The sequence below is a fragment of the Microtus oregoni genome, unplaced genomic scaffold, assembly GCF_018167655.1.
Source record: "Microtus oregoni isolate MIOR12 unplaced genomic scaffold, Mior012 000054F_ref0000373, whole genome shotgun sequence".
Lineage (NCBI taxonomy): Eukaryota > Metazoa > Chordata > Mammalia > Rodentia > Cricetidae > Microtus > Microtus oregoni.
The window spans coordinates 8,681,073-8,753,161 of NW_024543830.1; the positions used below are offsets into that span (position 1 = coordinate 8,681,073).

The 72,089-nt window shown below is 45.6% G+C and overlaps 1 protein-coding gene across 1 annotated transcript; it reads right to left on the minus strand.

Annotated features, from left to right (window-relative positions):
* Positions 1-35,708: 35,708 nt before the first annotated feature.
* Positions 35,709-49,053, minus strand: Cd2 (CD2 molecule). The gene is made up of 5 exons (XM_041638240.1): positions 48,958-49,053; positions 48,529-48,834; positions 43,157-43,387; positions 39,791-39,913; positions 35,709-36,162 (listed from the first exon to the last, which is right to left on the minus strand). The coding sequence occupies exons 1-5, from the start codon at positions 49,010-49,012 to the stop codon at positions 35,846-35,848; spliced, it is 1,032 nt and encodes a 343-aa protein (XP_041494174.1). The 5' UTR covers positions 49,013-49,053; the 3' UTR covers positions 35,709-35,845.
* Positions 49,054-72,089: the final 23,036 nt, after the last annotated feature.

Here is a 72,089-nt window from a genome sequence, read left to right on the forward strand (position 1 = left end):
AGTGTTATCTTTGGTCCTTATGTCATCGTCGAACCCCAGAGTCTGGGTTATAGATAACAACAGATCTCTAAGGATCAGTGGGAGCCCCAGAGACACCTTGCCACTGGTTACCTGGCTTCAGTTTCATTGTGGGAGTCTTCACGCCTGTTTCTGTGGAGATGAGTTACACCTTTCAGAGGAGCTTTGGTATGCGCCCAGCATTTTAAGGTGTCTTACAGTGGGATGAATCTACTTTGTTCATAATAGTGCCAAATCCAGAACTCTCCTGTGTGCTCAACAACTGAACCCAGAGGGTCAAATGGGTTATCGTGTAACTAGGGCTCCTGGTGACACACACGGCCTGTATGGTGCTGCCAGGCTGGTGGCCACCCACATCATTTGAATAGCTTCCTGTGTCTGGGGAACATTGCACGTTGTGGACTTGTACTTTCCAAGAAGGAAACAAGAAGTTATTTCTCCTGGAAGTGAAGAGGTAGCTTTGTGACTAAGAGCACTTGCTGCTCTTAGGGAGGACTAGAGTGTGGCTCCCGGCACCCACATGGAGCAACTCAAAATGAACGGCCTGAAACTCCAGCTTCGGAAGGTTTGAGGTCCTCTATTGACTTCTGTAGGCACCTGCAGACACATGATACACACACACACACACATGCCCACACACATACACAGCCACATACACATCCTGCAGACACAAATAAAAATAAAAAGTAAATCTTTTATTAAAAGAACCTATTTCTCTTGATTATAAGGCAGGTCGCAGGGCCAAGTCTGCCACTCAGGCCCTGCCCGTCAGTGCCCATTGTAAGGCTCAGATTTAGAAAGGAGCAGTGTATAAGACAGGAACACCCAACAGAGGTTCCTAAGCAGAGCGCCTGGCATCTCTAGTGCACACTGCTGTGCTCCCCTGTGTGGTCTTGCAGATGTTGATGTGAGTGGTACACGTGACTGTAGAGCTTCCAGTCCTGACCTTCTGACCTTTCCAGAGAGTCTGTGATACCTGACATCCTATAACAAATTTTCTTTCTGATTAAACTACCTAAGCAGGTGATTGTGTTTTCAATTAGAGACCCTGACTGATACCCTGTGGATACAGCAATGTGCAGAGGTTTAATTATGAAGACAAAGTCTGCAAGCTACACGCAGAAATCAATATCATTATGTCTAGTCCTGCCTCATTGAATTCTGTGAGCTAATGAAGAGGTTGGCAAACTCAGATTACCAAATAAAGTTGATATTATATTTAGAAGGAGAAAATGATTGAGGAAATTAAAATATACCTTGCTTGTCGGCAGTTGGGCTTCATTTGTGCTTGTTAATGCACGCAGGATGCTATTGTCTGTTGCAAAATTTGAGAAGTATAGGGTTTGTGTGTGTGTGTGTGTGTGTTTCAAGTTGCAGCTGATCTGTAGCTTAGTTAAAAATAAGAAATGAATATTTGGTTCCACTTAGAATTGTATGTAAGCTCCTGCCAAGGCTATTATTACAGATACAAAGAGGTCAGCATCATGGAGATAAATAATCGCGCTGATTTTCCACATGATATCCCACGACACCATGGATAAAGAAAGACTGACTACACAGCTCATTTCCATTCCATTTCACCTCTGCTCCCTCCGCTGCAAGTCTCCTCCCCATGTCTCCACGGACCTCGATTGTCACTGTCCTGAAAGCTCCTCGTGAACAGCATTTCCTCTGTTGAAGCTTCATCCATCAAAGCAGGAGTTAGTCTTATCCTCAGGTCTCCTAAGCATGCTGTAGGTTCTTCTTCTGATCCGTCATGGCATGACAGAGCCCTCAGTGCTCATCACAGTAGACCAGGAACAGAGAAGCAGGCGTGCTCATTCATAATCAGAGGGCTTCCTTCTTTTCCCTTGCTATTCCTTGCAGGCCCCAACCCAAGGGTATATGTCCATCTACATTCAGGAAGGGTTTCCCTCCTCAGCCAAGCTCTGGAAATGCCCTCACAGATACTCCTAGAGGCGTGCCCCAACTTCCTAGGCCATACTAAATCCCGCCTAGTTGACGGTGAAGATTAACCGTTGCATTTCCGCAGTGGTCTGGCCATTTCCCCAGCTTTCTGAGCACTCTACATGATGTTACATGCTTGTTAATGCCAACACAAATTCAGACCTTTCTCCCCCACCTTTCAAGGTCTGGTCTGGTAAACAATTGCACAGGCATAGGTCTGCCTTTCCGTGTGCTGCTTGTTCCACAGAGAGCTCTTGCCAATAGAAGGGTTAGGCCGGGCGATGGTGGCGCACGCCTTTAATCCCAGCACTCGGGAGGCAGAGGAAGGCGGATCTCTGTGAGTTCGAGACCAGCCTGGTCTACAGAGCTAGTTCCAGGACAGGCTCCAAAGCCACAGAGAAACCCTGTCTCGAAAAGCCAAAAAAAAAAAAAAAAAAAAAAAAAAAAAAAAAGAAGGGTTGGGAAGCTGGTTTAGGGAGAGATGGAAGCAGCTTCTCCAGTTCCCTCTGTTGTTATATATTTAGTGACTCACTTCTATGAGATTGAGGGGGAGGTGGAGGGAGTAAGTAAAAAGTCAAGGACTCTCCCTTAGGTTATAGTTTTGTTTTGTTTTTTAAGATTTATTTATTGATTATGTATACAGTGTCTTGGCATGTATTCCTGCATGCCAGAAGAGGGCACCAAATCTCATTCTAGATGGTTGTGATCCACCATGTGGTTGCCGGGAATTGAACTCCTGGCTTATTGAAGAGCAGCCAGGGCTCTTCTCTCCAGTCCTGGATCATAGTTTTATAATAGCACTATATCTAGCAACATCATACCTGTCGTAGCAATGGGGGTGCTAATTGCTGCACATCTGTCTTGGAATTGGTTTTTCACCTTCTACGCCTTTTTGGGTATCAGGAGGTTAACTATGGAGCTGAATCACTTGAGTTCTCTTACTGCCTGGCTTCTGCTGAGGTTGGCAAATAGACAACAACCACAAAGAAGAAAAAGATTTCTAGAAGAGTCTACAAATTATGTGCAGCACAGGGAGGGGACGTACTGGAGTGAGTGGAGTCAGATCTAAATGTAATTTAAGTTGGAGGAAACCTTGACCTTGCCCAGTCTTCTCCAGGGAAGTCGGTCACATGACTTCTCTGACTTCAAGTGAGCGGTGCCTTTCATGTATCAGGAAGAAAGAAACATCCTTACCTGCGAAGGTGAAGGAGACAGAAAGCAATATGAAGAGCCCTTGGGAACTTTCCCCTGGTCTATTATTAGACTACACCATTGTCCTTCTGCCCTGTCCTTCTGACTACCCACTTTTCATCAAACCTATGTTCAGGTTTATCTATTTCTCCAAGCCTTCATTTCCTGATGAACTCTCCCAGGTTACTTAAAACTTAACCTTAAATACATTTGCATGCTAGTCTCTTACTAGCTGGCTTTTGCTACAGAGGTCTTGACCCCAAACCTAGGAGGAGCTGAGAAGATGTTTTCCCACCCCTGCCGTGTTAACGCCCAGTGGGAATGCTTCCTACATTTTCCTGTTAAAGAGAAGGAAGGTGCCCACTGTAGGAACCTCTCAGAAGCTACAATGGGTACAGAAAGGGCTAGAGTTGCATGGAGGGGTTGCTTGTTTTTCCGGGCTGCCCAGCTAGCTCAGATCCAAAATAATCACACAGAAACTGTATTAACTGCTTGGCCCATTCATGTTAATTTCTTATTGGCTAACTCTTACATCTTATTTTAACCCATCAACATTAATCTGTGCATCGCCATGAGGCCATGGCCTACCAGCAAAGTTTCAGCACATCTATCTCCGGCGGCTGCGGCTACATGACGGCTCCCTGACTCCGCCCTTCTTTCTCCCAGCATTTTGTTTAGTTTTCCCTGCCTACCTAAGTTTTGCCTTGCTATAGATCCAAAGCAGTTTCTTTATTCATTAATGGTAATCACAGCACACGGAGGGGACTCCCATGTCCGCATAAGAGAAAGCTCCCCATTATACATGTTTTCCATAAAAATGTGTTTGCTAAGTCACACAACCCTGAAAGAGTTCCACATGAAAATTTTGCTCTGAAGAGGGCTCAACCAGAAAAGAACTTCCCCAAGAATAGTTCCCCCTAAGGGAAAGAGCCTTGGAAGAATTGTGCCCCACCTCAGAAACCCATCTCCATGGACAGCTCTCTTTAGCTTGTGTTCTAGAAGACAGATCTACCAGAGAGAGCTTCCCAAGAAGAGCATCATCTGAGCAGGGCTTCCCTGAGGAGAATTCTCCCTGATGTAAATTCCCCCTGAGGAGATCCTACCATGAGATGAACTCCCTTTGAGAATTGCTCTCTCTGGGCAAGCCTCTTTTAGCCTTTCCCTCACAGGTTCTCCCTGGAATTCTGAGTTGAGACTCTTTGCCCTGGAAGAGAAAACTTCAAAGGGAACATCTTTCTCCTCTACCTACCAGATGCCTGTTGAAGTATGTCAGTGGAGTGTTTCAGGGGCCTAATAACTACTCAGGAGAGCACCAGGCCACTGTCCTACTAGCCCCCGGCCTTCCTTAATCCTTTATTAGTCCCCTGCTGCACACCACCGTCCATCCCCCTCCATCCCTTATTGCTGTTTTCACACTTTGGCACAACTGTAGAAGCAAGCTCCTTCACAAACACACAACGGCAGAACTCAGCCTGGCTCCTGACTGGCAAAGCCTGAAAGACTGTGACATGCTCAGACAACAAAGCATCACTCTTCTGAAAAGAAGGAACTCTCATTTATCCTGAAAATTGCCCCCTGGCAGTTCTTACATGTGACACTCTATCCTCAGGTCGCGTATTGGTGCTCCATGCAGAAAAACATGAAGTTATTAATAGTGGAATTCCAGTTATCTGCCAGTGGTGTGCCATCCATTTGGAAGGCAGGAGGCTTCCTAGTCTCTCCACGGTCCTGATCCAGAGACACTGATTTCCATGAGGTCTAGGAGATCTTCACCAGCCTTCCTAGCAAAAGCTGCACACTCACCAGAGAATGAGAGGACACGCTGACGGTAGACTCTTGCCAAAATAACAGCTATCTCGAATCCATTGCTTTCCATTGCTCTCTTAGGAAGTCCTGTGTTTAGGGTATAACATGCCACACTTGGATCCCTTTGTCAGCTCTGCAAGCACAGATGTTGACGGAGTGACCAAGTGAGATTGCAACCACCCGTCTTCCTGCCGGAGATAGCTTCACCCAATGGACATGCTGGCATGGGGCCCATTAATCCACCAGGACACTAGTTACTTTTCAGGCCTGCTTCGAGTAACTCTGTTGTCATGACCCTGGTGCTCACAGTTTTAAGGAACAGGTTACCACTTCACCCCCAAACCATCTTATGATAGCCTTAGTGTACCTCAATAGCCTCGAAGCAGAAGCCAGTTAAAGCAGTGAGTCTCTCTGTGTTGTCCTCCGCCAGCAGGCTACTCCCTGCAACCACCCTCAGCACTGAGGCTCTCCCATGCCATAAGTAAGTGGTTTCTTTCTTTGCCCCTTGAACTTTCTCTTACAAGATGTTAAGATTCCTGCCCCAGCTTTCTTTTGGAACATATTTGCTTGATGCTCATCCTTTCTTATTTATTTAAATATTAGTACACTTACCACCTGAGTGTAGAATCTTGTATCCATATTAGATTTCATGGTCTGAGCTGCTGAGGATGACTGACCAGGTCTCTTCCTTGTCATGTGGTAGCCTGGAGGTGACCAACTGGACCTCTTTCCACCCCCTACTGAATTTCCCAGGATTCCAGAGGACCTAGCTGGTGATTTCCAGTCTCATCATCGAGAAGGCAGCTACTGGAAGACCAAATATCTGGAACACTACACGAATTTGCATGTTATCCTTGTGCAGCAGGTGTGGCTTTAGTGTTACCCAGTTAAGTCTAAAAATGCATGCTCAGGTACAGACCTGAAAATGACCCAATTATATCAGTCAGATTGCAGACAATGACACATCTAGGAACTGTCATACAGGCAGAGGCAGAAGAGGATGTCATCAACAGTTTCGACACAGATCTACAGAATGAGGTCAGCAGGGCGCGTAAGAATGACATCATTATGGGTGACTTCAATGCGAGAGAGGGCGATCGGGAGAAAGAATGGACTATAGAGTCCTGGGGACATAGGGATTCAGACAAAGAAACAGTAGAGGGGAACGACTGCTTGATCTCTGATTTGTATAGATCCAACACAAAATTCAAGCAGGCTAAACCATCAAGATGCTGGACGTGGGAATCCCCTGACAAACACACATACAGCCAAATTGAGCGCATTCTGGTCAGCAGGAAACTCTTATCTAGCATCCAAAACAGCCGATCATTTCCTAGTGCTGAGTTAGGGTCAGATCACCAACTCGTTATGGCCAACATTCAACTGAAACTTAGGAGAAGGCACGCCAGGCAAGACAAACCGGAAGATCGATTGTGAACAACTGATGAACCCAGCTGTACAGAGAGAGCTGAAGAGAACCGCTGAAAAAAAGATGAGGGAAATCATGAAACAAACCTTTACAAATATAGAAAGCGAGTGGGAGAAAATCAAAAGAGCTACACAGGAGGCTTCCAAGGAGACGCCTGGTTATGCAAAAAGGTCAACGCCAGTAGAATGGCTTACTGCAGAGACAATCAACCTGGCGGAAGAAAGAAGGAGCAAATGAAGAGGCAATCTGCAGGCAGCAAAACACCACGGCTATCTGTGCAAGGAAGTCAAAAGAAAAGTGAAGGACAGAGAGCTGTACATACAAGGTATATGTAAAGAGGTCGAAGAGGCTAGACTCCATAATAAAACACATCTCGTCTACGAAGCTATCAGATGGAAAACTGCCAGATGTGCTCCTCAGATTCGGATGATTAAAGATGAGCAAGGTCATTTATTAACAGAACCAGGGGGAGTAAAGCAAAGACAGACAATACTCTGATGCCCTATACAATGACCCTAATGCTGTCAACGTAGACTACAATGAGAAACACTTCGGCAGCCACTCGAACACCAGAGACAATGTGGAAATATTAAATTATGACAGGAGCAAGATAGTGAAAGGCAGGAAGGCCCCAGGTGTGGATGACATCCCGGTGGAGGAGCTGAAGGCAGCTATAATAATCACAGGGGCTGGGGTGATTCTCAGATTCTTCAGAGAGTTATGGGAACACAGAGTGATTCCCACGGAATGGAAGCACTCAGTCATACTTCCCATACATAAGAAGGACAAGCCGGACTGTTCAGATTACAGGGGCATTAGTGTTTTGTGCCATAGCAGCAAGGTCTCCTCCATTATCCTGCAAAGGATCATGGGCAGAACAGAGGAAGTCCTAGCAGAGACCCAATGGGGATTCAGAGCTAACAGGAGCACAGCTGATCAGTTCTTCACTTTGAGGCAATTGGCAGAAAAATACGAAGAATTTGGAAAAGACTTACATGTCTGTTACATCAACTTCAGGAAGGCATTCGATAGCATTTTGAGGAAAGGACTTTGGGAAACAATGAGGTTCTACAGGTACTCAGAGAAAATCATAAAAATTCTAGAAAATGCCTAAAAAGATACCATTGCATCAGTTAAAGCCTGTGGAGAACTAAGTGATGAGTTTAAGACAGTCGTAGGAGTGTTGCAGGGATGCGTCCTCTCACCACTGCTCTGTAATATATTCCTGGAATTAATACTAGCAACAGCCCTGGAGGATGAGGAGATAGGCGTGCAGATGGGTGGGGTGCGAATCAATAACTTGTGTTTCGCCAACAATACAATACTACTTGCTGGAAGTCCAAACGAGCTGCAGGCCATGGTAAACAGAGTGGTGGAAGTCAGTGAAAATTGGTATGAAAGTAAACATTGAGAAGACTCAGGTACAACACATGGGAAGGGCACACAAGGATTTTAACATTGTAATAAATAATCAGAACCTCAAGCAAACAGGCAGCTTTGTCTATATGGGAGGAAACCTCAGTTCAAAGAGGAGAACTATTTCAGACACCAAGAAGCAGATAGGGATAGAGAAGGCTGCATTCCAGGTACTAGGAAAGGTCTGATCAGTAAGAGACAACAAAATTACAAGTATGTGAGACACTTGTCTTGAGCTGCCTTCTTTACAATTCCGAGACCTGGACAATGAAACACTCCTCAGAAGAGCAGCTGAATGTGTTTGAAATGGCATGTCTCAGGAGGATTCTAGGTGTCATATGAAGATATAGGCTGCATTACAATGACATTAAGAAGCATCTCTACCTACAGATGGTAGTAAAATATAGGATACAGCAATGGCGCTTGAGATACTTTGGCCATGTTACGAGAATGAATGATAGCAGATGCCCGAAGACAGCACTGCTTGGAGGAGTACATGGAAAAAGGCGAAGAGGAAGGACCAATAAATGCTGGCTAGACAGCATAAAGGAAGACTGTGGAACCTTGGGTGTGACAATAACACAAGCATCTAAGACTGCCCAGGACAGGAACAACTGGAGACCCGCCATAACCGGGCTGCCCATGCATGCTTGAGCATTGCTGGGGCATAAATAAATGAATAATGAATGACTAATGACATTTATTTATGTATTTGCACATATGCATATGTACACCTGTGTCATGGAGCATTTGGCAGAGGTCAGGGGTCAACTCGCAGGAGTTAATTCTCCCTGTCCACCATGTGGGTTCTGGGGTCAAGCTCAGGTTGCCAGGCCTGGCAGCAAGTGTCTTTACCAACTGGGCTATCTCTTTGATGCCATTCTTTTATTTTTTTTAATCTTCCTGTATTCTTTGGTGGCAGAGGTCTTCTATAAACAACATATTGGTGGATCTTTAGATCACCCATTTGGAGATGTTCTGTTTTGCGATGGTCAAATCCACTTACATTTATTGTAATCATTTTACATTAAGGCTTATTTCTACAGTCTTACTGCATCTTTCTCACTCCTGGTAACTTTTAAAACTTTTTGCTGCAGGCTGGAGAGAGGAGTCAGTAGTCGAGAGCACTGGCTGCTCTTCTAGAGGACCAGGATTCAGTCTCCAGCTCCCACAACACTGTAGTTCAGGACCATCTCTATATAACTCCAGTTCCAAGAGAACCAACAGCCTCTTTTGGACTGTAGAGACTCAAGGCACACATGCAATGCACAGCCGTAAGGGCAGACAAAACACCCATACACAGAAAATAAAAATAAATTAAGTCTTAAAAATAAAAAATCTCTTTCCCTTAAACTGAACTGATTTGATTTTCTTTTGCTGGTATAAAAATAACATTTTATTTTTGTTCTTTCAGTGACTGCTCTTGAAACACGTTTACTTATTTATCCTGACTTATTAAATTTATGACTATCTGCTTCTTCACCTGCAAAGTACAAGGGGTTCAGCATGTTCTCTTTCCTTCCACCCTGAGTACACATAAAAGTAACACCTACACACACACACACACACACACACACACACACACACACCCCTCATGTAGTCTGGATAGAGTTTTAATTTGGGTTTCTTATGCATATAATTTTTTCTTCATTTTCCCACCCCAATCTTGGTTGTTTTTCTAGAGAATAACTTACCATTTTATTTTTCCCAGATGTTTTATTCCTCTGTCCTTAGGAAGCCACCTCTTTCCATGGGCTTTGGTGGGGGTCCCAGTATAGCATCCACAGGTTAAATCATGGTGGAAGTGTTTAGTCCTTCGGAGCTTCACAAAGCAGCAACAATGAAGCTCGACACAGTGAGAGCACAGAAGTATCAGGCACTTGCTTTGGTTAAGTCTTTGAGAGCAGTGGACTTTGCAGTATTCTGAATGATGAAGTTCTTGTCCCTGGGCAAGCTCTGGGCACAGCTTCCACAGTGAATTGGCTGCACATGGCCCAAGCCCCACCACCTCCCTTTAGGTTTGAGCCAAGACCTGAAACAGCTTTGCTGGGTTTTTTGGTTTTGTTTTGTTTTGTTTTTTAGACCAAACTAAGTCTAAGTTTATTTGACGGTATTAGCTTCACATTTCTCTATAACAGTGATTCTCAACCTTCCTAATTCTGTAACTATCTAATACAGTCCTTCATGTTATGGTGACCTGCTGCCCCCAACCATAGAATTATTCCAATGCTACCTCATAACTGTAATTTTTCTACTGTTAGTAATCACGATATAAATATCTGTGTTTTCTGATGGTCTTACGTGACCCCTATGAAAGGGACGTTCGACCCCCAGAGCAGTCATGACCCACAGGATGAGAACTGCTGTTCTATAGCATTGTTGGATTATTTTCCACTACCTTGAATATTTTCCAAAGGTTTTTAAAAGCACAGGTTCTAAATTTTCATGGGCCATAAGATATTACTACATTCAGAATATGTCTTTCATTGCATCTTCCTATTCAGGCATTAGTTTTGCTGGGTATAAAAACTAACATCCATCACTCTCCCCTTGCCACTTCCTCATGTTGCACCCAGTGTTACCACCAAGAACTCCGAGTTTCATCTGATGCTTGCCGTTTTGTGTAAGAGCTCCTATTTTTCTCTAAAATATTTTGGGCTTTTTCTTAGTTGTTAATGAATCCACACAGCACAGAAACTGCCTAGCCTCAGAGTTTTATGACTCAGGACCATAGACTCTGTTCTTTCCTCTGTCTGACATTCCCTCTCATTGAATCACTATTATCTGGATACTAGAATTTTCACTCTTTTTAACCTTATTGTTTATCCCTTTTAATCTCTCCTGTCTTATGAAACAAGTTTCATAATGACTTTGCAGTGTCCTACTGCATCTCATAGCTGTATGAATCCGGGCCCTCATGCCAGCTCTTACACCTTTTTTTTTTCACTCCTTGTATTTGACAGCCCTGATGTTGCCGGGTAGCCGTTCTCATATCCTATCACTAACAGTTTCCCTGGTTGAGTTTTTGACGGGGAATGAACCAACTTGTACTGCTGGCCTCTTCCTCCAAGATTGAATTGCTCATAATTGACAGTAGAAGCGGAGAAAGCAGGGGCATGAAATCCTACCACGCATGTGAGAGCCCTCTGCAGTGCTGGGGATGGCTGTGAGCCAGAATGTGAATGAGCGCACATGTTGTAATCACCTGAAATTGAAGGCAGAGAGAGTAGGCAACAACTTAGTTTCCTTCCTTTCTGCCCGTGGCCTACTCTCTGCCTCCTCACCAAGCCGTTGTACTGCCTGGTTTTTGTCATCTTGACATAAGCTAGAGTCGCCAGGGAAGAGGGACCTTCGGTTGAGATATTGCCTTCATCAGACTGAGTGGGACTTTTCCTTGGTTAATGATGGATGTGAAAGGATCCAGTACAGCATGGGTGGTGCCGCCGCTGGGCAGGTGTTCCTGGGTTGTGTAAAAAAGCAAGGGGACCAAATTGGTAAGCAGCATTTCTCCATGGCTCGCGCCTCTGCTCCAGCTTGAGTTCCTGCCATGACTTCCCTCAGGGATTGGCTATGATTGACATGTATAAGCCAAATAATTCTTCCTTCCCCCTACGTTGCTGTTTTTTTTTTTTTAATTTGGTTTTTGTCTGTTTTTCACAGTAGGAGAAAGCAAACTAGCACAGCCACAGAACGCAGTAGAGTGGGTAGAGAAGGCACAGGAAAGGACAAGGTGAAACAGAACAAAAGAAAGTACTGGGAAGATGGCTCAGTGGTTAAGAGCACTGTCTGCTCTTCCAGAGGACCTGGGTTCAATCCCCAGCAACTACATGGTGACTCACAACCATCTTGTAATGAGATATGGGGCCCTCTTCTGTCCAATGCCCTGCTCCATCATGCAGGTATACATGCAAATAGAGAACTCACATAAATAAATAAATAAAATAAATGAATCTGAGAGAGAGATAAAGAGAGAGAGAAGTCTATGTACTTCTTATTCACAGTAGCTGAGGCCACTGCAAACACAGAGTTAGTAAATACTGAAGCATTGCTCTCGGGGGAAATACAGGGTTAGATTCCTGTGGGCCACTGATCACACTTTATTCAGCGATCAATATGTAACTTTGTGTTCTGTGTGTTCTCTTTGAAGACATACTTAAGATCTATTACTGATGTGGTAACACTGAACTCACAGCCAACACTATAATTCTTGCTTCAATGAAGCCTGTGTAGCATGAGTTTTCTCCCCACGGCACATCGGTTTTTCACTCATAATGAGCCCCAGGCAGCACCTCGGCCTTGCTACGGACTCAACAGTGCCCCTCAAGTTCATGATGAAACTGTCATCCCAGTTAGGGCTACTGGAGGTAGACCCTTTATGTAAGGCCAAACAGAGTTCAAAGGACAGATCCCAGCACAGTGCCTCATGAGGAGAGGCCCTGCGAGTGTGGGAGCAGAGAGAGGGCCGTGTGAGGGTAAGAGGGCTGCCCTTTGACGCTGCATGTGGTGGTATCCACCTGTAAACCCAGAACTCAGGAAGTGGAGGCAGGAGATCAGGAGTTCGAGAACAGCTGGTTTTGTTGGCTTTCCACCTCTGTGATAAACACCATAATCAAAACCAACCTGGTAAGAGTAGAGTTTAAAGTCCATCCTAAAAGGCAGTCAGGGCAGGAACCAACCAGGTACTGGAGTGGAGGCTATGGAGGAACTCTGCTTACAAGCTCGCTCTTCATCCTTACTCAGCCAAGAGAACCTGCCAAGGCAGGGGCAGCACCCGTAGTGGGCTGGGTCCCCCCACACCAGTCATTAAAGAAAATGCTTCCTAGATTGCCTACAGGCCAACTTAATGGACACATTTTCTCAGTTGGGGTTCCAACTTCCCCCAGATGACTCTAGCTTGTGCCAAACTAACAAAACAAACAAACAAACAAACAAAAAACCACAACATACCCACTTTGGCTATCATGAGTTTGAGATCATATGAGATCTTGATCCACAAATTAAAGAGAAAAAAAAATTGGTCTGAAATAGAGTCAGAGAGGCCTCCTCAGAAACCACCCCCACCTGGACCTTAGCCTTGGATTTTCTGCCCCTGGAAGTAGGAAGAAGAGAACTTCTGTTGCTTAAGCCACCAGGCCCTGTGATGGAGGAAGGTCATTGGCTAATAAAGAAACTGCCTTGGCCCATTAAATAGGCCCAGCCTTTAGGTGGGTGGAGTAGACAGAACAGAATGCTAGGAGAAAGAAAGCCGAGTCAGAGAGTCGCCATGATTCTCCCACTCCAGACAGACACAGGTTAAGATCTTCCCTGGTAAGCCACCTCGTGGGCTACACAGATTATTAAAAATGGGTTAGATCAATATGTAAGAGCTAGCCAATAAGAGGCTGGAACTAATGGGCCAGGCAGTGTTTAAAAGAATACAGATTCCATGTAATTATTTAGGGTAAAGCTAGCTGTGCGGGCGGCTGGGTGGCAGGACACAGCCAGCCGCTCTTATTACAACAGCCCTGTAGAGGCAGCCTGAGCGCGTGATTGCCAGGCTTGGGAACCACTTCCAAGTTCAAAACCAGCATTTACTGCTCTCGCAATGGACCCAGGTTTGAGTCCTAACACCCATATCAGGCAGCTCACAAGAGCCTGCCACTACAGTTCCAGGGGAATCTGACACCCTTGGCCTCGTCTGGCAGCTGTTGTCACGTGTACACAACCACACAATACACATAATTAAAATAAATCTTAATTGTTTCAGAATTGTTTGAAAAATACTTTTATGATTTATTACCTAGAAAGGAAATGCTTTTTTTTCCCTCCAAAATGAAAAATCTGCCTAAATTTTTTTCATTTTTTCCTTTGGTAAGTTTAATTTTTATTTATGTTAATATTTACTTTTGTATAGTAAAGAGTAAACATGGCCCATAAGGCTTGTCTTAGCTCACTTTGCTCTGTTATAACAAAAATAAGAGACCGGACAGTTTGTGAAGAAGACAAGCATATTTCTTACAGTCCCTGGAGACTAGGAAGTACAATTTCAAGAAGCTGACTTCTGATGAGGACACTACAACTGCATCACTCCATTGCAAAGGAGAGAGAGCAAAAGAGGGAGAGAGGGAGAAAGAGAGAGAGAGAGACTTGTACCATTATCATCACTATTTAGATGAGATCTCACTGGCCCAGGCTGCCCTTGAATTCACGATTGCCCTGCCTCAGCCTCCCTAGTGCTGGGATCATAGGTATGCATTGCCACACTTCGCTCCATACTCACTGTTAGGAATATTTCCTAAGTGAGCTCTCTGACTACGCAAAAATTCCCAATCAAGTCAAATCAAAACAAGCCAAATTAAAAAATATCCAGGTTTAATGGGAGATCTGTGTTCTCGGGTGGCCCTGAGGGGGAAACTGGGAAGCTGCAGAAACGCAACCCCCAGGGAGGAAGAAAAGGAGACCACGTGTTCTTTTTTGGGGGAACCATTTAAGTACCCAGGGGAAAAAGTGGTCCTGACCCCACCCCCAGGGAGGGGTCAGGACCTGGCCTGCTGGGATTTGAAGTCCAGACCAGGCCTGGGGGCTGGGATAGATGCGAGGGACTGGGACCTATGCTCCCAACCACTCACCTTTAAAAAAAATGTGCTGTGGGTGTTTGACCTACATGTATGCCTGGTTCTCACAGAGGCCGAAAAAGAATGTCAGATCTCCTGGAACTGGAGTTACAGATGGTTGTGAGCTGCCGTGTGGATGCTGGGAACTGAACCCAGGTCCTCTGCAGCAGTAGCAAGAGCTCTAAACCATGGAGTCATCGCCCTGGCCCCTTGAAAGTCACTTTATAACTAACTACCTGTCCCTATGACAACATCGTTAACCCATCTGTGAGTGCCCCTAACCTGTTTCTTTTATAATATTTTTATATGTATTTATTTACTGGGACTGTGAAGGGTGCACATGCCACAGTGTGTGGGTGGTCAGGGTGCAGCATGTGGGTGTTCAGAGGGCAGCATGTAGGTGGTCAGAGGGCAGAGTGTGGATGATCAGAGGGCAGCGTGTGGGTGGTCAGAGGGCAGCGTATGGGTGGTCAGAGGGCAGAGTGTGAATGATCAGAGGGCAGAGTGTGGGTGGTCAGAGGGCAGAGTGTGAATGATCAGAGGGCAGAGTGTGGGTGGTCAGAGGGCAGAGTGTGAATGATCAGAGGGCAGAGTGTGAATGATCAGAGGGCAGAGTGTGGGTGGTCAGAGGGCAGAGTGTGGGTGGTCAGAGGGCAGAGTGTGGATGATCAGAGGGCAGCATGTGGGTGGTCAGAGGGCAGCATGTGGGTGGTCAGAGGGCAGCGTGTGGGTGGTCAGGACGTAGCATGTGGGAGGCACTTCCCCCTTCCACTATGTGGACCCTAAAAATGGAAGGGTGGTCTCCAGGCTTGGCAGCAAGCACCTTTACCCTCGGAACCACGTCACCCACTAGCCCACCAACTGCTCCTTACAGGTTCCATTTCTCCACTCTTTTGTCCTTAGAACCATCTGCAACATGCAAACTTTGGGGGGCACACTAATAACCCAGTGCTCTATCAGAGGCCTCCTGATGTCACTTCCCACATTCCCCACTCTCAGGAGAAGGCCGCCTTCAGTTTCTCACGGCGATTCTTTCAGCATTTTACATCGTTTCTTTATAAAGCATAATTATGTCGTTGCTTTCTGATTGCTTTTTTCTTTCATTTTAGTCATTAGAACTAGCCTTTTCATCCCCAATCCTCCCAGGAAGCAATGCTATCATTTCAAATAGATTAATATTCAGTGTTTATATTATTACCAATCATGAGAATGCCAAGCCCTGCTTAGCGATCTGATATGCAATGATTTGCTTTGTTGAGCGAGTTATTATTTTCTCTGCCATTAATTACCATCTTTGGTTTGTTGAGTCATGTCCTCTGTATTTACTACTGTTTGTTCCCCAAACTCTGTCTCAGATGTGTAAATCTTTTCCCCATTGCTTAAACATGTCAGGCTAGTTAAACCCAGGTCCCTTCTTTCTCGCTGTCCCCTGGCTGTCCGCTAAGCCTGCTGGGCGGGATCCTGTATCTTTCTTTCTTTATGATCTCGTTGACAAAGTACATTACGCTAGCAGCCGACTTGTAAAGACGGAAATTAGAGGGAGATCTTTTCAGGGCTGGCCATCTTTTCAAAGGCTGGTCGCCTTTGAAAACTGCCTTTATTCCAGTCTCCTGCCTAGTTGGGAGGTGAGAGGAGGCTGCAAATTCATCAGAACTTGAAAATGTTACTTTGTTGTCTTTTAACTTTGGTGTCGGCTGTTTAAGAAGCCCCATCTATTTCTTCAGGGTTTTTTGTTGTTTGTTTTGAGATGGGGTCCCAATGCAGTGCAAGCTGACCTCAGACTAGTTCTGCAGCTGAGGATAATCTTAAACTCCTAATCCTCCTGCCTCTACTTTTCAAGGGCTGGAACTGCATGTCTTTAACTTTTGTTTAATTAATCAATAGTGCAGGGATAGACCCTAAGGCCTAGGGCATCCACCCCAAGAACCCTAGCCCTGACCTCAGCATCAATCTTCAGCTTTTTTCATAGTGTTCTCTCTCTCTCTCTCTCTCTCTCTCTCTCTCTCTCTCTCTCTCTCTCTCTCTCTCTCTCTCTGTGTGTGTGTGTGTGTCCTTTACCCTCCCAACTTGCCATGTCCCTTCCCTGCTTGCTTTTGTCTCGGGGTTCTGAAATTTCGCAGTACATTCCATGGTCAGAATGCATTTTCTTTCACGGTATACTCTATTCTAGTAAACACTTGAAAGAAAGGGGCCTTTGAGAATCAGAATGCATTCAGATTTATAGCAAACGCCAGAGGAACTCCAGATGTCCCACACACCCCATCCCTGTTTGCCTTCTGTTGCTGGGATAAACACCAAGACCAAAAACAATTTGGGGAGGGGAGGGCTGGTTTCATCTTACTTCCCAGCCTAACATACAGAGAACTCAGAGGAGGAATGCAAGCAGAAGCAGAGGCACAAACCATGGAGGAATGCTGCTTGTTGGCTTGCTCCCCCTGGCTTGTTCACTTGTTTTCTTATACAACCCGAGACCCCCTGCCCAGGGGTGACATTGCCCACAGTGGGCTGGGCCCTCCCGCATTAATCATCAATCAAGAAAACACCTCACAGACTTGCCCACAGACCAATCTGATGGAGACAATGCCTCAAACAAGGTGCCCTCTTCCTAGATGACTCCAGCTGTGTCAAGTTGACAGAATCAGCCCTGTCCCCCATGTGTACAGCCTTCTCATTACCGACAGGCCCCACCAGAGTGGTGCATTGCAATCACCAATATGATTAAACTGCTACCGTGTCTCGCTGAGACCATGGCACGTGCCAGGGTTCACTCTCTGTGGTCCGTTCTGTGCGTAAACAAAGGTATGAGGCCATGTACCCACTGTGTGATACAGAGGGTTTTCTATGCCTTACAAAGCTTCTGTGTGCCTCCCACCACCCTTTCCACCTAAACCCTAACAACCATAGGTCTCTTTACTTTCATTCTGCCTTTTTTGAAATGTCACATAATAAATTGGCTTCGTTCACTCAGTCATATTTTTTCCTTCCACCTTGTTTCATAGTTTAATAGTGAGTTTCTTTAGCCCTCAGCCATATTCTATTGTTTGGGTTGGATGTGCAATTGGAAGGCAGAGTTAGGCAGATCCTTGAGAGTTTGGGGCCATAGACACAGCACTGAGCAAGTCAGGGCCAGACAGGCACTGGGCGACTCTGTTCCTCATGGAAGGGAGTCAATTGAACACGGGCAAAGGAGAACCTAAAAAGCTAAGAGGCAAATGTCTTCATATGTATTCTTCATGAAAACTTGCCAGGAGGAACACAGAAGAAGCCCCTGGATGCTTCTGTCAACTTCTCAGGTTCTCTCAGAAGTGCTCAGAGAGACAGGGACTGTGTGCACTGGAGAAAAGCAGAAATGAAGAAATGGCAAAGGCTGACAAGGTGTATTAGGAAGGAGAAATGAAAACCTATATTGTCCCCCAAAAGGGGAAGACTAAAGAGAAGTTCAAGGACCCCAATGCACTCAAGAGGCCTCGTCAGTCTTTCTTCTTGTCACATTCTGAGCATTGCCCACAAATCAAAGGAGTACATCCTGGCATTTTCATTGTTGATGCTGTAAAGAAGCTGGGAGAGACGCGGTACAGCATGGCTGCGGTTGTCAGGCAGCCCTATGAAGAGAAGGCTGCTGAGATGCTGTCTAGAGAGCTAAAGGAAGACCTAATGCACTGAAAAGGGGAGCGGTCAAGGCTGAAAGGGGCAAGAGAAAGAAAGAAGAGGAGGAGGAGGAGGATGAAGAGGAAAAGGAGGAAGAAGATGATGAATAAGTTGGTTCCAGTGCAGTGTCTTTTCTTGTCTATAAAGCATTTTAAACCCTCCACTCTATATACAACTCATTTTTATTAAGAAAAAAGAAACTGAAATGCAAGGCTGTGTAAGAATTGTTTTGAAACTGCGCTGCTTTTCTGGGGGGTGGGTGGGTATCGGTATCGTCAGCACACTACCGTGTCTCTAGATAGCTCTGTCCTGGTGGTATTTTCAATAGCCACTCACTCACCATGCCTGGTAGAGCCTGGGATTGCAAACTGGCGTGGAAATTTAAAGCAGGTTCATGTTGGCGCACAGCACATGTGGAAATAGTTGGGGGGGTTGCTTTTTTCATCTTCAGTTGTCTCTGATGCAGCTTGTGAGAATAATTGTGCTGTAACTGAGTGCTACTCTGTAATTGCAAAAAAAACCCAAAAATTCACAGCTGTTTTGTTGGCATTCTGACTGTTTCTAAGTAAATACATTTTAAAAATTAGCATTGAAGCCGGGCGGTGGTGGCGCACACCTTTAATCCCAGCACTCGGGAGGCAGAGGCAGGCGGATCTCTGTGAGTTCGAGGCCAGCCTGGTCTACAAGAGCTAGTTCCAGGACAGGAACCAAAAGCTACAGAGAAACCCTGTCTCAAAAATCAAAATAAATAAGTAAATAAAAATTAACATTGTCCTTTTTCAGAGTTGTGAAAATTTCCTTCTCCAAGGGAAGCTAGTCTTGTTTTTGCCCGCTTTGGGTCACATGGATGATCTTTTTTATATAATCAGCTAAAAATAAAGCCTTTGTCTTCATGCCCTGCATGAAGGAGGTCATAAAAGTTAGAACATTTTCAACCACTGTTTAAGCTCCAAAACCACGATCAGTTAAATGAGAGATTCCACATCACCATTGGAGAGCTAATAGTGATCAATCCTGTCACACCATGGGACTGTTAAACTCAAACAATTTGGAGGTTGTCCTTGAAGGACTAACGGAAAAGTATGTTCTAATCCTTACATGAGGACTCTGAGTTCTTTGACTACCATGTGTGGTCAGAGAACCATGCAATAGCTGTTATATTCTGCAGTTCTCCTATTAAAGAGTATCTGAGAATGTATCCCGAAAATTATGAGCTTAAAATCCAAGACTGTCATATTAAACTTCCTGTTGACATTATTCCCAGTGAAGGCTGTGAGAAGGCTGGTTATAACGCCTTTGCCCATTTGCTCAGAAAACTTGACTGTTTCAAAGTATTTTTGGTTAGTTGAGCCAGCTTTTATTAAAAGTATGCCACACTTAAAATTAACATTGGGGTATATTTTCCTGTACTTTTGCTCCTTTATAAACAGATACAATTCGGGAAGCAGGTAAACTTTGTGTCTTAGTACAATTCACTTGGTATTTCTTTATAAAACCCATACAGCTCATTCATGAGATTCATGTTAATCTGCTCTGCAGTTTAGGGAACAATTTGGCAATTTTGTGGCATTTGTTGAGATCATCATTTTCTTAAAGTGCCAGTGTTTTAAAATAGAGTTCTTGTCATTTGACACATTTTTGGGATGGAGCTCTGTGATATCATTTTGACTTGTGTTCTTATTATTTGTGTTTGTTTATGTAATCTGAGGAGGAATACTGAACCTGAGTCCTGGATGATACTAGCAAACTAATAATTGCAGAAGTTTAAAAAATATGTTTTTGCATCTATTGAAATAATCTTGGAATTTTTCTTCCTTAGCTGGCTGCATTAACTGCATTAACTGACCCTGTAAGTTTTGAACCGGACTTGCAAACCTGGGATAAATTCCACTGAGTTATGGTGTGCCTTGTTTTTTCTACATTGTTAGATTCAGCTTGCAGAGATCTCGTTGAAGGTTTTCATGTCTAGACTCGTGAGAAGTACTGGCCTGTGGCTTTGTTGGTGTTGTTCTTATGTCTGATCTGATCTTTAGTTTAGCTATGAAGAATTCCTTGATTCCATCCTCTGAATGAGATTGCAGAGAACTGGTACAGTTTCTGCATCAAGTGTTTGATAGAATTCACTGGCGCGTCCCTTTAGGCTCCGGGCTTTCTGTCTTGGATGGCTATTGGTTATTAATGCTGTTGCTATTTTTAAGATAGTGTCTTGTTATACAGCCCAGTCTAACTTCAAATTCAGAATTTTTCTGTTTCTGTGTCCCAAGTGCTGGGATAACAGATACACGCTACCATACCCCATGTCTGGTACAATTTCTAAAATGGAGACAGAGCTATTCAGCTTATTGATTGAATTTTGCAGTCTAAGTCTTTGGAGGATTTGCCCATCTCACTAAACTCACCGTATTTGTTGGCATAGAGTTGGCCTTGGTCTTCTTTTACTGTGCTTTTAATGTTCTTGCAATTTGTAGGCCTTTTGGTTTCACACTTTTTTTCTCTCTATTGGTTTCCTGTTTTCTTTTTATTTTGAAGTGTGTCTGTGTGTATGTGTGTGTGTGTGTGTGTGTGTGTGTACATATGTGTGTGTGTGTGCGCGCGCGCACGCACAAGCAGGTGCCATGGAAACCAGAGGAAAGCATCTGCTTGTTGGAGTTGGAGTTCCAGGCAGTTGTGACCTGCCTGACATGGGTTGCTGAGAACCAAACTTGGACTTGGGGCTTCTGCAAGTGTGTGCTCCTAACTACAATTTCTTGTCTTTAATTTCATTGATTTTTTTTTTCTTTGCTTTAATCTTTAATTCTTTTCTTCTGGTTATAGTGAGTTTTACTTGATTTTTTATTTTGTACTTTCCCGAGGTTAAAACTTAATGGACTGATTTTAATTCTTACTTTGACATGTATAGTCAATGCTATGAATTTTGCTGTGACGTGATTTCTGTTGCATCCAGGTGCTGTGTCTATGTTCAGTTAACATGATGTTCTAAGTTCTCCGGGGAGTTTATTCTGTGACGCGTGTGCCGTATGACCTCCACATGACCTCTAGCGATCCTCGTGTTAGCACTTCTACTTTAGTTCCTTAGGCTGTGAGGCTCCTAATCTCATCTCCAGCTGTGACAGTGGAGCCAGCGCCTTCTCCGTGCTGCCCCTCCAGAGGGAGCGCCACTGTCGGTTATGGGTACATGAAGTGTGAGTCTATCATTTCAGAGAAGTGACTCCTTACTGTACGTAATATGCCCTTACTCTCTCATAACTTTGTCAGCCTGAAATCAGCCTGAAGTTAATAAGTTGTTCCTACTTTCCTTTGAGTCTGTTAGTGTGGTGTCTCTATCTCAGTTTATTTACATTAAAACCTAAAGTAGGGGCTGGGGAGATGGCTCAGCAGCTGCATCACTACATTTGTTAGCATTTTCTATCTTTTTTTCATTCTTTTTTATTGTTTTCGTTGTACTATACATTTGTCTCTGCTCCCCTCTTTCCTTTCCCTCTATTCTTGTACCCTCTTCCATGACCCTCATGCTCCCAAGTTACTTAGGAGATCTTTCCTTTTTCTTCTTCTTATTTAGAACCATGTGTGTCTCTCTTAGGGTCCTCTTTGTTGCCTAGGTTCTCTGGGGGTTGTGTATTGTAGGCTGGTTCTTCTTTGCTTTATGTCTAAAAGTCACTTATGAATGAGTACATATTATATTTGTCTTTCTGGGTTTGGTTACCTCACTCCATGTGGTTTTATCCATTTGCCTGCAAATTTCAAGATGTCATTATTTTTTACTGCTGAGTAGCATTCTATTGTGTAAATGTACCACATTTCCTTTATCCATTCTTTGGTTAAGGGACATCTAGATTGTTTCCAGGTTCTTGCTATTCCAAATAATGTTGCTATGAACATAGTTTAGCACATATCCTTGTAGTATGAATGAGCTTCCTTTGGATATATACCCAAAAGTGGTATTGCTGGGTCTTGAGGTATAATATTTCCTAATTTTCTGAGAAATCACCATACTGATTTCCAAAGCAGTTGTACCAATTTGCACTCCCACCACCTTACCCCACATCCTCTCCAGCATAGGTTGTCATCAGTGTTTTTGATCTTGGCCATTCTGACAGCTGTAAGATGGAATCTCAGAGTTGTTTCGATTTGCATTTCTCTGACGGTTAAGGATGTTGAGCATTTCCCTAGGTGTCTTTCAGTCATTTGAGATTCTTCTGTTGAGAGTTCTCTGGTTAGGTCTGTACCCCATCTTTTATTGATCATGTATTTTTTTATGTCAAGTTTCTTTTTGTATATTTTGTAGATCAGCCCTCTGTAGAATATGGTGTTGGTGAAGATCTTTTCCTAGTCTGTAGGCTGCCGTTTTGTCTTGCTGTTCATGTCCTTTGTTTTACAGAAGCTTGTTGGTTTCAGGAATTCCCATTTATTAATTGTTGCTCTCAGTGTTTGGGCTACTGTGGTTATATTTAGGATGTGGTCTCCTGTGCCAATGCATTTAAGTGTACTTCCCATTTTTTTCTTCTATGAGGTTCCATGTGGTCGGCTTTATGTAGAGGTCTTTAATTCATTTGGACTTTGAGTTTTGTGCATGGCAATAGATACGGATCTATTTTCATTCTTCTACATGTTGATATCCAGTTATATGTCAGCAACATTTGTTGAATATGCTTTCTCTTTTTCCATTTTATATTTTTAGCTTCTTTGTCAAAAGTCAGGTGTTCGTAGGTGTTTGGATTCATATCCAGGTCTTCAATTCGATTCCATTGGTCCTCTTGTCTGTTTTTATGCTAATACCAGGCTATTTTCATTATTGTAGCTCTATAGTAGAGTTTTAAGTCAGGGATTATGATGCCTCCAGAAGTTCCTTTATTTTACAGGATTGCTTTGATTATTCTGGGACAAAGTAGTCCTCAACAGATAAAAAAAAAATCACCATGGCTTAAAATTAGAATTCAACAGCAACACTAAATCCAGAAAACCCACAAACACATGGAAATTGAACAATGCTCACCTGAATCACCAATGGGTCAAGGAAGAAATAAAGAAAGAAATTAAATACTTTCTAAAATTCAATGAAAATGACCACACAACATACCCAAACTTAAGGGACACATGAAAGTGGTGTTAAGAGGAAAGTACATAGCACTAAATGCCTACATAAAGAAGCTGGAAAAATCTCACACTAGTGAGTTAACAGAACACCTGAAAACTCTAGAACAAAAAGAGGCAAACTAACCAGGAGGACTAGACAGCAGGAAATAAATTGAGATCTGAAATCAACAAAACAGAAATGAAGAAAACAAGACAAAGAATCAGTGAGACAAAGAGTTGGTTCTTCGAGAAAATTAACAAAATAAACAAACCTTTATCCAAACTAACCAAAAGGCAGAGAGAGAATAGACAAATTAACAAAATCAAAAATGAAAAGGGGGACATAACAACAGACATGGAGGAAATCCAGAGAATCATCAGGTCATACTTCAAAAAAATATATCCCACAAAACTGAAAAACTGAAGAAAATGGATCAAAAGTTAATCAATACCAGATAAGCAAATTAAGTAGACCTATAACCACTAAGGAAACAGAAACAGTCATCAAAAGTTTCCCAGCACAAAAAAGCCCAGGACCATATGGTCTCAGTGCAGAATTCTACAAGATTTTCAAGGAAGAACTAATACCAATACTCCTCAAATTGTTCCACACAATGGAAACAGAAGGAACATTGCCAAACTCTTTTTATGAGGCTACAGTCACCCTAATACCCAAACCACACAAATACATTACTAAGAAAGAGAATAAAGACCAATCTCACTCATGAACATTGATACAAAATACTCAATCAAATACTAGTAAATTGAATCCAAGAATACATCAAAAAATCATCCACCATAATCAAGTCGGCTTCATCCCAGAGAGTGAGGGATGGTTCAACATATGAAAATCTGTCAATGTAATCCACCATATAAACAAACTGAAAAAAAAAACACATAATAATCTCATTAGATGCTTAAAAATCCTTTGACAAAACTCAACACCCATTCATGATAAGTTTTGGAGAGAACAGAGATACAAGTAACATACATAAACATAATAAAGGCAGTAACAGCAAGTCAACCTCCAACATCAAACTAAATGGAGAGAAAATCAAAGTGATCCTACGGAAATCAGAAACAAGATTGTATACTCTCTCCATCGCTACTCAATATAGTACTGAAGTCCTAGCTAGAGCAATAAGACAACAGAAGGAAATCAAGGGGATACAAATCAGAAAAGAAGAAGTCACACTCTCACTATTTGCTGATGATATGATAGTTTACATAAGTGACCCCAAAAATTCTACCAAGGAACGTCTACAACTCACAAACACCTCTAGTAATGTAGCAGGATACAAGATTAACTTGAAAAAAAATCCCTTGCCCTCCTTTATACAGATGATAAATCGGCTGAGAAAGAAATCAGAGAAACATCACCCTTCCAAAAAAGCCACAAATAACAAAATATCTTGGGAGTAACTCTACCCAAACAAGTGGAAGACCTGTATGACAAGAACTTTAAGATTTTGAAGAAAGAAATTGAAGAAGACACCAGAAAGTGGAAAGATCTCCCATGCTCTTGGGTAGGTAGAATTAACATAGTAAAAATGGCAATCTTACCAAAAGCAATGTACAGATTCAGTGAAATACCCATCAGTCTCCCAGCAAAATTCTTCCCAGACCTGGAAAGAACAATACTCAACTTCACACGGAAAAGCCTTTTCTAGTGTTTGTTTTTGCTCTTGTCTTTTGTTATCGTCCGCCTGTTTGGGTTTAATCACGCCGTGTAGGATTACGTTGCTCTTTCTCCTTCCTTAGCCTAACATTTTACTTTGGCTTTACAATGATTATATTATATTATAGTTTACAGTATATAGTCATAGAAAGTCCAAGTCTACTTTCAAATAATACTATACCACTTAGTGAGTGACATGATTTCTTGGTAATGATAAAGTAATTTAATTCCAGCCTCCTATTGCTGGCAGTCTTGCTCTAGATGGGTTCAATGACCTGGGACAGATGTGTGAAGTTAGCACCAAGAAGAGATTGTGACCACCTATTTTTGTTCAAACAAGTGGTCGGGATATTCTGAGCCTTCCTTATTTATACAGTTTCGACAGTTTGCATTTTTACTTCCTAAGCTTCTAAAAATGGTTACAGTAATTACCAGTGTTTTTTCCTTGCCTCTTTCCCCTTCCATCTCCCAGCTCTCCCACTGGCAGCCATTACCATCTTGATCTATATCTCTCTCATCGGAAGCACAAGCAGTTTTGCAAGCTACAAAGGAAGTTTTCTAAGTAGGCACACCTACAGGTAGAACAGCGTGCCCAGTTGGCAGAACCTGCGGTTACAGCCTCATGCAGGGTGAGAGACAATTTTGTTGCTTGTGGTTAATAATTACACCCGGTAGGGTCAGGGTTCTCATAGTCAACTCACCAGCCAATGCCGGATCATTCCATCCTATGTTTTGTACTACTCTATCCTCTCTGGGGGCATTCCAGGCTTTTCTATCTATCCTATAGGCAACCTAACCTTTCTCCTATCTCCTCTCCATTCCTCTGTGTCACCCACTGACCTACAGGAGTACTTTTTACCAAGGACCCCACAGCCACCGCACTTACCTAGGATCTAGAATGGGCAACAGCAACAAAGAACAGAATACCCAGGCAACAAAGACCATACCAGAGATCTAGAATAAGAAACACCACAAACATCATAACTCCAGGTAGGTATGTAGATTTAGATGTGAAAACATAAACATGAAAAGCCAAGACAATGTGCCTCCCCCAGATGCCCGTAACCCTATTGCAATAGGCCCTGAGAAATGCAGTTTAGCAGACACACAAGACAAGAACCTCAAATCGCAGTTATGAATTTGTTTAAAGACCTGAAAGAGGATATGAATGAATGTCTTAATGAAGACCATGAAAACACAAACAGTAGAATGAAATAATGAGAAAAGAAAACAATTCAAGACACGAAAGGAGAATTTAACAAAGGATTTTCTAATCCTTTGTTAGAAAGGATACACTAAAGGAAACAAAACAGATATAAAACTGAAATGAAAAACTTATGATGTAAAAACAAAACAAAACAAAAATCATCAGAGATAAGTCTCACCAGCAAAGTAAAAGACACGGGAGAGAGAATTTCAGGTGATGAAGACAAGATAGAGGAAATGAATGGCTCAGTCAAAGAAAATGACAGATCTAAAAATATCCATTAAATATGAAAAGAATAAACCTACCAATAATAGGAAAGGAGGAAAGAGAAGAAACAGAAGTCATAGGCACGGAAAATATTTTATAACAAAATCACAGATGAAAATTTCCCCATTCTAAAGAAGGAGGTGTCTATCATGCTGCAAGAAGCATCTAGAACACCAAATAGACTGGACCAGAAAAGAAAGTACCAATGCCATATATTAATCAAAGCATTAAATGTACAGAACAAAGAAAGAATATTAAATATTATTAAATAATATTAAATATTTAATATTATTAAATAATATTAAATAGTAAATATAATATGAAGTTACAAGGGAAAAAGACCAAGTCACATATAAAGGTCGGCTCATTAGAATAACACCTGACTTCTAAATGAAGAGTCAAAAAGCCAGAAGGGCCCAAATAGATGTTCTACAAACTCTAGAGACCATGAATACTGGCCCAGACTATTATACCCAGCAAAACTGCCAGTCACAATTGACAGAGAAAGAAAAACAATAAAACCAAAATTTAAGCAATTTCCATCTACTAATCCAGCTCTACAGAAAACACTAACTACAACCAAGAAGACACATGGAATAAATAATCCCCAAATAGTAAATCAGATAGGAGGAAAGAGACACAATAACAACAAAATAACAGTAATTATACACACTTCTCATCGATAACTCTCAATGTTAATGGTCTTAGTTCACCAATTGAAAGACACAGAATAACATATTGGATTAGAAAGCAAGGTCCATCTTTCTGCTGCATCCAAGAAACACACTTTAACACTAAGGATCGATTTCACCTCAGGGTAAAAGGATGAAAAAAGATTTCCAAGCAAGCAGATGTAACCACGTTAATATCTGGCCAAAGAGACTTCAAACCAAAATTAATCAAAAGAGATGGATAAAGACCTTGCCTCCTATTCAAAGGAAAAATCCATCATGATATTACTACTCAAAATATTTATGTGCAAATATAAGCACACCCAAGTTCATAAAAAAAACAACAAAATAATACTGTATCTAAAATTGCATATTGACCCCCAATAGTGATAATGGAAGATTTCACTCTCACCAATAGATAGGTCATTCAGATAAAAACTCAACAGAGAAACCCTGGAGTTAAATAATGTCATAAATCAAATGGAACTAACAAATATCTACAGAACATTTTACCCTAACACAGAAGATTAGACATTCTTTTCAGCAGTTCATGGAAATTTCTTCAAAACTGACCATGTGCTAGGACACAAAGCAAGTCTCAACAGATAAAAGAATGTTGAAAAAACACCCCGCATCCTATCTGACCACCACTGATTAAAGTTGGTGGTTTGTTTTGCTTTTTAGTATTAGCATGTCTTACAGTGTTTTCATTTTTAAGTGTGTGTGTGTGTGTGTGTGTGTGTGTGTGTGTGTGTGTGTTTCTGTGTCTGAATGCAGACACAGAATGTTACAGTTACCCATGTGGAGTTCAGAAGATGACCTTCACAAATTGGTCCTCATCTTATCCTGTGGATTCTGGGGATTGAACTTGGGTCGTCAAGTTTGTATGGCAAGTGCTTCTACCTACTGAGCCATGTAGCTTACCCTTATAATGTTCCCTTGATAGTCATGCATTGTCTCCTGGGTAAACAGAATGATTGTTAATAGAATTTGAGTCAGGCAGCGGTAGGTTATGTGGGGAGAGGTAGTAGTCTACAGAAATCCCAATGATATTGTCTCTTAATGAGCCCCTTCCTCTGGACTGTGAATCTCACGTGTGTTTCTCATTCTCTTACCCCATTTTGAGTGGACAGATGTATGGTGTGGGCTCAAATCAGATGTCTTCTTTTGTTCAGATCAGCTATACTAAGAGCAAATCCCTGCACAGTGGGATCTTGTTAGTCTCTCCGGAAGGAAGATATTGGTTTGAAAAACACAGTATTCTATATTTTTTTTTTTTTGTTTTTTCGAGACAGGGTTTCTCTGTGGCTTTGGAGCCTGTCCTGGAACTAGCTCTTGTAAACCAGGCTGGTCTTGAACTCACAGAGATCCGCCTGCCTCTGCCTCCCGAGTGCTGGGATTAAAGGCGTGCGCCACCACCGAAGATGATTTGTTTCTCTCTTCCTGCAAGATGTTTGAGATTTGTTTTCCCTTCAAATATCTCTGAGAGCCTGCTGCTCAGACTCATGGAGATAAGTTCACAGAAGTTTGAGGACATGTTTTGAGTGGGTAACCCTGGAGCTGTGCCTGGGCTTGGGATTTTACTGTGGCAGACAGGAGTTCTCTGCATCTCCAACTCATATACACTTGCTTTGTGGCCCCATCTCTTGGAAGAGTGGCTGAAATTCCTTTCCTGTTATTTCTTTTAATTTTTAAAAAATTATTTGTATACTTATGTATTTATTGAGACAAGTCACACTAAGTAACCTGGGTTGGCCAGGAACTCATGATCTTCCAGCCTGAGCCTTCCTGAGGCAGAGAGAACAGGAGTGCACTGTCATACTGCCTGAACTCTCAATTCGTTCAGTGTTTTAGTTGTTAGAGTGCAATAGAGACTTCTAGCTTCATACTTGAGAAGCCAGAAATAATAAGACTTTAGTGAGACCTTTTAATGTGGAAATTGTATCCTTCCATTGCAGTTGGATTTCCTTGAGAGACTTTCTTTGGACCACCAGCCCCCAAATAATGACATAGAGACTTATTATTAATTATGAATGCTTGGCCTTAGCTTAGGCTTGCTTTCAACTAGCTCTTATAATATAAATTAACCTGTTTTTACTAATCTACATTTTTCCACGTGGATCTTTATCTCTCCTCAATACTGTACACCCAACCTCCTCAATGTCTCACTGGTATCTCCTACACATCTAGATGTAGACGGAAGTTTTTGTACCGCCCAGTCTCACAGCCATTTAGTCCCAAATAAACACACAGAGACTTATATTAATTATAAACTCTTTGGCCTATCTGCTCAGGCTTATTACTAACTTACTGCCTTCGTATCTGTGGGAGTTTGGGTGAAAATGGCCATCATTGGCTAATATGTTCCAATACTTGATCTGAGCTGGTAGAACTGTTTGGGAAGGATTAGGAGGTGTGTCCTTGTTGAAGGAGGTGTGCCACTGGGTGTAGCTTTGTGGTTTCAAAAGGCCCATTCTGTTCCCATTAAGTCCATCTGCCTCATGTTCATGAATTAGATGGGAAGCTCTCAGCTACTGCTCCAGGACAATGCCTGCCAGCCTGCTGCCCTGCTTCCTGCCATAAACGACCATGGACTCTCACCCTCTGGAACTGTGCTCCTCAAAATAATGCTTACTTTTATACGTTGCCTTGGTCCTGGTGTATCCTCACAGCAATTGAAAAGTACCTAAGGCAGTATTGATTCAACTTTTAGAGTCTCCTAGTCAGCTATTGGCCTTCATGTGTTTTCTCCAGTTCCCCAGATGGTATTGCTATGGTTTCCCCTGCTCTCTTTACTATAGCTTATGTCTGGGCTTAGCGAGGCTGGTTGTTTTGATCCCCTAGGATTGGCTGAGCATTTGCTTGAATCCATGAAGATGATTACCCACTTCTAATTGCTGCAAATGCTTCCCCTTTGTCCACTCTGACCAGGATGGATGGGTGGTGATGCCCCAAATAGGCAGGTTGGCTGAAGCAAATCAGCTCTGCCCTTGACCCTAATTCTGTGTAGCTGTGACAAAGCAGCAGGTTGCTTGAAGAGTGAGGCCCAGACATATTATCGGGGTCACCCTGCAAACAGGGCAGGGAAGTGACAACAGGCCGGTGGCTCAGTAAAGGCTTTGTGAGGTGGACTCACAGATGTCTTCTTCAGATTTTAATGCCTCTAATAGTGAATTTTATCCATTTTTCCATGTGATGAGCGTTAGGGAACTGACGCAGGAGGCGCCAACTCAGAGCAGTCTAAATGTCACCTTATGGAGCACTTACACATCAATTTACAATGGGCTGTGCCCTTTTCCAATGCCTGGACCAATTATAGCTGTCGTACAGTATCAAGCCACAGGTATAAATGGTGCAGGACAGGGAACCACACACAACGTGGGAACAGCATGTACTCTGAGGGGGCAAACACAGTGCTGAGTCTTTGGAAATGGAGCAATCACAGCTCAGTGACCACTGAGACCCCTGGGGACACAGAGGAAAGGCAGAGGCCTAGAGAGGCTGCCTTCTCATCTTTATGGGGTGCTATCTGAATCAGTGTCCTATTGCTATGAAGAGACATCGTGACCAAGGCAACTTTTATAAAGGCAAACATTTAACTGGGGACTTGATTACAATTTCGGGAACTTACTTCCTTATCATCCCAGTGTGAAGCATTGCAGCACACAGGTGGGCCTGCTGCTGGAGAAGTAGCTGCGAGCTTTACCATCCTGATGCTCAGGAGAGAGAGGGGAGGAGAGGGAGAGGGAGAAGGAGAGAGGGAGAGGGAGAGAGGGAGAGGGAGAGAGGGAGAGAGAGAGAGAGGGAGAGAGAGAGAGAGAGAGAGAGAGAGAGAGAGAGAGACTGGGCCTGGTGCAGGCTTTGGAAACCTCAAAGCCCACCCCCAGGACACACCTCCTCCAACAAGGCCACACCTCCTAAATGTAGCAGGCTTTTTCTTTTGAGCCACTAACCAGCTCCCAAATCATGACATGGAGACTTCTTATTTGTTATGAATGCTCAGCCTTAGCTTAGCTCTTATTTTGATCTGTTTCTCTTTATCTGCATTTTACCTCAGACTTTTTACCTTTCTTTCTTTCTTTCTTTCTTTTCTTTTCTTTTCTTTTTCTTTCTTTCTGCATATCTTACTTTTCTACTGTCTCCACTCCTGACTGGCAACTGCCTGGCTTCTGGCCCAGGGTGTGTCCCTCTCTTTCTCCCTTGTTCTCTTCTGGCTCTGGGTGTGTCCATATAGTGATATTTTGTTTGTGCTGTAACAAATAAGGCTTGCCTGAAGATCAGAGTGCAGAGGTAGCCATACTAGTTAGCCATAGAAGTCAGGCAGTACTGGCACACACCTTTAATCCCACCACTCAGGAGAAGAGGCAGTTGGATCTCTGTGAGTTCAAGGGTCACCATGGGCTACATGAGATTAAATCAGTCTAAAAGAGAAATAGAGTCCATACTTTTGATCCAAGCACTTGTGATCCCATGCCTTTAACCCCAACACTAGGAGGGTGGCAAGAGTGATATGGCTGGGTGGAGAGAATATAAGGTGGGAGGAGACAGGAGCTCAGTGCATTCAGTCTGAGGACTTCTAGACACAGGATGCCCCATTCCGTCTGATGATTTGGTAGAGGTAAGGACTAGTGGATGGCTGCTCTGCTTCCCTGATCTTTCAGCTTTCACCCCTTAATATCTGACTCCCATAAAAAACCAATTAGAATTAGCGCTACATGTCCATCTCTTTCTCCTTCATTCTCTTCTTTTGCCTCTCCCTCAAGCCTAGATTTCTCCTCCTACTTATTTCTCTCTCTGCCCACCAGTCCTGCCTAGCCTTTCTCTGCCTAGCTATTGGTCAGTCAGATCTTTATTAGACCAATCAGAGGTCTTAGGCAGGCAAGGTGAAACAGCAACACCTCTTTACATAATTAAACAAATGCAGCATAAACAAACGCAACACATCTTTACATTATCAACAAAGGCAACATAAACAAATGTAACACACCTTCACATAGTTAAAGAAACACTCTGCAGCATAAACAAATGTAATACACCTTTGCCTACTTAAAGTAATATTCCACAACACCTAATCCTTCCAAGCAGTTTACCAGCTGCGGACTAAACATGCACATAGGAACCTATGAGGGCCATTTCCATTCAAACCACCAGATGGTGTGTCTCTTTGGTGAGTGTGGCCAGTCCAGGAAGAACAAGGACATCCTGAGAATAGCTGATAAACCAGAGATTATACTACAGTGTCTTACAATGGCATACATGAAGGAGGATACTATGGATGCTCCCGGAAGTTGTATTGCCTTTGTTGTGGGAGATAAGAAAACCGTGCAGGCTGAGCTGTGCACCCAGAGAAGTTGTTCATATAAGGGATGAATTATAAAAGATGTGTGGATGCTATTCTGACCTAGCCTTTGGTTTCCTGGGCAAACTGAATAAAGGGTAGGTGAGATGGAGGTGTTGGTTTGCCATTTCTTACAGCTGGGGGACCTGAAAGTAAGGAAGTACAAGTTAGATATGTGGCAGAGCACCCACCTCCTTTACTCTGGGCCAAACCAACCAGTTTGTACTGGCCCTACGATGGCCATGGCATTGTAGCAGATGCTTGGAGATACCCATGGAAGATTTTCAGGATGAAGAAGCTTAACTATTCATAGAAATTGTGGAGAACTACCTAGCATAGTGCCTCCCATCCATGCCACTGTGCCCAACAATGATCTTTTCAGACAGAAAATAAAATCTTCTCATGCTGTATTGAATCTCACCAACCTCTTCCTTTGATGTCTCCTTAACTGCCGGCTCCTGAGACCAACTGGTTGGTGCTTGTTGGGATGGATGGTGGTAGTCTTCGGGGATCTGTCACCCTGTCTAAAAATGCTTCACTACATGATGCTATGATGTCAGCATCTAAGTGTTTTACAGACTTAGGAAGTCATCTGAAACCTAAGAGAGCAAGGCTGGGAAACCAGCTTACAATGGTATAAGGGCCAGGCATAGCTGTGGCATTCTTAGGAGCTTTATGGTTGAGATAGGCATAGATGACACTTTATCAAGGTGATGATGAAAATCCCACAACACCCTGGGCTTGTCAATGTTAGATCAATGGTTAGAGAATGGGCAGAAGGTCCCCTGTGTGGGTAAAAAAGATGCTCCCAAAATCTATAGGTGGCTAATGTAAAACCCCAAGCCCAGGGAGGAGGACCCCAAAACAACACAGGTTATTTTCACTGCTGTTGATTGGCCTCCCCTTATAGAAGAAAGAATGGCAAGAGCCGTCATACTCTCACCTGAGATCTCAGCCACACCATCCCGCACCATCCGCCCAGTTGTGCATAGTTCTACCAAGCTCTGGGTTTGATGATAGAGTGTGTGTGTGTGTGTGTGTGTGTGTGTGTGTGTGTGTTGAAGGAGAGAGAGCCTGCTTTTGGTCTGGGTCCCCCCGGTGGCTTACACCTGAAATAATCACACAGAAACTCTATTCATTTAAACACTGCCTGGACCATTAGCTATAACTTCTTATTGGCTAATTCTTACATCTTAATTTAAGCCATTTCTATTCATCTGTGTTCACCACGAGGTTGTGGCTTACCGGGAAAGATTTAGCATGTCTGACCTGGCATCTCCATGGCGCCTCTCTCACCCTACTTTCTTTCTCCAAGAATTCAGTTCTGTCTCCCCTCCTACCTAAGTTCTGCCCTATCACCAGGCCCAAAGCATTTTCTTTATTAACCAATGAAAGCAACACAAATACAGGAGGACCTTCTACACCATGTGTACATATATGTGCATATATATGTATATATGTGTGTGGTATATACTATATGAATACATATGTGTTTGTATGTATCTATGTGTGTGTATATATAATGTAGAAGGTTCACTTAAGTTGGAGATTATCTATGCAGCTGTAGGGGAGTCCTCATATATGTTAGGGTGAGACTAGTAATGTCTTTGGAGCCACTCACGTTCCAGTAAGCAATCCTTCCCACGTTCTGTAAGTAAGTTCAATAAACTCCCTGATTTGCCAGGCTGGACTTTGATGGAGTCATACCGTGGTCTGTTGTGGTTGCCCTGCCTGGAGCGAGCAGACGTTCACGTGTCCCCAGGAAAAATTCATACAATCTTTCAATTTGGCAAAACATGACCGTTGGAAATGAATATGGAACTTGTATAAGCAATAGCTGTTGCCTCTCTGTGGGTTATTCTGCATCTCCATGTCCAATCTGTTAGCATCTATTAGCTTAGTTACCTGTTAATCCAACTCAAATGTTACCTCTTCCTGGAAAATCCTGTGCCACCCCAGTTTAATGACCCAATCCTCAATCAAAGTCCTTTCTTGAGCTCCCTTGCTTGCCTCTGATGTGTATTCGCCACCCCACGCTCCATTTGTGTTGTTGTTGGTCCACTGACCACGCTGCCTCTTGAGCTGCCTGGGTACACAGATGTCATTGCTCACTTTGTGTCTCGTGTCTCACACAGGCTCCAGCAAAGCATCCCTGGAGAGGTCAATGATGGTCAAATGAATGAATGAATAAATGATCAGTGAAGAACCCAACAGTTGCATGTTAGATGTGTCCTGTGTTGTCCAGGACAGCAGAAGAAAGGTAGGGAACTGATATGGAAGGAATGAAGGGATGGAGATAGAAGCTGGTGTATCAGGATGGCCAATGGACTCTGAGTCCATTGCTTGGGACAGAGACGCTGAAGAGAAAAGGTCTCAGGCCAGAGACCCTCTCCTCTCCTCCTAGTAGATCCTGTGATGACTACTTGCAGCTGAAACTAATGTTTGACATTACAAGGACACTGGGTTCTAAACAAGAGACGCCCAGATTCAAAGGAAAACGCAGCCGAGCCCTTGCAGGAAGTCCCAAGTATACTCAGTCTTTGTGGTTTACCCCCAGAGCTTCCTGCCAGTGCTTACCCAGGCTTACCAGGCCTAGGAAGCCAAGGAGAAGGCGGCAGACTGGGCCACAGGCATGCCGTCTATGTTGCAAAGCAGGAGCCTCTAGCAGGTCGGTTTCCTTTTAAAAAACCAATTGAATGCTTTTCTCCCTGATTATCCAAAGGTGCATCTGTCATTCCTGGTCTGCCCAGATCACAAGGGTCACCTGCAGCACTTAGGACTGGACCTCCTAGCCTGCCCTTAGGCTTGCTGCCTGATGGACTCCTGAGGTCTCCAGTATTCAAAGACCCTCCCCCCTTTTCACTGATAAAAGTCACACACCATAATTGTGACCCCATTTGATCAAGGAAGTGAGACTCCATGGGCACCTGTTGTTGAAGTGTGGGCACGGAGGTGTCTATATGGGATACTGGATTCCCTTTGCAGTTTACATGTAGGGGTCAGTTCTGGTCATTCAGATGGGGATTCACGTGCTTCCAGTGACCGAGTGATTCAGATTTGATGCCATTGCCACCCCAGCTAGCCTCTTTCTCATTCTGTAGCTTCCCCTCCCAGACCCCGGTCCCTGTCTAAAATAAGTAGACAATGTAGCAAATCAAATTTTTTTCCAACTCAAGGGAAGTGACCAGTATCCATTGGAATACCCAGGGAGCTTGAGAGCCTCTGCCCAGGTAGGCTGTCTGTAAGACATGAGCCAGTGACCATGTGGTGGCTCACATGGGCACAGAACCTGAGAGGAAGCCTTTAAGCTGCTCATTTAGCATCCTTACATCTGTATCTTTATTGTCTGTCTGTTCCTGATATGACAGATCTAAGAAGAGGTTGCAGATTCCAAAGGCTGGATACCACATGGTGGTGTGGCTGAACTAGAAGGTACCACTTGACTATGCCCTGCAAGTCTTGGGAGGCGTTTGGGTTCTACTCATATAACACAATGGAAGAGTGAGCCTGCACCCTGGGAGAAGAGACATACACACACAGCTTTTCATGGGAAACATGCCTTTCTAACTAGGGGGTGGCAACGGAGCGTCTTCTCCATCCCTACTGGGAGGTTTTGGTTGAACTCGAGGTCTGGGCAAGGGAGGGCCTTTCTGTTGGTGAATCTGTGTGCCTGATGGAGGAGGTCTCTTCCTCTGCTGGTGCTCACGAGTACGGTGGGTCGGAGGCAAGGGACGATGGCCAGCTGTCTGCAGATGATGGCCAGGTGGAGGAGGAGCTTGGGAAGTCACTGGATTCTGAGCTGCTGCGGCTGGGGTTAGGTATGGCTTCGGGCCCTTTTCCATGGTGCTCGTTCTGGGGGGTTTTATCTCCAGCTCCTCATCTGTGACAGCAAGACAATGGCAGTATGTGAGCAACATAAGCGCATGTGTGTGTGCGCACGCGCACGTATGTGCATGTGTACATATGTGTACAGATAAGCATACATATGTGTGCCAAGGGATAACCTCTGATGCCATTCCTCAGATACTGTCCACCTTTCTTGTTTTTGAGATAAGATCTCTCTCTCTTTTCTTCCCTCCCTCCCTCTCTCTCTGTCTCTGTCTGTCTCTCTCTCTCTCGGTCTGACTCTAACTCTCTCTCTCTCTCTCTCTCTCTCTTTCTCTCTCTCTCTCTCTCTCTCTCTCTCTCTCTCTCTCTCTCTCTCTCTGGCCTACAACTTACTAGGGAGGCTAGGCTGGCTAGGCAGAGAGCCACCACCTCTCTCTGCTCCTGGGACTACAGGTCCCACCTTGCCTTCTCAATATGAGTTCTCTAAGACTGAACTTTGGTCCCCATGCTTGCAAAGTAAGCACTTTAGTGACAGAGCCACCTCCCCCACCCCACAACGCAACCACTGAGCATGTCTTCTGAGATAGGCATCTAACCAGATGCTTCAGGAACTGTGAGGAGGAGAAGGGAAGTTACTCCTGCCCTCTGCAAGTTCTGGGTGTTTCGGGGGGGGGGGGGAGAGAAATGCTGCCCACGGATACAGTGAGACCAGGAGCCCCTTCAGAGCTCAGAAATATGAGGGAGGAGGACACCCAGGTGGAGAGCTTTGTGTCTAAGGCACCAAGTGTAGAGTAAGTACCCGATCCGGGAGTTCTGGCTGGATGCTGCCTGGAGATAATCAGCAAGATTGCTAAGCAACAAGACACAAGGTTGGAGCCCAGTGTGACAGGTCTAAGTGGCCATGATGGACATTAGTGGCTATATTTCCTCTGCAGGGGTCTCTAGGGTAGGGCTACCTTTTGCTCAATTTGATTGTCATACAACCTACACTTCAGAAGGAAATTGAGCGCCCTCACTCAAACCCTTAAGAAATGGCCTAGCCCCTCTGAAATTCATACGCAAGACCCATCCTCTTGAGATTTGGCGGGAAAGATGGCTCCTCTCCTCACACTTTGGGATTTTCTGGTTTTGTGTGACTTCTGTCCAGGAAGGCACGCCTTAGAACGCGTAGATCTTCTTATACTGGTTTTGAAACCACACAGGAAATCTGTGTGAACACTCAGCTGCCAAAGGCCTTGGGGGGTACTGGTGGGCCCCTTCAGGCCACATTCTTGGCCTTCCAGTCCCTATGTGCTCAAGGCCATCCCCAGGGAGTGAGGGGGAGCTTCTCTGTGGGGTACAGGGACTCCTTATACAGACTTGTGACTTGAGAAACACATTTGTCTTGGCGTCACCTGTAGGCGGATGGTGATGTCACCAAGGTGACAGCCCTGGCTACTGTAAATGCATTGTGAGCACAAAGGCTCAGAGCCAAACACAGTGGGTTTGACATCTGAGTGACCTGCATGCTCTAAGCACATACATAAAAAGACACCCCCAATGACAGAACATGTCCTTTATGCCATCGTCGGTGCACCCCCCAAAGTGACTATGGTCCTGTTTAGGAGGCTGTAGGTGAGACTTAGACCCTAGATATAGACCAACAGGTAGCCCTTTATCTACAGTGGTTAACTCAGGTGACCTTGACGGCTCTTCTGCTTGGTGGCATCTTGGTGGCATCTTGTTTGTCCCGTACTTCCTCCACATGCTCTATGTGTTAGGTGCTGCTAAGCCACAGTATTGACTCAGGCAGCCACCCTGCCCTCAGTCAGTGACAGAGCCAGGCTGCGCAGCAACACTGTCCTCAGAGCCAGGCCCCGCCAAGGTGGGGGACCACCAGAAGGTGCCAAGAACCACGTGAGAAGTGGGAGGGTAAGAGGTGTGACTGGATGCTGAGCCCTCACACTGAGCTTGGCAGCCAATCTGGAAGCTGTACCATTGGTACAATCTATGCCACCCACTCATGAAGAGCAGGACCAACCGTAGAGCTCCAGTAAAGCCTCTCCAGCAAAATCCACCGCTGCATAAACATCTGTTCCAGGACCTTTCATGTTCTCTCCCTTTCTTTCAAGACTGTCTCTTAGTGACTCAGCTCAGGTCACGGATGCAGGCGAGGAAAACCAGGCCCATGAGTATTCAGTTTAAAGGGAGGGGGGGTATGTAAGAGCAAGATAAGACTTCTTTGAAGTTCCAGGGCTGGGTTTCTTGCCTCAGCCTAGTCAGCTTTAGCCTATGGGCTGTAGGTCTGAGAGGTGGTGAGCTAACTCGCTTCTTCATCTGTGCTAATGTCTGCCATGAAGACCACAAAATGGGGCATGGTAGTGAATCTGAACACTGAACTTGGCTCCTGGAACAAGCCACATTATCGAGACATTGTCATGTTGCTCTTCCTAGTCTGGTGGTGGCAGAGGTGGCCTTGTCTTGGGTGACATCTGAGGTTCACCTTGGTTGGAGAAATGTGTCTGATCCATGGGCCGTGAGAATGGACCTTGTAGGGAGGGACGGGGACAGTCTGAGCAGAGATAAGGAAGCCATGCGGTCCAGGGCTCTGTGAGTCACTAAGCTATACTAGCTGGAGAACCTGGGAATGACATAAAACATGAAAGGGACCGAGTGGAGAGACATATGTACCTGGGGCCCAGGCTGGGGAAGTGGTGTGTAAGATGACAAGATGGGGGTGTTGGCTTGAAAGGAGAACTAGAACAACGCTGAGAAGTGAGGTGTAAAAAAGGAAGCCAAACCTAGAGCGCATGGGGCCAGGGGCCGTCACTGCTGGGTGTGGGCAGACCCTGCCCATAGGCTGTACTGGAAGTCGCTACTGTGAGCATTCCTGACTCTAGAGACCTACAGAGATGGGAGCCAACCTTGTGTGAAACAGATTTCCCAGAACCCCAGGGACCTGCCCACCCACTAGCACGTACATCTAAAGGCTGGCTTTACCCCCAGCATCTGCAATGACATGTGGACATGGCCCCTGACACATTGTCCCATGGGTGGTCAGTCAGCTCCCTGCATTGGATCGGCAGAACCAATTCCCGCTTCATAGACTGCAGGACAGGTTTGCATCCAGGAAGCCATACTCCCAGCCTGAAAGCATCCCCCCTGAACAGCCAGTCGGGAAAGGAAGGACCGTCACCCTGATTTTGGCTTTCTATTTTCTTGCAGTGCTGGGACTTGAACTGGGAGCCTCACACATACTGAACGGGTACTCTACACTGGCCCACTCCTGGAGTGCCTCCTCACTAGAGATAGTTCTATATGTATTCCAAGAGATTGCTTTGAGTCATCCAAGGCCAAGACATTTGGGGTTTGGGTGGAAATCTCTCTGCCCTTATGGAAATGTGTGGACCATTCCAGGATCTCCACACTAGCCTTTCACCAAGTCAGCCTCACCCAGTGGATTCTGGGAAGGTACACAGCCTGACCACAGCTTCCCAAAGGTCCTCTGTTGTTACTCACAAGGATTGTTCTTCAGAAATCAACGTGAGCGCACAACAGAGCCAACCGTAACCTCTGGCCCCGACCTTGCCCTTCTGACTCTTTCTTCCCTTTGCAGACTGCAGGAGAGACGTTCCCAGGAGAGAAGTTTCACTGTAGAAGTGTGTGTGTGTGTGTGTGTGTGTGGTGGGGGGGGGTCTTACCTTTTCTCCTCCTGTTCTGCTTTCTCCTCTTGCAGATACAGAAAGTAAGCAGCGCTCCAAGGACCACGAAGAGGAGGCCTCCTGCACAGGCACCCACGATGACATAGAAATGCAGACGTTTCTCTGCAAGAGGAGAAGATGGCTAAGGGAGGGTCTTGAGCAGAGGGGCCCTTTCGTTGCCCCAGCTTCCTACAACAGACAAATAAAAGAGTTCCAGGGGACTTTCCACCTCACTGAGGCTGAGCTTCCGGAGCCTGGAGTAGTGTGTGAATCTGCAAGGGCTGAGGACCGTGGCCAGCCTACCTCACCCATCCTCCCTCTGAGCAGAGCATCCAAGTTCTAGAGAGGGAAGATGGGTTGCCTGGGACCTAACAAAACCTTTCCCCAAGTCAAGCGTCCTCCAATCTCAATGTGCAGCTTTTCTTCCTCCCAGACTCTCCCTGGGCCCAGGAATGCAATCTAGACACTCAGTGGTTAGCAGGGGCTTATGGGGTTCTGATTCCTTCACTCACCAAAACAGTGAGGAAGAACAGAGGGAAGTGGTATCGTGGTTGTTAAGGGCAGTGGGCTTAGCTTAGCTCTTCCAGGTTAAGAGCTGTGTGACCTTTGATAAAATGCTCCACCTCTCTGAGTCTATTTCCTTCTTTGTCAAATGGAAACATTGCGACTTACATCACAGAGGAGCTGTCAGAAGTCAGATCAGATAATGGGTGGAAAGTGCTTTGTAAACTGTAAAACAACACCTAGATGTGAGGGCTTGCTCTTGCTAGACTCTGCTCTGGTGTTTCTGGTAGCTGTTTCCCAAGAGGGGGGCCAAGCCATCTGGCCTCTGTTGAGTCAATAAGCAGTTAGCAGCTGGAGCAGGCGGTCAGAGGACTGCCCTGTGGGGAGAATGGACCGGGAACCGGCCCAGCCCCACAGAGGCAGGGCTCCAGCCAGCCCCTGGGAAGTGAATGTTAGTCACCAGGGATGAGACCTGGGCAAGCAAGCCTCAGCCCGTACTTGTGACACTATGGTTGCGGGTCTTCCATTCCTCCCGTCTCCCCCTTCACCCTGTCTTCGCCCGCCAGCTGAGAACCTCTCTGGGTACTGCCTGTGTCAAGGGATCCCTCAGCATCCCTGAAGCTGCTTCAAGGATGGACTCAGGGACCTTCCAGCCCTGTGGGCTTGCCAAGGGCCTGGGATGCCAGAGCCAGTCTCTGTGACTGAGTGGTTCCCAGGTGTGAGCAGAGTTGGCAAGGCATCCTATCCAAGGTAAATCTCTGCTACGTCCACCCTTTGGGTCTTCTGCTCTCTCCTACCTCCCTGCCCCCACCCTCCATTTCCCCATAACAAGGGCTTGAAGGGTGAAGCTGCCTCTCCTTGTTTCCAAAACTTTTTCCTTTTTCTGGAGGCTTGGGGGTGCCTCGGGTGCCTCCCCCCCCCCCCCCCCCGACACACACTCTTGGGAAACGGACACGCCTTCCACCATCTGGTCTCAAGTTTACCCAGGGCAGCTCTGGGGGCCTGGTGGTGCTCCTGGTGGGGACATCAGTGCCTATGGTCTTGTCATAGGTCCCTCGGTGTTTCATTCCAACTATCCTCCCCTCCCTCACTTCCTCTTGGGAGATGGGTGCCTACATTTATTTGAGGGAGCATTACACCTGGGCCAGACTGCTTCCTTCTCTTAGGAATTTAAGCACATACTCAAAGTTAGGCTCCTGTCTGCCTTGGCCTTTAGAATGGAGGAATATTTAAATCTCCTTCAGGGTCTCCAAGGGCATCCCCAGATATTCCTCTTTCTCCTTGGTGGCCTTGTCCTGGGCCAGTTTCAGCTTCTGCTCTGAACCACAGATTAAGGGTCCTGCACGATCCTGCATCCCCAGACCTTGCGTGGCACCCCCAAGCCTCGCGTCCTCTCCTTCCAGGGCTCTCCCTCATTGATAAACGCTTCTTTTGATTCTGGAGGGATCTAGTTGCAATAAATATGAAGCATGAGGTTGCTAGATAAAATGCACAGGGACAGCCAGTTGAATTTGAATTTCATATAAACAGTAAATAATTTTTTAGGATCAATAAATGTTGTTTGTTGGTCCATTGACTTAAGTCCAGTGTCTCTAACGCAGGGCCTCCAGAAAAAGGAAAAAGTTTTTGGAAACAAGGAGAGGCGGCTTCACCCCTCAGGCCCTTGTGATGGGGAAATGGAGGGTGGGGGCAGGGAGGTAGGAGAGAGCTGAGGAAATGCCATCTGAGCACGGCTGGCAGACTCTCGCTGCCTCCGGTGACCCCCACCTCCGGATGTCTCCCTGCTGGGTGAAGTGAGACAAGCATCACTCATGGCAGAAGTGATGGGACAACCCTCCTGAGTTCAGGCTGTCACTGCGCTCTGGGACACTGACTCATGCGCTCAGGTTGTTCCGACAACCGAGCTGCCATGTTGTGAGGCAGCTCAAAGTCCCATGTGATGAGCAGGAGGATGGGAGGTCCCAGGACTTCTCATACAATACCCTGGCTCTAGGGCTGCTGTTCTCTGTGGACCGTGAAACGGAAGCCCACAGAGGGGAGGGTGCTCTGTTAGGGTCGGACGAACTAAAATGAGAGCAACCAAAACTTGCCATCTAGATCTCTGGCTTCCAGACTGGAACTTGTGAACTCTATTAGGCTTCTCCTCAAAAACCGTTGCTGGGGGCTGGGCACAGTTAGGTGCCCCTGTAATCCCAGTGGGAGACCAAGGCAGGAGGATGACTACGAGTTGGAAGGAAGCCTAGGCTACATAGCAGGACTCTCCCAAAAAGCAAAGCAAATGAAAATAAAAACAAGAACAAATTCCTTCAGGAGCTATAGCAAGCCCGGGCTCTGGCGATCAATTAGGCCTTTGGCGTTGAGGGCTGACTGGAAGCTGTACAGGGCAGAACTGCTCTCTGGGTGGCAGGAAGGGTGTGCCTCTCTGTTCTCCCCCGCCCTGCCTCCCAGGCCTAGATCCTCATATCAGGGGCTGAGCAAGAACCCTTCTGAAAAGAAAGCTTTAAATAGAAGCCAGAATCCTGGTCCCCAGCTAGCCAAGGTGCCTTGCATGGGTCAGGCTCCCTCCTGAAAGAGTCTCCCTCTTCTTCCTTCCAAGGAAGCCATCCTGCCTTCCAGGGGAGGCTCCTTACCTGTCCCAAGCCAAGTCACATCTGTGGGGCAGACTGCCAAAAAAGGTAGCCAGGAGCCCATCTCCCCAAAAGGTTTCCAGGAGAAATACTTGTCTTTTCACCTCCCACCCTGAGCCACACCGGCTTCCCAGCCCAAGCACTGAGCAGCCAAGGTGACACCTGTCACAGTACCCTAGGCCTAGCAGGCCATCCCTGTGCACTTGGGCCACCCTGACCTCTGCTCGCTCCGTACCTGAACAGCTGACCTCCACCGTGACAGATTCCTCGCTGACCTTGTTTTTTGCATTGCACTTGAATGGTGCGTTCAGGCTGGTCCATTTGTGGCTTAGGATCTTCTGAGAGAGGCTGGTGAGAAATTTCTTTCCTCGATACAGATTTAGTTCAAGGTCTGTTCCTTCCTTGACCTTACAGGTCAGCGTCGCGTTGCTACATTCCCAGGAGATCTCTGGCTTTGAGACCCTCTCTAAAAGAAAGATTCCATTTTTATTAGGCAATTTTGGGATATATATATATATATATACCGGATCTCACCCTGTAGGCCAATCTGGCTTAGAAGTCTTCTTCCTTCTGCCTCTGCCTCCTAAAAGCAGCAATTATGGAACTATGTTCCCATGTATAACAGCTGTGGGGTTTTTTTTAAATCTTAATAAATATGCCTATTAACATTGAATCAGTTTGCTTCCAGGGGAGTTCAAAAGTTTGTTTTATTTGTTTTGTGACGGCATCTTAAGATAGCGCAGGCTGGTCTCAGACTCACTCAGTAACTGAGAATGTCCTTGAATGTCTGATCCTCCCGCCTCCAGCTGCCGAGTGCTGGCATTCTCGCCATGTGCCGTATGGCAGCTTTTATGTGCTGGGGACCAGACCCTGGTTTTCCTGGGTGTTAGCCAAGCATTCTACCAACTAACTCACATTAACATTATACTGAAATCCTCTGGAAAAATAATTTTATTTAATTAGCAAAGATCATCTTAAACAAAATTATTTCTGGTAAAGTTCACAGACACAGGATATAAGTATGAAAAAAAGAGGCACCTTAACTGATGCTTATACACTGTTTGCACACACGTGATGTCATTTGGTCCGAACAGCATGGCTCAAATTTGCCTTCCCTTTTACAGGTGACATGCCCAAAGCTTTTTGACTGTCAAGGCCTGGCATTAGGATTTCCCTTAAATATGACAACTTGGGTCTGCAGAGACAGATAGTTCAGTGGTTAAGAGCACTTGTTGCTCTTCCAGCGGACCTGAGCTGGTTTCCCATTTCCTCAGAATCCAGGATGGGCTCGTGATTACCTCATTTCAGGAGATCTGATCCCTCTTTTGGCCTCTGTGGGCACCTGTACACATGTAGTAGACCCATAAACACACACACACATACACGAACAAAATTAGTTTTAAAAAAATATGGCAGGCCAGAAGAAGAACCCTACAAAGACTTTCCAAGTCCAGGAGTGTAGGGAAGGTCAACCAGAAGCTCCATCTTGGAGGAATGACTATGAGGGGCCCATGGCCTTAGCTACTCACTGCCCCACTGCATCCTGGGAACAGAGGACCAGGATGGGAGTGCTGATAGGAGGGCGTGTCCAAGAAGCCAAAGCTCACCAGAAGAAAGGCAACATCTGAGAACGAGGGAGGGCTCTGCCATTCCTGGCCCCTCCGTGCTGAGTTAGTCTCTGGCCTTGTGGGGCCCCGACTTTAAGAAACAGGAAAAATATTCCCTACCTGTCTCAAACCAGACAACCTGCGGCCACGCCCTGGAGTGTCCCCAGAGGCGGGTCTCACATTCACAGTGCAAACTCCTTGCCCCTCCCAGGGGGAAACACCCCGACTTTGGTGTTGGTATGGTCAGACCCAGGGCCCAGCTCCCCACATCCCGCCTGAGCACCTGCTTCTCTTCCCTTCCTGCCTTGCTTGGTTTCCCCAGACCCATCATCTTCTCACTCTCTCAGAGGTCCCCATTTGTTACAAACGGCAACAGTGAATTTTTCCGATTTCCTCTCTCTCTAGTGTTCAGACGACAGTGTCTTCCCCACGGGCCTCCCCAGTCTAATTCCATTTCCACCCTAGCATACGAGGATGCGGAAATGCAGCTTCCTTTCCATCCTGAGATTCTGGGTATCTCGGAATAAAGAAACGGTGCCATCAGCAGCATCCAGCAGAGCAGCGTGTAGTCTCAGGGCTGCTTCGCAGGGGCTGCTTGCCTATCTTTCTAGAAAGAAGATAAAACGTCCTCCTAGAATGAAAAAAACATTCTCCTAGCAACATCCAATCTTTTCAAGAAACGCTGATCAAGTTTTAAAAGGCTATCAAGGCAACTGGAGATCACCTGCAATTCTGTGGTCATTAACATTTCGTTATATGTCTTTATCAAATATTTCCTATGCACAAATCCATAATATAATATTTTAAATTAAAATTAGATTATGTACCCGGAGGTAGGGAACAGTGTTGAGGGCTGAACCCGGGGTCTTGGGCGTTTAGGCGAGAGCTCTACCACTGCACTGTGGCCCCAGACCCCGAATCATGTGACTTTATAACCCACCTTCTGTCCTTTACTATGAGATCATATCATTACATTCCCTTCTCGTGGGCATCAGTGAATGCACAGCTCCACCATCTTTGTAGCTGGAGCTCCTGACCGAGCTGCCGAAGCGCCAGCTTTGATATGCACACTAGCATTTTACTTGTGCAAACCCAGTGGCGAGCAGCGTGACTTACGGACAGTCCCCATGGAAAGGGGCTCTCGGGGAGTGGCACGAATGACTGAAGGCTGCTCCGAGATGGGGCTTCTTTTTCTGTTGCTGTTTGTTTTGTTTTGTTGGTTTTTTGGTTTTTGTTGTTGTTGTTTTTCTTTTCTTTTTTCTTTTCTTTCTTTTTTTTTTTTTTTTTTTTTTGGATTTTCGAGATAGGGTTTCTCCGTAGTTTTTGGTTCCTGTCTCGGAACTAGCTCTTGTAGACCAGGCTGGCCTCCAACTCACAGAGATCCACCTGCTTCTGCCTCCTGAGTGCTGGGATTAAAGGTGTGCACCACCACCGCCCGGCTATGTTGTTGTTTTTCAAGACAGGGTTTCTCTGTGTAGCCCTGCCTGTCCTGGAACTCACTCTGTAGACCAGACTGGCCTTGAACTCACAGAAATCTGCCTGCCTCTGCCTCTAGAGTGCTGGGATTGTCTGCCACCACCACCGGGCTAGATATGGCTTCTAGAACCATCTCCTTCTCCAGTGCCCTGCATTGACCCTTCAGCCAGCTGCCTCAGAGGGGAAGGAGGAATCTAGGAGCATAGAGAAACAAGGTGGAGGGAACCTTCAGCCCTGAGGAGGCAGGCGTGGTGGCCCAGGAGTACAAGGCACCTTCACACCCCTTGTTGGATATCGCAGGCCTCATAAGCATCCCTGACAGAAATATCTGAAACTTTCCAAATGCAAAACTTTTTGCCCACAATGCAATACCACAAGTGGAAATTCTCATAGCATAAGACCTTGTTTCCTGAACAACGCTATTTAAAATACTGTATTAAATTACCTTGAACAGTGCATATGAAGTGTATATATAAGCATAGATGAATGTCATGTTTACATTATATCTCCAAGATATAGCATACATATATATGCAAATACTTCAAAATCTTCAAAAGGCCCCAAATACTAAACACATCTAACCCCAAATGCATTACATATGTAACACATAACCCATACTGGGCAGTCAGAGTCGGGGCCAAGAACAACTTTGCAATTCTGGGTGCTATACAATGACGACAGGGCCACAAGCTGAGTCAAGACACTGTGTGGCACTGGCATTTGCATGTAATAATGAAGTCACTGTTTTTAGTCTAAGGGGTCTGGGTTTCCTTTGGGGGCAAACAAAATGTTGCTCATGGTGATAATCACAGAGCTCGGTGACTAGGCGGAAAACTGTTGAACTGTGAGTGGTAACTGGGCAGCCTGTGTGGGCCATAAATCATAAGCCATGAATGAGCTTGCAAGGGAGGGGATGTCAGCCTCCTCATCAAGGAAGCCCTGGGGTAGCATCCTGACTTCGCTTCTGTCGAACAGCGAGAGCAGGGCCAAGTCACTTCTGAGCGGGTCTCTGTTTCCTTATAGAGGAATAGAAGCTTGTAATTATAACTTCTCAAGATTACTGGGTGCTTGAAGGTTAGCAAGCGCCTGGCTTCTCCCCAGGAGCCATTATCACACAGGCGTCTATATGGAGGCTCAATAGCACAAGAGGACCCTAGAGCACCGTGGCCTGCGGTCATGACACTGGTCATTCTCAGTGCCCATGATGGGTGGCTGTTCTCAGGCCCACCCCATTTCTGGAAAGCTCTCTCTGGACGAGGTTACAGGATTAGGGTCTGGAAGGGAGTCGTGCGTAGAGGAGCTGACAGTGTGTCCTGGAGAATGCTTGGTGCCAGGTTCAGGTGCTGAGTACAGATTGGGAGGGGCACTGCAAGTAGGATGAGGGGAGCCCTTTCTCTGGTGACATTTCCCGTGTGAAACTCAGGATGTTTGTTTGTTCCCTGACTGGCTGGCCTCTTCAGCTTCCTCTGCAGGCAAAGGGCAGACTCCTTCAGCTCACCTGTTATTGGGAGCTGCTGTTTGTTCCTGGGCTCTCAACTTCAGGGACATTTGCTGCCTCTTTCTCTTCCTTCTCATTCTCCCAAGCTTCCTTGATTTTCTTCCCACACTACAGCCAGCATGTCTACATCTCTCCTCATCTCCAGCCTCCCTTTAGACCAAAGCAATGGTTATCAACGACATCCACTTGCTAGAAGCAGTTGGAAAGCTACGGATGGCACTGGTGCCCAGACTTTGTGCCAGGGGCCCAGGCATCACTCACTGCTTACAGTGCTCTGGTTGTTTGTTAGTTGTTTTTCAAGACAAGGTTTCTCTGTGTAGCCCCAACTACCCTGGAACTCACTCTGTAAGACCAGGCTGGCCTTGAACTCACAGAGACCCACCTGCTTCTGCCCACCACCACCGGGCTCTTGCTGGTTCTTATGTCTTACCAAGATTAAGACCATCAACCACCCGGGTTGGCCTCATTTGGATTACAGTAGACGCTTTCTAGCAAGTCTTCTCACGTCCACCTTCAGTATCCTGCCCCCTCAGCACACACAAAGGCGAAGCCACATAGTTTAGATCAAGTGCCGGAAAAATCATCATTCACTTTTACTGCAATGATGTTGAGAAGCCTCAAAAGAAAGATGCTGCTCCTTCAGCTCAGCATCCCCAGGCCTCTCCTGCCCTCTCACTCCAGAGAACCCTGCCTTGACCATAGCTCTCCAGACTAGAGGCTCACAGCTCCCTGGACACCCTCTTCTTTCTGACACCCTCTCTTGCTACTCCTCCATCAGCCACCGAGGGTGCCCTCCTTTTTCCTCTGCTAGCCGCTGCTCTTTCTGACGAATACCAGCTTTCACCTGAGAATCTTTGCATAGACCCCGAAGAGAGAATGAAGCCGACTCGAGGACCACCCCACCCACTGGAGTCTTTACTGTGGGACACGGAGATGCTGGAAGGGAGTGTTACCAAAACACTGCTCCCCAACTTGCTGCATAGCACCTGGACTGAAAACGAGAAACTTCAGAGAGGGAAGACTCACCCAGGACCATCAAGACAAACGCTTTTTGCAGCTTACTGCTCCCGTCTGCACCATACACCATCACATCATAGACGCCGTTGTCCTCTCTCCTCAGTGTTTTTATTTGCAGGACTCCATTTTTCATGATCTTGAATGCTTCCGTTTGCTGAAAATGTTTCCCTGTCTCCCCTTTGGACTGCGCGACCAGGATTTTCCCCTTTTCCCATCGCACGTCGTCGGTATCAGTCACTTGAAAGTTAGGGATGGTCAAGTTGATATCATGACCCAAGGTGCCCCAGATGATATTCCTGTCTCCAGAGACTGCCCCTGGAAAAAGCAAGATGGTTGCTGAGGTCTTGGGACTACCAAGAATCTCTCTCTTTGGCGCTCACGCTCATTCCAGGGTCTCCGTTCTGGGAAACCCCAGAGAAGCTCCGAATGCCAACTTACCTTCGCTGGAAATGCTGAAAAACAGAAGGAAGCTAGTTAGAAATTTGCATCTCATCTTCAGAATTTGTTTCCCAATGGTGATTCTGAGCTCTTCTTTCTAACGGGACGGCAGCAAAACTGGCAGAGGCCACACCCAGCCACCTGAACCACGTGCCTCTCACGCTGGCTTTCACAGTAGGGAAGAGAGCGCACACAGCCAACCCCTCGGCAAACCACCCACAGGCTGCCCTGCTTTGCCAAAGCAGGTGTTCTGTGAGCTCGTGGGGCGTCTGCACGTTCTAATCTTTATGAAACTGTTGAGGCTGGTGGTTTCAGCAACCCACTGAAGAGAACCGCTGAGAGGTCAGTCAACCGAGCTACCCCTTTGTAAACAAGGGCTCAGACTTACTGATACAGCGCATCTCTGTCCTCTCGGCTGCACTGCCTCCCACAGTAACAAGCAGACTCACTGGTAAATAAATGCTCATAAGGGAATGAAATTCAACTTCGTGTACTCTGGTGAGAAACGCTAGAAAATGCGTCACTCTGGTGACATGATTAGAAATAGATTTTTCCCTCTTCCTTGAAACTATTTTTAATATTCTAAAATTGTCCATGTAGGGGCCTGGAGAGATGGCTTGGCAGTTAAGAGCATTGGCTGCTCTTCCAGATGACCCGGATGCCATTCCCAGCCACCGCATGGAGGCTCACAAGCACCTATAACTCCAGTTCCAGGGGATCCAGCACCCTCTTCTGGCCTCTGCATACAGGTGTTGCAATACATATATGGAAACAAATACACATATAAAATAAAAATGACTAAATATTGGGAGGCTGGAGGAATGGCTCAGTGGTTAAAGAACAATTGCAGAATGATGTGGGATTCCCCTCTGTGTGCTGTGGATATGTTTACTTCCATTGGTTAATAAAGAAGCTGCTTTGGCCTATGGCAGGACAGAATATAGCTAGGCAAGAAATGCAAGGAGAGAGAGAGAGAGAGAGAGAGAGAGAGAGAGAGAGAGGAGTTGAGGGAGATGCCAGCAGCCACGGAAGAAGGAAGATGCCAGAGCATTTCCAGGCACATGGCGATATACAGATTATTAGAAATGGGTTGATTTATGTGTAAAGTTAGCCAGTAAAAAGCCTGAGTCCATTGACTTCAGAATGATTTTTGTTTTTTTGAGACAGGGTTTCTCTGTAGCTTTGGAGCCTGTCCTGGAACTAGCTCTTGTAGACCAGGCTGGCCTCGAACTCACAAAGATCTGCTTGCCTCTGCCTCCCAAGTGCTGGGATTAAAGGCGTGAGCCACCACCACCCAGCGTGATTATTTTTTAAATGGCTGCTGTACCAGGTGGGATGCGTAAAAGCCTCCAGTTTCAGCAGAAAACCTGAGTTTTGTCCCCAACACCTACAAGACATCTTACAAACCTCTGTGACTGCAGTTCCAGGGGTCTGATGCCCTCTTCTGGCCTTCACAGGCACCCAGCATGCAAGTGGTACACATACATTCATGCAGGCAAAACACTCAAACACACAAAACAAGTATAAAGAAATCTTTAAAAAAATAAACATTTAAAAAATTGTTTAGGTTATAAAAAGAAGCCAAGTCCCTCCACTATAAATGCTTCCAATCCACCCATCTTATATTTAGCATACATTTCATGACTCTGTTTGAATCTTAAGTAAAGGAAAAAAAACTTATTCAAAAGCAATTTTTAAAAAAACAGACTATAAAATAATCTTTATTTTATTTATGTATGATGTTATTTTGCCTGCATGTGTGTATGTATACCATGGGCACTGTGTTGTTTTGAATGAGAACAGCCCTGACAGGCTCTTATATTTGAATGCCTGGTCATCTTCTGGGAAGAAACTACTTGGGAAGGATTGGGAAGTGTGGCCTTGGTGGAGGTTTGTCACTGGGTATGGATCTTCAAAGTCCATGCTGTTCTGTTCTTTCTCTCGCTGTCTTCTGCTGTGGGTGGGAATCCAAGCTCTCAGCTTCTGCCCCAGTGCTATGCCTGCCTACCTGCTGCTACGCTCCATACCATGATGGCCATGGATACCAATTCTCTGGAACTATAAGACACCCACAAATTCCTTCTTCTATAAGTTGTCTTTTTTTTTTCTTTTTTTTTTATTTAAATAATTTTTTTATTAAGAAAAGAAGAAAAAAAAACATAAACAAAAAACAAGTTTCCACCTCCTCCCAGCCTCCCATTTCCCTCCCCCTCCTCCCACCCTTCTCCCCCTCCTCCCACCCTTCTACCCCTCCCCCCACTCCTCTCCCCCTCCCTCTCCAGTCCACAGAGCAGTCTAGGTTCCCTGCCCTGTGGTAAGTCCTAGGTCCTCCCCCCTCCGTCCATATCTAGGAAGGTGAACATCCAAACTGGCTAGGCTTCCACAAAGCCAGCACATTAAGTAGGATCAAAACCCCGTGCCATTGTCCTTGGCGTCTCATCAGCCCTCATTGTTCGCCATGTTCAGAGAGTCCGGTTTTATCCCATGCTTTTTCGGTCACAGTCCAGCTGGCCTTGGTGAGCTCCCAGTAGATCAGCTCCACTGTCTCAGTGGGTGGGTGCACGCCTCGTGGTCCCGACTTCTTTGCTCATGTTCTCCCTCCTTCTGCTCCTCATTGGGACCTTGGGAGCTCAGTCCAGTGCTCTAGTGTGGGTCTCTGTCTCTGTCTCCATCCATCACCAGATGAAGGTTCTATGATGATATGCAAGATATTCGTCAGTATTGCTCTCGGATAGGGTCATTTCAGGTTCCCAATCCTCAGCTACCCAAGGAACTAACTGGGAACCTCATGTTGGGCACTTGGGAGCCCCTCTTCTATAAGTTGTCTTGATCGTGGTGTTTGTCACAGCTATTGAAAAATTACAGACATGCATGCAGTGCCTGAAGAGGCCAGAAGAGGGCGCATGATCTCTTGGAACTAAAGCTATAGATGGTTGTGAGCTGCCACGTGCGTGAGTCCTAGGAATGGAACCTGAGCCCTCTGGAAGAGCATTTCGTGCTCTCAGTTGCTGAGTCATCTCTCCGGCCCTAAGACTATGAAATAACAGCGAATGACAAATTCATAATATCCAGGGTGATTAACCTAGGTCCCTAAGGACGCGGAAAGGCCAGGACAAACAGAGCTGTTTGGGAGAAGGAAAAGAAAGAAGTTGGGCTTGGGGGGAGGGTTAGTGACGGAGAGAGCAGCACCCCGAAAAAAGATATCCAGGGACATCATACAGGCAAGAGACACAGTGATACCTAGTTTTTTGATTCTTTAGAACACAGTGAGAAAAAAATCTCCAAAGTCATGACTTACCATTTCAGGTACTTAGAACACCAACAAAACACTACATTTGAATTAAAACATTAATTCTAAGAAGGAAAAAAAAAAAAAACCAACTGTAATACTACTTTACCGAAACCATACAAAGAGTTTCTATTCTTTTGTTTGTTTTTGTTTTTTTGTTTTGTTTTTGTTTGGTTTTGATATTTGGTCTTGTAAGACAGGGTTTAGGGTTCCTCTGTAGCTATGAAGCCTGTCTTAGAACTAGGTGCCTCACAAGGGCTAGGACTAAAGATATGAACCACTACCACCACAGAGTGAATTTCTATTCTTAAGTGTAGAAAAATCTGCCTATACTTATACTGCATATACAGAAATAGTAGAGATGGACATTATTGGTTACAGAAAAAATGTAGAATCTGCCGGGCGGTGGTGGCGCACGCCTGTAATCCCAGCACTCGGGAGGCAGAGGCAGGTGGATCTCTGTGAGTTCGAGACCAGCCTGGTCTACAGAGCTAGTTCCAGGACAGGCTCCAAAGCTACAGAGAAACCCTGTCTCGAAAAAACCAAAAAAAAAAAAATGTAGAATCTATGCATATACAAAGGGTTAATAAAAATGTGAGAAGTGATGACAAAATATTTGCAATATGTGAAAATTGTTAATATTGACGATAGGGACATCATTTTTTGTTTTCCTCTTAGGGTACTGAGGATGGAGCTTTGAACACAGTAGGCAGGCACTCAAACACTGAGCTACACCCCAGTCAAATGTATAAATAGTTTCTATCAGTCACTAACAAAAACATTTTTTTTAAATAGGAAAAAGAAATTATTGATTTACCAAAGAAATAGTTTGTGTGTGTGTGTGTGTGCGTGCGGGGGGAATTGAACCAGGGCCATTTATGCATTAGGCAAGTGTCCTACCACTGAGCCATCCCCCTCAGCCTTAGAGAAGAAACATCAAATATATAAGAAGTGACTGAGAGACTAAACACACACACACCTTAGCCATAAAATGCCATCTTACAGGATGGCAAAGTCATAAAAGATAATTTCTGCAGCAATATTAATTAAAAAAAAAACCCAGAGAGAGAAATTAGGGTTCAACCTGAAGGGCAGAAAAGCAAAACAGCCAGCCACTGGCTCTTATCTCTACCTCAGTCTGAAATGGCGACCCTGCCTCCAGGAATCCCAGAATGAGACTGTGAATGAGAGCTGTCTCCTCCCGTCTTATATTCCTTCCTCTCCAGGGCTGGGATTAAAGGCCTGCACCACAACTGCCTGGTTTCTATGGCAAACTAGAGTGGCTCACTCCAGTTCCAGGGAACCTGGCGCCCTCTTCTGGCCTCTGAGGGTAACTATATTCTCGTGATGCAACCCATCCACATTAAGAACCAAACAAAACAAAACAAAATTGGGAAAAGTTCTCTCTGTGTAACCTGGCTAGCCTGGAACTCCCCTGTAGACCAGGTCGGCCTTTAAGTCAGAGATCTGACTGCCTCTGCCCTGTGATTGCTGGGATCAATGGTGTATACCACTGTGCTTAGCAGTCTAGTGACTTTGTACCCATCTATTGCCGTGACTCCACTCTGTGCTCTGTTATAAGGTATGCATGGAAAGTTCTATGAGGGTTCATGCCGAGCTCTGTCAAAGCTCAGGGCTTACAGTGAGAGGAGCCAACAGAAAACTATCTTTTTACTATGTCATTTTCTGCAACATTTACAATTTTGATGGCAAATACAGTATATTTAAGTTTTTAAATTTATGTTTAGTGTGCATGCACATGTACCATGAGCATATGAAGGCGTAAGTCACAAACAATGCCACACCAATTCGGGGTTATGATTATTAGGGTGGTATTTATTTAAAGGGGAAAAAACTTACAGATCACTGTCCCAGGCAACAGCCCTCTACGCAACCAGGAAAGGAGTCTAGTCGCAGGCGGAGCAGGAAGTGAAGAGAGAGAGGAGAGGGAAGTGGCCGCTTTTTTTAAAGGGAGAGAAACCACGCCCCAATGGGCTGGTACCTCAGCGGTGATAGGCTGGAGGAGTGGGAGGACCTCCCGCAACACCTCCCCCTTTTGTTTAAATAAGAGAGTTCTAAACCTACTATGAAATTATATACAATAAGTACAAATATCCTATTCTAACTAGCTTAGGTCTTGTATAATAAATAACTTGGCCAAGTCATGAGAGAAAGTAACTACATTTATATAGTCTTCAACCCCATCAAAGATCTGAGAAGGGAAATAATGTTACCTGGGTAATTAGGAAGTTTAGTAAAACAACTTCCAAAACATGCAACAAATCACAGAGACAACTGGCTACCTGGGCAATCACCCAAAATCACGTTAGCAGCGTTGAAGCAACCAACTTTGGCTAAGGCCTAACATAACTGACATACCATTTTCAAAGGCAAGCAACTTTTCAAAACTATCTTACCCTGTCTTGGCAGGATATGACAGTCCTGTTTTTTTCCATTCATGGATATTCTGTATCTCTGTCAGTGGTTGAGGTATGGGCATTTCTTTGCCCAAAGACCAGTTCAGCCAAAAAGAAAGGCTCCAGGTGGAGTGTCTTTGGTGCTCAACATATACCTGCTAGTTGACGAAGTCTCAGCTTACCTTTTATAATTAATTCAGAGACTTTTTCCACATAAGATTTTAATTTTTTACTTGGTTTATCAGGTATAAATATCCACTCTAAAATAATATCTTCCCTCTGCATTAGAATCCCTGTAGGAGAAATTCTGGAAGGCAATATGACTAGGATGCAGCTAAGATTTGGGTTCACCCTATCCACATGTGCCTCCTGTAATTTTTCCTCAATCATTGTCAGTTCCTTTTCTGCTTCAGCTGTCAGTTCTCTTGGACTATTCAAATCTTTATCACCATCTAAGGTTTTGTTTAAATGAACTATTAGATCAGGTGTTATCCCAACAGCTGGTCATAGACTGGAAATGTCTCCTAACAATCTTTGGAAGTCATTAAGAGTCTTTAACCGGTCTCTCCTAATTTGTGCCTTTTGCGTTTTAATTTTCTCTAACCCTATTCTGTAACCTAGGTAATTAATAGAATTTCCTCTTTGAATCTTTTCAGGGGCAATTTGTAATCCCCACCTAGGCAAGACTTTCTTTACTTCTTCAAACATCCTTTCTAAAGTGTCTTTATTTGAATCAGATAACAAGATGTCATCCATGTAATGATAAATGATGGACATGGGGAATTGTTTACGAATTATTTCCAATGGCTTACTTACAAAATATTGGCACAGTGTAGGACTATTGAGCATACCCTATGGGAGGACAGTCCATTGATATCTCCTATTAGGCTGAGAATTATTATAAGTAGGCACTGTGAAGGCAAATTTTTCTCTATCCTTTTCTTGTAACGGTATAGTGAAAAAACAATCTTTCAAATCAATAACTATAAGAGGCCATCCTTTTGGTAACAGAGAAGGCAAAGGAATTCCAGATTGTAGTGGGCCCATAGGTTGAATTACTTTGTTGACAGCTCTTAGATCTGTCACCATTCTCCATTTACCAGATTCCTTTTTTACAACAAACACAGGAGAATTCCAAGGGCTAGTTGATTCTTCAATATGGTGAGCATCTAGTTGCTCTTGCACCAGCTGTTCCAATGCCTGTAGTTTATCTTCAGCTAGAGGCCATTGTTTGGTCCATATTGGCTTCTCAGTTAGCCATTTTAAAGGTAGGGCCGTTGGTACCTCTAAAGGTTTGGTATTTGCTGTATGTTCTTGTACAGCCTGAATGGCTGGTGACCTTTTTCCATAATGCCTCATCATATCCTTCCCAGAATTATGAGTTCCTGGAAATACAGGAATGTTAATCTGGGTATCCCATTGCTGTAGCAGGTCACGGCCCCATAAATTTATGGCAATATTGGCTATATATGGCCTTAGTCTTCCTATTTGCCCTTCGGGCCCTATGCATTCAACCCATCTTGTGCTTTGTTTTACACGAGATAGGGTTCCAATTCCCAGGAACTGAACATCTACCTCTTGAAGAGGCCAATTCGGATGCCAAGATTCTGGGGCAATGATACTTACATCCGCACCTGTGTCTAATAAGCCTTCAATAAAAGTGCCATTTATACAGACTCTTAGCTTTGGTCTTTGATCATTAATAGAAGTCTGCCAAAATATACGTTTACTCTGTCCTATTGGGTTTTTTGACTCATCCTCCACACGTAATTCTTCATTTAGACCAGTATTACTTTTTACAGCAGAAATTGGAGCTTTTAATTTTCTTGGTGAGGCACGTTCTCCACTGTGACTGGGAATGACTGGGCCACTGTTGACTTGGGGGCCTGCGAGAGGCCCCCCAAGGAGTTTCCTGATGATATCGGAGTGCCCCGTCTGTCTGTTGTTGACCTACATTCGTTGGACCAATGCCTGCCTTTACCGCATCTCCTACATATACCTGAAGGCCGAGGTCTCCTATTTTTGTCATTCCCAGAAGAGATATTATTCCTAGAAATTCTTTGCCTGCAATTCCTTTGCAAATGTCCTAATTTACCACAATTAAAACACCTGGCAGTTTGATGTCTCCTCATTGCTTTGGAAATCGCTTCTCCTACCCAAGATTCATCATTATAGCTAAACGTCTCAACATTCATCGTATGCTGAATCCATTCATCCATAGGTGCTGATCTAGACTTTAAAGGCCCAATTATCTTTTTGCATCCTCAAAAGCTAGAGATTCAAGAAGTATTCGTCTAGCTTCTGGGTCTGTTACCCCTATGTCCAGAGCCTTAATTAATCTTTGCAAAAAGTCAATAAAGGGTTCTCTCTGTCCCTGCCTAATTCTGGTATATGATTCAACCCTTTTTGCTGGATCTTGTATCCTATTCCAAGCATTTAAAGCTGCTTGGTGACATAGACATAGTACTTCATCGTCATAAAGAGCTTGGACCTGTGGATCAGCATATTCTCCTGCACCAAGAATTTGATCTTGGGAAACCTCAATACCTTTTGCTCTTCCTTGCTGTTCCATATGTTTGGATTCTTCTCTGAAATAAATTCCAAACATCAAGGAAGGTCCATTATCTAAAACTGCAGACACTAACTGATGGAAATCATGGGGAGTAGCTCTAGCATTAGAAGCCCAAGTCCTTATCATTTCCTTTACATATGCATTGTGCAAGCCAAAATTAACAACAGCTTGCTTAATTTCTTTCAGATCATTCATTGCTATTGGCGTCCATCTAGCTTCTCTGACTCCCTTTGAGCCTTTAGAAGTTGATGCTTTTTCAGAATTAAGTATAGGGTATGTCGCTAGAACCCTGGGTAAGCCAGTTCTAATAGCTGGTGGAGGCCTTGTATCCTGTCCTTGTGCCTCCTTACTCTGTTCACCAGCTGCAATAATTTCCCCAATCTTTTCAAATCTTTTTATCATTGTCTCTCTTAAATCCTGAATCTCCTGACCTGTATATATTTCCAGTGATTTCACTGAGGTATCAATTTTTTGGTCCCCATTCTGCACCTGTGATTCCAAAGCTTTAATTTTTTCCTTCAAAGATAACATGTCCTCCTTAAACTTTTCTTGTATATCATGTAGATTCCCATCTTGGAGGTACATTCTGTCTGTTACCTTATCAAAACTTTGTGATAAAGTCTGAACGTCAAATTCAACAGCCTGAACCCTTTCAGGTAACTTTCTAATACCCTTGGATATGGAATCAATTTTGTCTGTCATAGTATCCACTTGTTCAGATAACCTCTGATTTTCAATAATTTTAACCCTGTCAATTAGTTGTTCATTATTAGTTCGTAAAGATTCTATCATTCTTAGGAGTGCCATATTCTTCTGTTCATTATTAGTACGTAAAGATTCAATCGTTCTTAGGAGTGCCATATTTTTCTGTTCATTATTAGTACGTAAAGATTCAATCGTTCTTAGGAGTGCCATATTCTTCCTTAATGATAGAATATGGAAAAGAAAACTGAAGGCTAGTAACAAGCAAATTAAGGTATCCCCATAATCATATAAACCTTGTATGATGTAATTCATTGTATTAGTAAATATAAATTTACTAATCCATTGTATTAGTGAAAACAAAGCAGTAAAATTTGCGTTAGAAACAAAAACTGCAATATTACCTATTATCCAGCAGGTGGCGCTGTTGCAGAGTCGCGGTGAAAACATGGTCCTGTTTCAGTGCCTTAGTAGATGTTAAAAACTGGAAAATGCAAGTTTCTCAACAAAGTAAATGTAATTAAATCAATTCCTGAGACGGAACCAGAAACCCAGAATCCAGGGGTAGAGAAGAGCAATCTGGAAGCCACTTATGCCTCCACGTGACAGAGTCACCCTGAAGGGTTGCAGCTTTCAGCAACCACGTGCTCTGGTTCGTGCCACTTAAGAGCTGTACTTGCAAGGGAGATTTAAAAATGACTCAGAAAAGAGCAAACCACGTGGCCAGAGACTACCGGGCCTGGGGAGTTTAAATCCACGTGGGGAGTCCAAGGCCGCTGGCGGCTGAGGAAAGGAGGGCTCCCGCCAAGCCGAACTAGAGCCCGCCAAGCCCGCGGCCGCCAAGCTGAACTTGCACCCACCAAGCCCGCAGCCGCCAAGCCGAACTTGGGGCCGCCAAGCCGAACTCGTGGCTGCGAGTGGGGAAAGGAGAGGTTCTAAAACCAAACGTTGGGTGCCAAAATGAAGGCGTAAGTCACAAACAATGCCACACCAATTCGGGGTTATGATTATTAGGGTGGTATTTATTTAAAGGGGAAAAAACTTACAGATCACTGTCCCAGGCAACAGCCCTCTACGCAACCAGGAAAGGAGTCTAGTCGCAGGCGGAGCAGGAAGTGAAGAGAGAGAGGAGAGGGAAGTGGCCGCTTTTTTTAAAGGGAGAGAAACCACGCCCCAATGGGCTGGTACCTCAGCGGTGATAGGCTGGAGGAGTGGGAGGACCTCCCGCAACAAGCATAGTTGTGGGCACTGGAGATCGAACTCAGGTCTTCAGGCTTGGAGGCAGGCTCTTCTGTCTGTTGAGCCTTCTCCCCAGCCCAGATCACACTGCTTTTGTAATGAGATTTTTGTTTACATTAAAGGATGCCTAAGACTTCCCTTTCTGAGAAACAATTAGCATGTATCGTTTCTTCTGCTAAGTTCTACATCCCTGGCCACCTGGCCAGCAGCCAGCCACCCAAAGGGGTATGGTGTAACCTTCTCTGCTTCAAGCCAGTTGCCTCTCTTCCTCCCCCTTTCCTGTAGTTTCCCATGCTCTCAGACACGGTGCCCTGCTCCCCTCATTGCTAGCCTAACTCTGCTCTTTCCACATCCGCCTCAGTTCTGAATGATGAACTAGCTTCAAAGGAAGAGTGTGAAAAAGGAGGCTGGACAGCTCTGACTGGAAAATGTAAACATTTTCTAGGTAGAAAGTTTTATTTTTAAGAATTAAAAGACTATATAATAAGACAAGCAAATTACTGACAAGATACATGGTGAAAATTAACACCCTTAAAATTAATTTTTTTAAAATAAGAATTAGGAGGGAAAACAGACAGCTATAAAGGAATGGAAGAGACCAACTAAAGACAGACCTGTGGAAAGGGCAGGTAACTCGCTAACAGAGACATCCGTCCTAACAGAGATGCATTGTTCATTTAGAAATACAAATAGAGCTAGTTATGTAGCTCAGAAGAGGGAGAGATGCTCAGCGGGGCTGGAGAGATGGCTCAGTGGTTAAAAGCTCTGGCTGCTCTTCGAGAGGTCCTGGCGACATAACTTGTAACTCCAGTTCCAGGTAATACAACACCGTCCATGGGCACTGCACATGGTATACAGACAAGCAGGCAAAACACCCATGCACATAAAATAAAAATAACAAAACTTGAAGTGGGGGCTGCCTGTGCAAAGAGAACCCAGTTACAAGCCTGCCAACCAGCAAGCAGAGCAGAACCTGGCCTCGTAGGCTACCTTGACTTGACCAAGGGAAAGGGGGGATAGAGATCTCAGATGGGAACAGCTGGTCCCAAGGTGATCAGGACAAGTACTGTACAAGAGGCCTGAGTAGCAGGAGGTGTGTTTGCAGACTGAGGTCAGCCCATAAGCGCTCAGAGTTCAGAGTCCTCCTCTTCCTGCCTTTTCAGAGGAAAAGGAAACACCCTCCACAAATAGAAATTTCCTTTATAAACGCTAATTTCCCTTCTCAAAGGAGACCCCACACCCTATTTACGGAGCTGTCTTTGCCTTTGCTTGTTTCCAACAGTATTTAGCATAAATAATCCACATTCCCAAAAGGCACGATTTGGGGTGGCATATTTTGGTATCCTTTATGTCAAACAACATGAGAATATTTTATTTTGCAAAAAGCGCACACATGGGTGGGGGGATAGAAAGAGGAGTTACTGTGGTGGGGGCAGGGGACAGTGGCTGCTGGTCTGCTTATTGCTGCTATTTTTGATGCTCTTCCCCTGGACATGTATTGCTTTTACTTGCATTCACCAAGGCTTCTGTGATTATCGATAGCTGTCTGCTCTTGGCCAGGTTTGGTTGGTTCAGCTTGATCACATCTGGTTGGCCCCATCCGCCCATAGCCATGGCTCCAATCCATTCACGGGGGACTGTTGTTGCCAGGCGATGCCTTTGGATGTCCTTGGCCAGCGATGCACATCTAGTGACAGGTGATTGCTCGCTCTTTCTCCATGGACCACCTCCTCCCTGCAGGTCTTCCCCTCCCCCACCTAGAGCTGGCTCCCCAGAGGCAAAACAATGAAGCTTCCTTTTCCTCATGCTCTTGACACCCACACAGCAGAACGAATCAACCTGTGTTACCATAGGCTCCAGGGTAAAGCGTGGGTTCTGAGACTAGAGTCACCAAACCTGGAAGTCCCCTGCGGGGTAAATGTCTCTGAGAGTACATAGTTGCCTGTCATCTGCTGAATAATCACGTGATCACAGAGAAAAACTCCCTCCCCATCATACACTGGATATGTGGCTCCCAACACTGGTATGTGTGTCTTTGAGTCTCAGTTTCTGAGTCTGTTGACTCTCCAGCTCACTGTGAGGGTCAGATGAGGAGTCACTGCCCCACTGGGTCTGAACCCTAGGCATCCTTGATGCCTGCCAACCTTGCTTTCCTCTGCTTGTGTGTTCCTATTGGACAGGCCTACAATATCTCCTTTATATAGGTGATGCATGCCACCAGCCCCCATTGGATTTGGGGGCTGCTGACCCTGCACATGACTGTAACTTGGTTTCATTTACAAATTAGGTCCAATAGGAGACTAACAAGCTCTAAGGGCAAAATTGAGCAATTGTGGCAGTATGCTCTAAGAAAAGTTATGGAAAGCAGTTGAATTGTTTACTTCTGAAAGTTTCCATGTAATATTTTTGGAGTGTGTTTTGCAACTGAAACTGAAAAAAGGGAACCCCCAGATAAGAAGGGTAGTGCTGTGGGATAATGCTCTTGTACACTGTAAAGATTTGTCACACATATTGGTTTAATAAAACGCTGACTGACCAGTAGCCAAGCAGGAAGTATAGGCAGGGCAACCAGACTAGGAGAATTCTGGGAAGAGGAAAGGCAGAGATGCAGTCATCATCCAGATGCAGAGGAAGCAAGGTGAGAATGTCACACTGAGAAAAGGTATAAACATGGCTAAACATAGACAAGATTATGGGTTAATTTAAGTTGTAAGAGGTAGTTAGTAATAAGCCTGAACAACAGGCCAAACAGTTTATAATTAATATAAGGCTCTGTCTGTTTATTTGGTATTGAATGACTGTGGGACTGGGCAGCCTGAAGCTAAATCAGTCAATAGGGCATGAGACTCTTAATCTCAGGATCATGGGTTTTAGCCCCATGTGGTGTGAGAAGTGCACCACCTCCCTCTGGCTCAGCCCCACCTGCCAATCCCCCAGTCACAGATGCCAAGCTGGGCCCGGGTCCTGCTCAGACCCCACCACCTGCCATTACCACCACTGGTCCCAGACCACCTTCACCCATGATGCAAAGAAACAGAATCTCAAAACCAGGACCCCCAACAACCCCTTGACAGACTGGTGGCCCTCCACCTCCACCAGTTGCCATCACCGATCCTGAGCCTAAGCAAGGTCCATGCCCAGGCAGCCCAAAAGGTGGCAAGATGCCTGGTGGACTTAAGTCTGGAGGTGGCCTGGTCATAGGTATGGGGGCCAGCCATAATAAGCTAAGTATAGGCAGGTCACCCAAAGGAAGTTCTTTACTTCCAACCATTATCACCTGCCAGAGTAGAATGCAGCCATCTATAAATTTAATAAGAGGACTGAGTCTCAATAGTTTACTCTGAAGCAATACCTGGTTGCAGGAGGAACCACAAACTGAGATTACCTGACCTCCACCCAAGAACAGACCATCCAAAGGAAATGCCTAACATTCCAAGCACTGTAGATAGAAACACCTGCCAGTGCACATTCACCAGGACACCCCTAGACAAAAGTCAGCCAATCAGAGGTCCTGAACCTCAGAAACCCCTCACCCCCACCTTTACTACTATAAAAACTCAGTTCTAAATGAGCTCAGGGCTCTCCAGTTATTCCAATACGTTGGACATGCAGAGAGACCAAGTTTGCAAACTTGATTAAAATAAAGGCTCTTTGCTTTTACATATGGGACTCGGTCTCTTTGCTGGCTTTTGTGGGGACTTCGCAGATTTGGGCATAACAATAGGCACTTCTGGTGGCCGCCCAAAGCCACCTCACTGAGGTGGTAGGGAACCCCATGTTGGGAGCCATTTTCAGACAGAAGCTTTTGTCTCGCCTGGTCCCACAGACATTCAGTCCCAAATAAACACACAGAGGCTTATATTAATTTTAAACTGTTTGGCCTGTTGTTCAGGCTTATTACTAACTACCTCTTACAACTCAAATTAACCCATAATCTTGTCTATGTTTAGCCATGTGGCTTGGTACCTTTTGTCAGTAAGGCATTCTCATCTTGCTTCCTCTGCATCTGGATGATGACTGCATCTCTGCCTTTCCTATTCCCAGAATTCTCTTAGTCTGATTGCCCTGCCTATACTTCTTGCCTGGCTACTGGCCAATCAGTGTTTTATTAAACCAATATGTGTGACAAATCTTTACAGTGTACAAGAGCATTATCCCTCAGCAGGGTAGGGAGATGCTGTGTTTAAAAGAGTGGAAATGGGGAAAACTGAGATTCTTCATTCCAAAGCAAACTCATAAGGCTTGGGGGCCTACAGGCTCCCAGTGAGGCATTTAAAATGAGGGCTAGCAAGAACTAGGAAAGCCTGGGCAGCAGATGCAGTTTGACAGTGCAGCTCTGCCTGGCCTACGGAAACCCTTGGTTCCTGTTCCTCCAATAAACCTAGAAACCTTAAAGACAGCTTGGCTATGAGTTACTTTTCTTTTCTTTCTTTTTTTAAAATGTGCTGTGGTGTGAGGGTGTCAGATCCCCTGGAACTGGAGTTACAGACAGTTGTGAGCTGCCATGTGGGTGCTGGGAATTGACCCCAGGTCCTCTGGAAGAATAACCTGTGCTCTTAACCGCTAAGTCATCTCTCCAGCTCCCCTTCTCTTTTCTCTTTGTAACCCTACAATCTCAGGATTGTTCAGCTGAAAGACCAGCAGAACCTGTGAGCTAAAACCCAAGACATACATGACACGGAAAGGCAGGGTGCTTCTCAGCAGTTAGCTTGGTAGCAGGCCCTGAAGGAAGTGGTGCTTCTGTCTGGGTGAAGGGAGGAAGGCTGAGTCTCCTGCCTGAGGGGAAGGGGCGCTGTCACCTGTAGACAAGCTTTTCTGTAGGTAGCCAGCTCACAAAAAAACCACAGGGAGACTTATTAATTATGAAAGTTCAGCCTATAGCTTAGGCCTGCCCCTACTAGCTCTTACAACTCAAATTAAAACATTTATATCAATCTACATTTTGCCTCATGGCATTTTGCTTCGCTTCCATCTTGCACCTACTGTTTCCTTCCTGTGTCCTCTGGTGTCTGTCGGCCTACATTTATCTCATCTTCCTCGCTCTCTCTGCCGGAAGTCCCGCCTAACCTCTTCCTGCCTAGCTATTGGTCATTCAGCTCTTTATTTAAACAATCAGAAGACACCTTGGCAAAGACGTATCTTCCTTGTACAAAAAGATTATTCCACAACAGTCACCACCTGGCCAAGGGGACGCTAGTGACCTGGATGCCGTAAGTCCACACAGACCTCCAGTGACCAGCAGGCACCCACGATGCCAACTGGTGGAACTGTGGAGTAGAATGAGTGATCAAAATGACGGTGTGATGGAACTGAAGTTAGAGGGTGCGACCTAATACAGGGATTCTCACATTTCCCACTTGCTCTCTTGAGATCACGAACGCCACCTCTCTGTGCCTCCCTTCCATTGTGGCTAACGTGCTGAGGTGAGGAAAGAAGAAAAAAATCTGCCTGTTCAGTTTATCTCTGAAGTTAATGGCAACGACTAGGGAAGATCTCCAGGGGAAGACCTACACGATAGCACGTTTGCAATCCCACGGCTCAGAGAGCGGAGGCTAGGGAGAGAAGAGCTCCAAGCTACACAGAAAGACCCTGTCTCAAAAGCAATCAAAAAAAAAAAAAACCTCAAAAGTAAACATCAAAACACATTGCGTGCTTGCATGAGATTCTCAAAGAATTAATAAAAATTTTAAATTCAAAATGAAACAAAACAAAAAAATCAATAATAACAAAAATCACCAGAAATTGCTAAACATTGTGGAGAGGAAAAAAAGTCAGGGGTCAGCAGTCAATCACTCGGATCGCTGGGTCTGGTTCTGCAGCAGCCAGATTCCACAGCAGGAGAGAAGACAGTGGGCCTGGCACAAAAGACTCTGAGCCATAGGCCACTGCAGTCGTTTTAGCCCACACAGGCATCTTTCACCGCCGCTTTGTTGTAGATCTTGAGGGAAAGCCCCTGTCTGCTGCTGCCACCCTCTGGCCACAACCTGAATTGCACCCTCCATAATTTCCCTGCCAGGAATTAAACACTTAAACTTACTTGCATTTGAGTAGTGTTTTCCAGTCTACTTTCCTCCCCTTCAAACAGTATGATTTTTGCTGAGTATGGGGACACATGCCTATAATCCCTGCACTCTCAGGCTGGAACAGGATGGTCACTACAGTGAGGCTCTCCTGGGCTACACAAGACCCTGTCTTTAAAAAAACAAAAATCTGATCACTGGCAGACTATCATCATCCCTGTGCTTAGAAGAAGGATGTAGGAGGACCAGGAGTTCCAAGTCAGCCTTGGCTAAACAATTTGCAGACAAAAAAGACACTGAACTTGGAATCATTAAGTGCACTGTGCAGAGACAGCCAGGAGGCTGTTAAGGCCTCTGCCCTGTGTTCTCTCCAGACCTAGGGGTGTGTGGATTCAACCCACCACTCTTGTCGTCGTTCTCGAATCAAGAGCATCCATTCGTCTGTTCTCCCCCTCTCCCACCCACTCCCACTCCATCCCTGAAGCATACACACCTGTGCCCCCCATACACACCATCCATACACACCTGTGCCCTCTATAGCCGGCTACTGCCGCGAGTGGCAAAGACAACAGGGCGCGCGCCTTCCCGCCTTCCAGACTGAGGAGGGAGGTGAGCAGACATCTAGGAACCTCCGTGTCTGTGAGGAGTGACCAGCGGGGTCCAGAGAGATACAGTACTGAAGCTGAAGGTGCGGCACCTGCGCACGCCAGCTCCGGACATCCTAGGCAAGGGACCCAGTAAAAGAGAGGGAAACGGGGTCGCGTCCACAGAGGAAAGAGGCAGGAACGCTGGAGAGGGAGGCTAAAGGCAGGTCCAAGGAGACGAGTGCCCCCCTCCAAAGGCAGTGGAAACCCACCGTTCTTTGCGTCTTTCAGCTGTGCATTCAGCAAGCGTTTTCGGAGCGAAACCCAGCATCGTGTTGTAGGATAACAGCAAAGGTCGCACTTGCGGCACGGTACTCTTATTTTTGCACTATTTATTAGCCACCTACTAGTCTTGTGCCTGACTCTTCTAGACCCAGGGGAAGTAGCCCTACCAGTATTTGAACTCACATTCTAGTGGGAGCTAATCATAAACGACGTGAACGAATACAGTATTTAGTGGCAGGCCGTCTGGAGAAGAATCAGGCAGGAAAGCGATTGCTCAAGCCGGGGCCCAGTTGTTTGTTTGAAAAAATGTTCACTTTGAATGAAATGTCCCCGGAGCCTCATGTGTTTGAGCAGCTGGTTCCCAGCCGGTGGCGCTGTTTGGTAAAGTGTAGAGGAAGCGCAACAGTAGCGGTGGGCTCCTGGGTTGTGGCCTGGCTGCCGTCTGGGCCCAGTCTCTCCTTCTGCTTCCTGATCTGCGGAGACACGAACAAGGTTCCGCCTCCCTGGACTAAACCAGTCATGAACCCTCTAAGAGGCTTGCTAGAGTTTGGTTAAAGCAACAAGAAAAACAACGAAGATATAGAAGGGGCTACAGAGACCTCACTGAAGAAGTACAGATCTAAAGACACTGGGGGGGGGGGGGGGGAGGTGCCCATATTAGAGAGAGGACAGGCAGGGAGGACAGCAGAGCCCTGAGGCGAGACCACGTTGGTGTATCTGCAGACCAGAGAAGGATCCATCTAAGGAGTGCAGATAGAGTGGAAAGGAGGTCAGAAAGCAGCAGAGGGGCCGGAGAGGGGCCGGTATGTGGAAGGGGAAGGTCACAGGAAGCCTTATGCAGAGGAGAAGCTTCTCAAGAGCCGATGCTGGGGAGTCCAGTTCTTTCTGTAGGGTTTATGGGTGGAAACAAGGCCTGGTTCACAGTCTGACCTTGGCGACCTGACTGAGGTGTGGGAGGTCCAGGGGTCAGGGAAGTGTGCTCGGGCTGCCAATTCTATGGGACAAGCCGTCAGTGACCTGAAGCAGCCACCCTACTGATATTTCTGGAGTCCTGGCTTTTCACTGTTCTGCCCCAGGGAGGCACTAGGTGCCTGGGCTGCCGGGGATGGCAGGATATTGAGCTGGGGAGATGGTGACTTCCCTGGCTGCACCTGGAGCCTTGACTGGCACGTCCCACCAGGCTTCTATCTGGATTGTGACCCCCCCCCACAAGGTAGGGCTTCCTCAGAAGAAGACGCCTCCGGAGCAGGCAGCCAGAGGACGGGTGGGCCACCTAAGAGAAGTGGCAGAGCTGTCTGGCTTTTTGTGACTTGGCCTCCTTTCTGCTGCCTGAGTCAGGGTTGAGCAAAGTCACAGAGCACACGCTGGAGAAAAGAGGACTTAGGGTCACCTCTTGGTGTCAGAGAGGCAACCTGATGAGTAAGTAGCACAGGGCCGTGTATCTGTGTGCCCTCCACCCCGCCATCCCACCCAAGCCTCAGCCAGAGCTGGGCAGCTTTGCAAGTCCTGCCTGTTCACTTCTGCCTCCGGCAAAGTTGGGACTGCAGCCGGACCACAGCCAAGTGGCACAGAAAGGTCCCTCGGCCCCAGATCATGTGCTCCGCTCACACACCGGAAACATCAGGTCTGGACGGTGGGCACGGAGAGTAGCAACTGACATCAGGGCGGTTCTCTGAAGGATGTCAAAAGCCCTGACGAAGTCTATGACATGAACTGAGACAGCCATTTCAACATCGTTTGAAGTACTGAAAAGCAGTCTCAGGGGACATTGGGGTCACTTTCCCAATGGAAGGTTCAGCAGATGATATTCATCAGACCACAAGGTAGGGGAATGCTTGGCCTCCGGGGGCCACTTCTCTGGCAGGAGAGTAGTAACCTGGGAACAGGTCCAAGGGAAGAAAATGTGAGCATGGAGCCACACCAGAGCTACCGAGTCTAACAAAACCTAGCCTTGTGTGTTTTCCAGAACAGCGTTGCGCCCAATACCTAACCCACAGGACAAGGACCAGGAAGCGATGGCTTTCGTTTCATCCTGCGCACAGTGGAGGACCAAGGCTGGAATGGAAACCCAGTCAAGCAAACTCCGGGCCTCTGTGCTAGTGACTGGAGAACTCATAAGAAAGAAGCTCTCGTCTGGTTCCCAGAACAGAGTGTCTAGGCTGGGTGGAGCTCAGTAGTGGAACGTTTGCCTAGAGTTTGCAAGGCCTCGGATTTGTTCTCCAGCTTCACAAACGGGAGAAATAATGCAAACGTCTCTGCATGTGGGTGAGCCCTTTCCCTGGGGGTCAGGTAGCATCCAAGTGCTGTATGACCTAGGCTTTAGCTTGCCCTCCATGCCTAGGTTGCCAGGGGCAGTAACTTTCTCATGGCGTGGTGGTGGCGTCTGGTTCTTACCATCCCTTGGCTGAAGGGAAAGACACTGGTATACACCCAGCACACCCTAGTGTAGGGAAAGACACCGGTATACACCCAGCACACCCTAGTGTAGTGACATTTCATTTGTATTTTTTAATAAATAAAGCTTGCCTGAAGATCAGAGAGTAAAACAGCCACACTGGCCAGCCTTACAGACCAGGCAGGAATGACACACACCTTTAATCCCAGTAGCTACACTAGTTTGCCATAGAAACCAGGCGGTAGTGGTGCATGCCTTAATCCCAGAACTAGAGAGGAACACAAGATGGGAGGAGACGGCTCTCATTCACAGTCTCATTCTGAGGACATCTGGAGGTAGGATCGCCATTTCGGACTGAGGTAGAGGTAAGAGCCAACGGCTGGTTGTTTTGCTTCAGGTTGAACCCCAGTTTCTGTCTTGGGTTTTTATTGATCACCCTTCACTGAAGGCTCTGCCCAGTATTGTCTGGGCTCCCTGGTATGCATCCCTCCACTCCTGCTATGACGAAGGGATGGAATTACAGATGGCTATGAGCTGCCATGTGCATGCCGGGAACCAAACCCAGGTCGTCTGCAAAGGCACCCAGGGCTCCTGCTGGATGGAAGTCTCTCTCCAGCACCTTGAAGCCAAATGCCCCTGGTATTGTTGCTCTAGGCTGGAGCCACTGTGTCCACGCTGCGTTTGTTGCACTTGGAGCCACACTTCCCCTTCACTTGTGCTTTGTACAATCCTACATTTTTACACAGCCCGAGAAATGAGCATTTGAATTCTACCGGATTCTTTTGTGGGGTGAGGGGAGTGCTTTCAAACGCATGCATGCATAGGTGTGTGTGTGTGTGTGTGTGTGTGTGTGTGTGTGTGTGTGTCTGTGTGTCTGTGTGTCTGTGTGTCTGTGCATACACATATGTGGAAGCCAGAGAACGACTCTTGGGGGTCCATCCTCAGGAGAGTCATCTACCTGCTTAACACAGAGTCTCTAGGTTCCCTGGATATTGTTAAGTAAGTTAGTCAGCTGACCAGCAAGCCCCAGGCCCCGTCCTCCCGGATCAGGGATTTTATGTATACATTAACTGGAGTCTTCACTCAGGTTCTAGGAACCAAACTCAGGGCTTTATACTTAAAAGGTAAGAACTTTACCAAATGAGCTGCCCCGGCCACCAATCATTCTACCATTCGGGTTATGTTTTCCATCTGTTTTCTCTATTTTAGCCATTAAACATGCGTTATACAATAATGCAGGTGGTTTCTGTCCTCAGCTCTTTCAAATTCCTCGTCTTAAGAAGTGAGGTGAGCCGGGCGGTGGTGGCACATGCCTTTAATCCCAGCACTCGGGAGGCAGAGGCAGGCAGATCTCTGGGAGTTCGAGGCCAGCCTGGTCTACAAGAGCTAGTTCCGGGACGGGCACCAAAGCTACAGAGAAACCCTGTCTCGAAAAACAAAAAACAAAACAAAACAAAACAAAAAAAAAGAAGTGAGGCGAGGGGACCAATGACCCTCTCTGCACCTCTTGGAGCCCAACCCTACATCCAACTTGATTCTAGGGAGGAAATGAAACCTCAAAAGTCTTTCAAAAGGCTCCTGAAAAGACAAAAAAAAATTGGATAAAAATTGGCAGACTTCACCATTAAATACGAAATAAGACTTCACAAGCTAGACAGATAGTTCAGCATCCTGGCTGAGGCAACCTGAAACATTGAAAATGTTGCTAAAGGTTGAGTGAGCAGTGTTTTGCTCTCAAGAGTGACCCAAGCATTGTTTTCAATGGTAAAGGCAACAGAGCCATGGGGTAGGGACCTTGTTCTCTGGCTGAGCCTGGTCTAGGTGCGACAGCTTTGATTATGGGCAAATAATACACTATCTTTACCCCTATTTCAAAGATGCATTCTGTGGGCCGGTCAAATGTCAGGGGAAACTATTATATCGTTTCGTGTTAGGAAACATCACAAATCATTCCTTATTAGATTGACCTGATTTCTAAAACAAACACATACAATGCGACTTGGATCTGTTTCAGACCCTAATTTGAAATCAGAAAAGGAACCCGGTGACCTTTGACATTGTGACCTCATGTAGAGCCCCCTGTGTGTCTCTGAACCCTATCTGAAAAAACTAACAATACAGAAAGTCCCTGGACAAGGGGCCCCATCCCAGCCCTCCCACCTCTGAGAGCTGTCATATGTCCCTCCTCGTGGGGCACAGGGCAGTGTCGTGTGCCAGCTTGTGCCAAGCGTGTATTAATAAGTCCTGAACCATATTGGTAGCTGTGTGCTTGTCTGTGGCCTTTCTAGCTAGACGCCCCTGCTGTTCTATCCATTACATGCGAAAGCGAATAAGCCCGTGCATGCCCACTGGGGGCTGGCGAGTACCGTGCGTGGAGTGTGCGGTGAGGGGAGGGAATTAAGCAAGAGCTAATGTGGCCCATGGAGATGAGCTAGGAAAGGGAATGCTGCTCGCTGCTCTGGCTGGAAGCGAGGGGCTGGCAGAGGAAGCTGCCGCATACTGTGGCCACTTCAGCCTGGAGCACGCGGGTGTCTGTTGTCCGTGGTTTGAAGGATGCTCTGCCGAGGGCTGCTTTACAGAAGGGGGGATTTTGATCTCACAATGCAGATCCGGTTTCCTGAGAGCCATCTGCTTGCTTTTCTCCTTCCCAAAGAGCCTGCAGTCTCTTGTGGGAAAAATCTAGAATGCTATTGGCTTTCGGAGAGGAGGGGATTGGAGATGCCAAATAAACAGGGACCAAAAGCGGCAGAATTTCATTGTGTTCCCCCAGGGCTGTGGGAAGAGTCACGTGGTGAAGCTGTGGGGTTGCGGACAGAAATGCAGAAACAGAACTGTGGGCTGGAGACAAAGTGACGGGTGTGTGTGTGTGTGTGTGTGTGTGTGTGTGTGTGTGTGTGTGCTGGTTCTGCTGCTCCGCCAGGCCACAGTCACAATTCCAGTCACGTGAGGAGCAGTCAACATTTCCCATGTGTAACTTGGAAAATAGTGTGAGAACCCAAGGAGGCCATGTGTTTAGTAGAATCCTGGAACTCAACTGGGCAGACGCTTTTAAGTCTTCTTTGGAGATGTAACTTACAGCCTAGGCAAAGCTAAGGTGTTTTTCTACCCACGTTTAAAGCAAATCTTAACCGAATTCTATACTGCAATGCCTTTGCCTGCAGGGGGCAGGAACCCAGTCTAAAATGCCTCACTCAAAATAAGGAAATGATTCTTTAATTCTTCAAACCAATAAATTGGAAATGCTTTACTGAGTGTCTGCCTGGTGCCAGGTGTTCTAGAAATTTCTGTATTTATTAGCGAAGAAGACCGCCTATGTTCTCACATGTCCTAAGGGTGATAGGTGGGTATAGCCACATAGATGCAAATACGTGTTTGCCAGGTAGTGGTAAAGTCTTCTAGAAAAGCAAAGCAGAGCAAAGGGATAGGTGTCAAGAAAGTTCCATGTTAGGCAGAAATGGTTTCAATGGCTCAACTGAAGCCTGCAAGGCAAGAGGGAGCTAGCCACACAGCTACTGGTGGAAGAACAGATCAGAGAGCTAGAACAGCAGGTGTGAAGGTCCTGAGGTGGGAGCTAAGAGGTCAGGGAGGATGGAGAGCGCTGAGACAGGGTGCTCCATTAGGAGATGAGG

Coding starts and splice junctions, on each gene's coding strand:
- Cd2 (XM_041638240.1), bottom strand. CDS start 49,012: ATGAGATGCAAATTTCTAACTAGCTTCCTTCTGTTTTTCAGCATTTCC. Junction 39,914..43,156: donor GGTGGAGGTCAGCTGTTCAG/GTACGGAGCGAG, acceptor CTCCTCTTGCAG/AGAAACGTCTGCATTTCTAT. Junction 36,163..39,790: donor GCAGAACAGGAGGAGAAAAG/GTAAGACCCCCC, acceptor TTGCTGTCACAG/ATGAGGAGCTGGAGATAAAA.